At 41.0% G+C, this 71,226-nt stretch overlaps 3 protein-coding genes and 1 long non-coding RNA gene across 5 annotated transcripts; 3 read left to right on the top strand and 1 right to left on the bottom strand.

The window, feature by feature from the left end:
* The first annotated feature begins 15,575 nt into the window (after positions 1–15,575).
* Positions 15,576–28,516, top strand: STYK1 (serine/threonine/tyrosine kinase 1). Its single transcript, XM_062194826.1, has 9 exons — positions 15,576–15,639; positions 16,042–16,176; positions 18,637–18,906; positions 20,603–20,784; positions 22,135–22,218; positions 23,886–24,094; positions 24,982–25,022; positions 25,718–25,814; positions 28,312–28,516. The coding sequence occupies exons 1-9, from the start codon at positions 15,576–15,578 to the stop codon at positions 28,514–28,516; spliced, it is 1,287 nt and encodes a 428-aa protein (XP_062050810.1).
* Positions 19,200–36,333, bottom strand: LOC133761883 (uncharacterized). Of its 2 annotated transcripts, none has more exons than XR_009866231.1 (3): positions 35,044–36,333; positions 24,322–24,399; positions 19,200–19,273 (listed from the first exon to the last, which is right to left on the bottom strand). It is a non-coding gene; the product is annotated as an uncharacterized LOC133761883 (long non-coding RNA). The 2 variants fall into 2 exon arrangements; XR_009866230.1 differs by lacking the exon at positions 19,200–19,273 and adding an exon at positions 19,553–20,661.
* A 292-nt stretch (positions 36,334–36,625) lies between these two features.
* LOC133762491 (protein mago nashi homolog) lies at positions 36,626–43,722 on the top strand. Its single transcript, XM_062195489.1, has 5 exons — positions 36,626–36,781; positions 38,902–38,960; positions 39,602–39,712; positions 41,984–42,066; positions 43,364–43,722. The coding sequence occupies exons 1-5, from the start codon at positions 36,688–36,690 to the stop codon at positions 43,461–43,463; spliced, it is 447 nt and encodes a 148-aa protein (XP_062051473.1). The 5' UTR covers positions 36,626–36,687; the 3' UTR covers positions 43,464–43,722.
* A 3,477-nt stretch (positions 43,723–47,199) lies between these two features.
* On the top strand, positions 47,200–66,102 carry LOC133762490 (killer cell lectin-like receptor 2). Its single transcript, XM_062195488.1, has 9 exons — positions 47,200–47,298; positions 54,094–54,248; positions 55,547–55,663; positions 57,224–57,313; positions 58,788–59,030; positions 62,078–62,220; positions 64,109–64,215; positions 64,713–64,871; positions 64,950–66,102. Exons 2-8 carry the CDS (start codon positions 54,239–54,241, stop codon positions 64,861–64,863), a joined length of 861 nt encoding a protein of 286 aa, XP_062051472.1. The 5' UTR covers positions 47,200–47,298; positions 54,094–54,238; the 3' UTR covers positions 64,864–64,871; positions 64,950–66,102.
* The last annotated feature ends 5,124 nt before the right edge of the window (positions 66,103–71,226 follow it).

Raw genomic sequence — 71,226 nt, 5'->3', positions numbered from 1 at the left:
AAACTTGCCCAAAATCGTATTGTACAATGAGAGTTGGAAGGAAACAGGAAGGGAGGAAAGAAAGATACCAGAATGTTGGTTGCCAATATTGAATCTTACGTATTAAATTAGAGCCTAGTGAATTTCCTCTTGATTAAGAATGGATGGGAGAACACCAGAGTTTAAGGTAGGGCTGCCAAAATTGGCTGCACATTGGAATTACCTTGGGGACTTTAAATAAATCTCAAAACCTGATTCCCATTCTCAAAGAGTCCGATTCTGATTTAATTGGTTGAGATGTATCCAAGGCAATGAATTTTATAAAACTCCTGCAGTATAAGCACTTGTTAAATTTGCAAATAGATTCTAAGAAAAGAAGTCCAGAATCCACTAATTCACTTTAATAAGTACAAGGGCACATCATAAGTTCATAGAAAAATAAAATGAGAAGATAAATTTATTTTGGTGCAAAAAAATTAAAATCCATAGATAATTTTGTTCATAAGATAGATTTCCATGAACTTTTTTAAAAAAAGATTTATTGGCCGGCGCTGTAGCTTAACAGGCTAATCCTCCGCCTTGCGGTGCCGGCACACTGGGTTCTAGTCCCGGTTGGGGTGCCGGATTCTATCCTGGTTGCCCCTCTTCCAGGCCAGCTCTCTGCTATGGCCCAGGAAGGCAGTGGAGGATGGCCCAAGTGCTTGGGCCCTGCACCCGCATGGGAGACCAGGAAAAGCACCTGGCTCCTGGCTTCGGATCAGCACTATGCGCCGGCCGCAGTGGCCATTGGAGGGTGAACCAATGGCAAAGGAAGACCTTTCTCTCTGTCTCTCTCTCTCACTATCCACTCTGCCTGTCAAAAAAAAAAAAGAAGAAGAAGAAGCAAGTCCCGTTTCTGTTAAAAAAAAAAAAAAGATTTATTTACTTATGTTTATTTGAAAGGCAGAATGACAGAGAGAGAAAAGGAGACAGAGAAAAAGATCTCTATCCACTGGTTCACTCCCCAATTGGCCACAGTAGTCGGGCTGCACCAGGCCAAAGCTAGGAGCCAGGAACTCCATCAAGGTAGAAGCCCTGCACTTGAGCCATCATCTGTTGCTTTCCTAGGCACATTAGCAGGAGCTGGGTCAGAAGTGGATCAGCCAGGACTTGAACCAGCACTCCAATAAGGGGATATGGCATCACAAGGGGCAGCTTAACCCACTGTACAACAAAGCCAGCTCTCCATGAACTTTTTGAAAACACTGTGTGCATGGATCCCAAAATTTTTCATCAAAATAAACTAATTTTAATGCCACTTTCCACACACCTTTTGAAGTCACCTCATATATGATATTTTAGATTCAAAAAATGTGAAGCAATGTACCAAGAAAGAATAGGGCAGTTGAAAAGGTATATTTTTAAAAAGCAGACACTGCATACAGAGGGTGAGAAAACTGTACTAGACACCTAGGTCATATTTATTGTAAGGGCATATTAAACTTAGACATCAGGAAATGATTCTTTTATTCCTATGTAAGACAGGGAAATATGAGTGTTCTAACTGTAGTATTGTATTATTATATTGATATTACATAGGATGAAGGTCTTACCCAAAAGGAGAGGTCATTTGAAGATGTTACAATGTCAAGAATAATAACACTAATGGAAGAAGAAGAATAAAAATATTTCTATAATTGTTATTAAGAATAATTAGCCGGCACCACAGCTCAATAGGCTAATCCCCTGCCTTGCGGTGCCGGCACACCGGGTTCTAGTCCCGGTCAGGGTGCCGGATTCTATCCCGGTTGCCCCTCTTCCAGGCCAGCTCTCTGCTGTGGCCTGGGAGTGCAGTGGAGGATGGCCCAAGTCCTTGGGCCCTGCACCCGCATGGGAGGCCAGGAGAAGCACCTGGCTCCTGGCTTCGGATCAGTGCGGTGCGCCGGCAGCAGCGCGCCGGCTGCAGCGGCCATTGGAGGGTGAACCAACGGCAAAAGGAAGACCTTTCTCTCTGTCTCTCTCTCACTGTCCACTCTGCCTGTCAAAAAAAAAAAAAAAAAATTAAAAAAAAATAATTAGGAAAAGCCACTGTTTACTATGTGTTAGGTATCATTCTAAGTGCTTTATGTGTGTTAAATTATTTATTTTTTTCAATGATTCTTGAGTGAGGTAGTGCTGGAGGTTTAGGAAAGGTGTTCTAATATATTCAACAATACACAGCTTGGGCCAGGACTGTGGTATAGTAGGCTAAGCCTCTGCTTGCAGCGCTGGCATCCCATATGGGCACCAATTTGTGTCCCAGCTGCTCCTCTTCTGAACCGGCTCTCTGCAACGGCCTGGGAAAGCAGTGGAAGATGGCCCAGGTCTTTGGGCCCCTGCATCCACTGTGGAAGACCCAGAAGAAACTCCTAGCTCCTGGCTTCAGATCAGCCCAGCTCCAGCCGTTGCAGGCACTTGAGGAGTGACCAGTGAATGGAAGAGCTTTCTGTCTCTCCCTTTTTCTGTGTGTAACTCTGCCTCTCAAATATATAAATAAAATCTTTTAAATAATCTTAAAAAAAAGAGTACACAAATAGTAACAAAGACAGGTATATTGGATTTTAGAAATCGGCTGGGCTGATGCTTCTGGCTCAGAATAAAAATTGAAAGCTGAAGTCTAGAAATGTGCACTATAAATATGCCTTATCATGGCAGCTCTTAAATACTGTAAGGACAGAAGCTCCTTAACACAGCCTCTTTCTTATGCATACAAGCTCATGACAGGTGAAGTAAAAGACAAACACAGGTGATAGTGGTTGGGCCAACTCTTAGGCTGCAGTGTGGATTCTGCGGATAAGGAGATTTGTAAGCTTCTACTTAGGAAAATACACTTTACACACCTGCATCCACACTGGCACGCACTCCAGTTCTGTACTTTTTGCTCACTGAATTTATTCTCCAACTATTGTCTCTTAACATTTTGCAAATTTTTTGGTGCTTTTATTTTATTGTCCATGTGTTAAGAGGAAAGGGATTTTATCCACATGCATTGAAGGAAAGCTGTACTCCAGAGACCATTTTGATGGGGCAGTAGTTAATCAAAATTAGAGAACCTCAAGTAGAATGCAATATTCAGGAACACAAAGTTGCGACCTTTGCTCTGAAAAGTAATTATGTTATACAAATAAGTTCTTGCTTCAGGAGGTACTTGTAACTACTACCATTGAAGAACACTTTTACATTCTCATTAATTCTCATAGACTCCTCTGATGTCAACAGGCATGATTATCTCTGCTGTATTGATTAGGAAAGCAAGGCTTCAATAGTTTGAGAAAAATCCATCCTACTGGCTTGGATCCCTGAGACCTTTCTGTGAGACTACAGTTAGATGGAGATAATACATTAACTTTGTTCCTGGCAATTCCAACTTGGCTGTCTCCCAGGTTGGCAAGATAATGCCTGCAGCGAAAAACAAAGAACTTGTTAAACTCCAGGTCTTCACCTTGATTTTAGGCCAGAGAAGCACTCTTGGGAGCCATAAATCTTGATCTAAAGGTCCTCTGTGATCTTTAATTCTGATTACTAGTTCGTTAGGGAGGTTTAGTTCCCTGCTTGCCTCTTTTCTGTCACCCTCAGCTAATTTTCTCTGTTGATAACTCTGCTTTCAAACTTCTTTCCCTTCTCATCTTTCTTCCTTAGTATTTTGTTATTAGAAAATAAAGTGCCGTTCATTTGACCGGGAAAATAGAGTAGTCAGAGGAAAAAGTCACTCATGATGACCATCACCATTGCTGCAGTGGAGTTCTGATATTACTGTCTTTGAGAATTCTCTGCACCAGTGTTTTCCTCTAACCCATTTTGTTATACTCGTCTTACAATATGTACATCTTTAAAATTTTCTATTTCATTTAATGAACAAAAAATAACTTATTAGGTATTTTTGTGAACCTAAATTTGATAGATTTTAAATATTCTATTGTTCACCTATGTAAAAACAAGTTGAGATGTCCCTCCTCTTATTAAAATTTGTTATTTCTATTTTTAGCTTTCTATTTTAAGAAAATTTCAAACATGCACAAAAACAACAAAATAGTAGAATGACTCCCACATGTTCGTCACCTGAATTCAACATATGACCAATCTTGTTTTATAAATATCTTCACTCAAGTCTTTGGTTGTTTTGAAGCAAATCCCTCTTTGTGTTTTAACAAAAGTTAATGAGTATGATAAATATCTTTTATGTTTCGAAATACCTTCCATTTTAAACAGTATGTTGTCGTTTTGAGGGGCAGAGAAGTTCACACAGAGAGAAAGAGACAGACAGGGATAGCTCCTATCCCCTGGTTCATGCCCCAGATGCCTGCAGTAGTGGGGACTGAGCCAAGCTAAAGCTGGGAGCCAGGAACTCAGTCCAGGGCTCTCAGGTGGGTGGCAGAGACACAGTTACTTGAGCCATCACCATTACTTCTCAGGGTTGGCATTAGCAGTAAGCTAGGATTGGAGCTGAAGCTGGGACTTGAACCCACGCACTACACTTACAATATGGGTTGCAGCAATCTTAACCAGTGGCTTCACCACTAGGCCAAACATCCACCAGTAAAAAAATGTTTTCCTTATAATTGACTCCTCAGAGAAAAATTCTAGGGTCAAAAGTATAAGTGACTCTGAGGTGGGTCCTGCAGTGTAGCAGGTGAAGCCTCAGCTGGCAGTGCTGACATCTCATAAGGGCTGTGATTAAAGTCCTGACCACTCCACTTCTGATCTAGTTCTCTGTTAATACTACTGGGAAGGCAGTGGATGATGGCCCAGATGCTTGAGCCCATGCACCCATGTGGGAGACCTGGAAGAAGCTCCTGGTTCCAGGCTTTGGCCATTTGGGGAGTGAATCAGAAGATGGAGGCTCTCTTTCTCTCTATCTCTCCTTCTCTGTCTCTGGAACTCTGCCTTTCAAATAAATGAATTAAAAAAAAATCTTTTTTTAAAAAATGACTTTGAGACTCTTGGTTTATATATTGCCAAATTATTTTCCATAAGAGTATAAATTTAGATTCCTTCTCAATCATATAAAAATGGTCTTTAAAATAAGGTTCTTCAGAGCATTATAATTCACTTTTTCAAATCATATTTTCTTAAATGGATAGTTGGAAAATTGCATCTTGCTTTCTTTTAAAGTATGTTTTAAATTACTAGTTAGGATAAAAATCTTTTTTAAAAAACATTTATTTTATTCATTTGAAAGAATGGGAGAAAAGGAGGGAGAAGGAGAGAGAGAAGGAGAGAGAGAGAGAGAGATAGGATTCTCATCTGCTGTTTTACTCTCCAAATACCTGCAACAACTGAGAAGCAGCAGAGCTGAAGCCAGGAGCCAAGGACTCAATCCAGGTCTCCCACATGGGTGGCAGGGACCCAACTACCTAAGTCATCACCTCTCAGGGTGCACGTTAGTAGGAAACTAGAATAGAAGAAGGACCAGCACTCAAACACAGGCACTGTGATAAGGGATGCAGGCCTCCCAATGGAACCTTAACCATCATGCCAGTTGTCCTCCCTGGAAGGAATTTTCTTTAAGCTTAAGAAGTCATTGCCACTCCAATAAAATTTATACTATTTTTTTTTTTTTTTTTTTTAGTTCTTAAAACACATAGTTGCTTTTCCAGGTAACGCTTATTTCCTGTAGGCATGAAACAAAGGTCTAAATTATTTTTATCAAATAAGAAATCCATTGCCTAAACTCCAGTTAAGTAACACCATAAAAAATCTTATTAGTTCTCAATCCTAGCTGAACCTTAGTACCTCCTGGGAATCACTTCCTTTAGTGAATGCTGACAGGTGAAGTGAGAATCTATGGGGCTCATCTTCATCATACTCTCTAAGAGGGTGAGGAATGAACACCTGCTCCCTAGGAAATCACTTTTGTTTTTCTTTTTTTGACTTCACATATGAGTAGGGAGGGAAGGGGAGAAGTAAGCATGGGGAGAGATTGATTCATGGTTGCTAAGTTCCAGTTTTACGTAGGGGTGGGCACTTCTATTGCACAGTAGGATGATTGTAAGTAGTGCTAATGTCCTGATATTTCTCTGTTTTTTTTTTTTTTTTAAACTAGAGTTTGAACGTTTTCATCATATAGCAGTGTTAAATGTCCTGAGAAGCAGATGAAGAAGGAAGGGGGGAAGGGAGATAAAGAGAGACTAACACACGCTGTCTGCAGGGGACCTGGTTGTGTCCCAGCTGCTTTACATAAACTGTGCTCTGCAACTCTCAACACTCTCAAAGGTAGTTTTCCTCCTCATTGGTGCTTTACAGATGGGAACACAGAGGCTTGAAAGCTTAAATACCTTGCACAAAATCACAATGAATGGTAGAAGTGAGATTCAAAGAGAAGTCAAACAAACCCCGAAGCCTCTTTTCTTGCACTCCACCATAGGAAGCTGTAGGGTAGGAATAGGCCCCTCAGAGGTTCTGAGGCTGTCATGGACTGGGGGAAAAAGTACAGGTCAACAGAAGAATTTGAGACCCCTGCAGGGAAGAGGGAGGGGACTGACAGTTTGGCCTGCCCCCTTTGCTGGTGTAATTTACACCAAGCTGCTCTCTGTGTGTGTGTTGACTGCCTTTAGGAGAGATGCAGGTTCCCTGGCTTCTCAGGAAGAGAAGGAAAGGCAAGATCAGGTGATTTGTCTCTGGATGCTCAATGCATCACCACCCATGGGGCTAGAACTTCAAACCTCTGACGTTGTTCCCACCAAGCCAGTGCAGCCTCCCCCCCCACCCGCCCTGCCACCCCGTTCCTGGATAGCACAGTGGTGAACCACGCAGTCCCTGGGGAGGGGAATCGGCTACCGGCCCCAGGCTGTGCCGAAGGAGGCATTTCATTTCTCTGTTCACAGAGGTAGCCTTTTCATCCTGTGGGAGTGTTTGTGCTTGTTCACCTGGGATTGTAGGATATGCGTAGAGTCTCCGTGGTGACACACCCCGTGTGACACAGCACTGAGGTAAAGGGCAGCGAGTTAATTTCCTGGTTGTGGAATCTTCTGTCCATCTGTCTCTCTGCCTGCCTGGGTCTGGAATTTATTTATGCGAGAGTGAAAATGTGTGTGTATGTGTGTGTACACATGCAAGTGTCCTCCTCTGGTGTGCTAGGACAGGCTGGAGATGTGACCAGAAAACTAAGCAGACTTCCTTACTGTTGGAGGGAAACTCCAGGCTATTTTTTTAGGGAGCCAATCTTCCCCCTTAGAAAGAAATGACCCCCCACCTGCCCCAGCACCGTGGCACAGTAGGTAAATCCTCCACCTGTAGCTCTGGCATCCCATATGGGTGCTGGTTCTAGTCCCAGCTGCCCCTCTTCCAATCCAGCTCTCTGCTATGGCCTGGGAAAACAGTACAAGATGGCCCAAAGCCTTGGGCCCCTGCACCCTCATGGGAGATCAGGAAGAAGCACCTGGCTCCTGGCTTTGGATCGATGCAGCTCTGGCCTTTTTGGCCATTTGTGGAGTGAACCACCGGAAGGAAGACCTTTCTCTCTGTCTCTTCCTCTCACTGTCTGTAACTCTACCTCTCAAATAAATAAATAAAATCTTAAAAAAAAAAAAAACCACACAAAAAAACTGCCCACAGGGGCCGACACTGTAGCGCAGTGGGTTAACACCCTGGCCTGAAGCACTGGCATCCCATGTGGGCGTCAGTTCTAGTCCTGGCTGCTACTCTTCCAAAAAAAAGAAAAGAAAAGAAACACCCCTAAGAAGAGTGGCAAAAAGGAGGACCAATCCCCGGAATTGCAATGTGCCTGACAGCGGTAGGGGCAAGCCCCAGGATGCACATGCAGTCTCTGGTACAGCAGCCAGGTGGGCCAGGGGTGACACAGAAGGATCAAAAGCTGTTGTGTTTAGCGTGGGTGGTGGCTGTGTGTTCTTGTTCCTTTCCTTATTACTCATAGCCATTATCCTGGGCTGGGGATTCAGCGACCCTGGGAAATTGTTTTGGATTAGTAATCCCAGGGAGAGGAAATAATCAGCAGAAAAATATCTGATTTACTTCTGAGCTTTTAGTTGCTCAAATGTAGACAAAGGATTATGGAATCTGGAAAATGAAAAATGGAATGATAATTAGAGTAAAAGTGAAATGAGATGCCTTAAATATGTATAACACACCAGAAGAAATGAACTATCTATATGATATTTATTTATTTGAAAGGCAGAGATATATGTAGAGAGAGAGCTCCCAACTGCTGGTTTACTCCCCAAATACCTGCAACAGCTAGAGCTGGGCCACGCTTGAGCCAGGAGTCAGGTCTCCCACATGGGTGGCAGGGACTCCGTTATGTGAGCCATCATCTGCTGCCTTCTAGGGTGTGTGTCAGCAGGAAGCTGGAATCAGAAGTGGAGCTGGGACTCCAGTGCAAGCACTCTGATGTGGATGCAGACATCTCAAGCCATATCTTCACTGTGGGTCAAAGGCCCACCCCTATTTTATCATATTTAAAATGCTGTTTGGGGCTGGCACTGTGGCACAGCGGGTTAAAGCCCCAATCTGCAGTGCTGGCATCCCACATGGGTGCTGATTCAAGACCTGGCTGCTCCACTTCTTTTTTTTTTTTTTTTTTAAGATTTATTTATTTTACTTGAAAGTCACAGTTACACACAGAGAAGGAGAGGCAGATAGGAGAGAGAGAGAGAGAGAGAGAGAGAGGTCTTCCATCTGCTGTTTCACTCCCCAGTTGGCCTCAACAGCCGGAGCTACATCGATCTGAAGCCAGGAGCCAGGAGCTTCTTCTGGGTCTCCCACACAAGTGCAGGGGCCCAAGGACTTGGGCCATCCCAGGCCATAGAATATAGCTGGATCAGAAGTGGAGCATCCAGGACTCACACTGGCACCCATATGGGATACCGGCACTATAGGCGGCAGCTTTACCCGCTACGCCAGTATGCCAGCCCCTGCTCCACTTCCAATCCAGCTCTCTGCTATGGTCTGGGAAAGCAGCAGAAGATGGCCCAAGTCCTTGGGCTCCTGCACCCATGCGGAGACCTGGAAGAAGCTCCTGGCTCCTGGCTTCGGATCAACGTAGCTCCGGCCGTTACAGCCATCTGGGGCGTGAACCAGCAGATGGAAGACCTCTCTCTCTCTCTCTCTCTCTCTCTCTCTCTCTCTCTCTCTCTCTCTTTCTCTCTGCCTCTGCCTCTCTGTAACTCTGCCTTTCAAATAAATAAATAAATCTTTAAAAAATAAAATGCTGTTTGTCGTGTCTGTGAGCACTGAATTTCTTGCTTAAATATTAGAAGGCCTATCTCTAGTGCTCCTCTGCAAGGTAAACACTTATGAGGTACCAGGATACAAATTAGTCTTCTTCATCTACACTGTAGATCACACCTGTTCCAGGAATCCCAGGATACAGGTGAAAGTCAGAAGCAAGACAAGCTGATGCCCCTGAATGTTATTGTAGAAAGATCTGTTTAAACAGGTTCTGGACTCCCTGTTCAGAGTTTGAAGTTCACTCTAAATCCAGGGTCTCCAGGAAGGTAGGGGTGGGTGCAGATCACAACAGTCACATCCCTTAGTTCCTGAGCAGAGCAGGGGAGGGCAAGGTTGCCTCCTCTCCTGTCCACCTCACTCACACTCGGAGCACTCAAGGGCGGAAGGCAAGTTATCTGCACAAGACTGCTTCTCTGGATTTAAAAGGGATCTTCAATTTGCTCTTTGTCCTCTGACAGATTTGCTTCCATAGAAAGGTGGAGCCTGGGGCACTGAGAGCTCCAGCCTGGGGATCCTATTTCCTAAACTGGTGCTGTATTCCCTGGGGTTACTGGCTCCTTCCTGGCCCCCAGGCTCATGGTGAAAGATCCATAGTCTTGGGAAGTGAGTCATTGCACTCAGAAAGCCAAAGGTAGAAACAGGAGAGAGGTCAGACCCAGGAAAATGAACCAAGGAAACAATCCTAGATTCCATATTATGGTGAGTACTAGAAAAAATGTATGATGTTGCCCTTATTCTGAACACAGATATGAAGACATCACTGCACCCCTACAAAGACTTTAAAGAAAATATGTTATGATGTACCTGCTGGTAAAATCTGGTTTTAGTGTGGTGGTTTCTTCTTGACACTGTTGGCCATGTTCATCTGAATGACACGCACATATGTATAGAAAAATAGTTTAGAGGGCCCTGGGTTTGGGGCTGGCGTTATGGCACAGGGGGTTACACTGCCACCTGCAATGCTAGCATTCCAAACTCCAATCCAACTCCCTGTTAATGTACCTGGGAAGGCAGCAGAACATGGCCCAACTACTTGGGCCTGTCCACCCACAAGGGAGGCTCAGTTGGAGATCCAGGCACCTGGTTTCAGCCTGGCCCAGGCTGGATTGTTGCAGCCAACTGGGGAGTGATAGAATGGAATGAAGATCTCTCTCTCTCTTTTTATGTCACTCTGCCTTTCAAATAAATCTTTATAATAAATAGAGATATAAACTAAAAAGAACATCAGGTTTGTAAGTGAAAGAGCTAAGTATGAAACTGAGCTTTGCTCTTTACTTATCTTTATTTTTTGTTTTGTGTTCAGCCTGGCTAATTCCTGAGTCCCTCAGTTTCTGCCTTTGCTCCTTTATGTGAATGTGCCTGGTGCCCTGCAGTTGCTCAACATACATTGTTAGATCTGGAAACAGGAAGGGCAGCTTACTTTTCAGGATGTTAGAGATAAGTGATTCTGGACTTCTCTAGATCTGAGCAGTTCTCTGACCCGCTTCGAATTTACCATGTTTACTCTGTTAAAGGAGATTTTATTGGTTAGATAGCTCAAGGGTAAGAATGAAAGCTGGGGGAAAGCAGGCTGAGAGCTTAGGCAAGAAGGCACTCTCCCAGGCAGGGCCCTGCCATGCCCCCTGTATTGTACCCTTCTGACCTCAAACCTCTGAGTCCTCTGCCCTGTAGCCCGTAACCTCCCTTCATGCAGGTGGTACCCACCGGGAAGGGTGGGTTGCCTGTCTACTGAAAAGGAACATGGCTGTAGATCCACATGTGCCGAGAAGCACATGGTCAGGTCGAAGGTGAGGCTGGCACACCAGATTTGATCAAAACTTACTGGAACAGGGCCAGATGTAATACTGAGGTCCAGCAAGGAAATGTCTCACAACGCACAAGCCAGCAGAGTACAAGAGAATGAATCTGATTTTAAAAGTCTTTTTCATAGATGCACTTTGGTAGAAAGAGCTGCTTTTGGAAACTCATGGGTAGATTTCTAATTTCTGGAGAAAATGCTGTGCTAATTGAACAGCAATGTCCCTGATAAGAGTTGTGTTACGGCTACATGTAAAACTGTCTTTGAATTTAAAACAAGTGTAGAAATATAGTGTGGCATTATGCTTGCACATGCGTGTGAGTATGTGTAGAGGTTTGGAGAGTTAATATTTAATTCAATTATAGTCATAATCATTCATTGCTATGGTCTCCATAAAGAGCTGGGTGGACTTCACTCCTGTTTTCACTCTCCCTTTCTTCCTATTTGCATGGCTTCCTAATTGTGCTATTCCTGTTTCTGGAATTCTCACTTCAAGAGGGGAGCTAAACCTTATACTGTGCCAGGAAATAGCCTGAAGCAATTTTTGTCCTGAAGAGAAAAATTAAGGAGTGATAACCACAAGTGAAGCACTGACATTGTTTTAATTAGAATCCTGCTGAAGAGATTTGGCACAGTAGAGACAGGTATGTGTACACAAAAGGCAGGCAATTGTCAAATAAATTATTAGAATAAACATTTCTTTAAATCCTTGTTACCAATGCTCTGAGTTTGTTATATCTGGCACAAAAGATAGAACTGTGGGATAATGCTTTATATACTTAAGGATTTTACAGTCAGCCTACATAAGAACGAGAAGTAGCCAGCGTTTACTTTTTTTTCAAAAAAATTTATTTTGTTTATTTATTTGCAAGGCAGAGCTACAGAGACAGGAAAGAAAGGGAGAGAGAGAGGGAGAGAGAGAGCGAGAGAGGGAGAGAGAGAGAGAGAGAGAGAGAGAGAGAATCTTTCATCTGCTGGTTTACTCTCCAAAAATGGCCACAATGGCTGAGACTGGACCAGGCCAAAGCCAGGAACCTGGAACTCCATCCAGATTTGCCATGTAGGTGCAGGGGTGCAGAGACTTGGGCCATCTTCCCCTCTGCTTTCCCAGGTGCATTAGCAGGGAGCTGGATTAGAAGCTGAGGAGCCGAGACTCAAACTGGTGCTCATAGGAGGTGTCGGCGTCACAGCTGGCAGTTTAACTCACTGTGCACAACACCAGCTCTGACATAGAGATTTTTAACACAGTGGGAAAACTGCCTAGATGGGGACAGAGTGTTGGTCAAATTGTACAGAAATATTGACTAGGAGCATTTTTCTAACAATCAAGTGGCCTAGAATCTAACTCATGAGAAGAGTTGCCCTAGGAGGTCTATGGCATTGAGCATTCTTTTTCTCAGCTTGACCCAGAGTGGACAGGGCAAGTCACAGAGCCATTGAATATGAATTGCAGGGAGAAGAGGCCTGTAAAGGGAAATATTGTTGCTACAAGCACATATGAGCATTTTCTGATATCTTAGCTTAATGGGTTCTTCGTAATGAGGTTGCCCATGCAGGCTTCTGTGGATATGTGAGTACACCTGGTGTGTACATTAACAATCCTGGACTCATTTGGCACATTCCCTAGTCTCTAGCCAAACTGCAATCATCAGAAAGAAAACAATTTCACTGAGTGAAGCTCAGTGCCCTACGTGTTTATCTCTTTGCTTTAGCTTCCAATTTCACTAGGCTGCTAGGTGTGAATGCGCCTAACCTCTTTAAACTATTCAGGCACAAATGAAAGTGATGTTGACAAAATATAATAGAACATCATATTGTATCCAAAGGTGATCAAGGTGCAAGGGGCTACAAACATGGGTTTGAGACCCTGGGGAGAGGTGTGTTTGGCCATGCACCTGCAGGTGAGTGTGCCCACTATTTTCAGTTCTGTGTGTGGACACAAGTGCACACGACTTCAAATGACCTCCTTCGGTGCGTTTTAGTGGGTGTGTAGTTTAGTTTCTGGGCAGAACCCACAGGTCTGAGCTGGCTGCTGACTGGCCCTTTTTTTCCACTTGTACTAAGGTAGAGAGATTGTGCTTGCTGGCGGAACCTACTCCCCAGAGAGCCAAACTCGTTAAACTGGCTGCTCCCTGAATGAAAATAATTACATCTGATAATGCTCTGGAAAGGAAACAAAAGGAAAGGAAAATAATAACGAGAATGGCAGGGCCTTGTATCCAGATAGCTTCTCAATTCACCTAGCCAAGCTCATGGTTTATTTTGAAGACCTTGTCCTTTGCTGTACTCTCTCAAGGCTCTCTTCTTGCACTATTGCTAATGGCATTCTTTGCATTGGGAATTGTGAAAACTTTTTCAACTACCTTTCTCCTTGCCTTTTTGGCTTATGAGCTAGATGAGTTGGACTTTGCTGTCCAAGTTCTCTTGGCTTCGTAGATACCTGGCCATGGACAAACCCACAGATAAAAATTTGCCTCTGCTCTCTGCAGCTTTCACCTTCTGGCTCTTCCTCTGGTTACAGTCTTCTGTCAATCAATTACACATCTATCTCTCCTTTAAGTTCTAAGGGACATCTAACTATTAACCCCATGTACAAGCCCATGGAAGAATGTAAAAGTGGTGAGATGGGCATTGGGAGGCTTCTTGGCACAGGTCTATCAGACATTAAGAGTCTCATTAACTAGCAATGTGCTTGCTGGTGTCAATCATAAAACCCAACATGTAATATAATAATAGAAGGTAATGTAATATGGCTAATGAAACATATGCACAATACAGTAATGTGTCAAATAAGCTATACTTCTGATATTGTGTTTATTTTTAAATTTTTATTTTTTGAAAGGCAGAGAAAATGACACAGATATTCCATCTGGTGGTTCATTCACCGTATACCTACAACAGCCAGGTCTGGGGGAAGACAGACAGGATCTAGGAACTCAATCCAAGTCTCCCACATGGGTGGCAGGGACGCCAATACTTGTGCCATCCCCTGCTTCCTCCAAGAGTATACATTAGCAGAAAGTTGGAATCGGAAGTGGCACTCTGACTTAAATCCAAGCACTTGGCTATGGGATATCGGCATCCCAAGTGGCAAATTAAGCACTGCTCCAAACCTCTATTGGTATTTTAATATTTTTTCATCAGTCACTACAAAATGGGATGACATATTATGATGACTTAGCAGAATACTCTATTTTGTTTCAGATTCATGAGAATCAAAGAAGTAGGCCTTGCCAACCATGGAGCCATGGTGGAGGTTTCTCAAGCAAGGGCAGCATAGACAATGGGTAGATAGGTGGAAGTAGTAGCCACCAGCTCACTTTAGAGTCAAGTGTTGAGAGGTGTCATTTGAAATATGTTGATTTATACAGACATCTTTTTTCAGATAAACAACTGTCAGAACTGTCATTCACTTAAAGAGAACTGGAAGCTAGGTAAATGGAGGAGAATGGGGAGGGGAAAAGATTTTTATGCCACCCATTTTTCACTTTTATTTTTCATTCGTATGAGTATATTTCCTTTCAAATAAAGAGTTGGGGGTGGTGTTTGGTGCAGTGGTCAAATTACCACTTGACTGCCCACATCTTCTATCAGAGTGCATTGCTCCAGTCCCACCTCCTTGACTTCTGATCTAGCTTCCTGCTAATGAGCACCCAGAACCCAGCAGATGATGGCTCAGGTCCTTGCGTCCATGCTACCTAGGGACCTGAGCTCTGGGCTCCCGGTTTCTGCCAGGTCCAGCCCCAGATATTGTGGGCATTTGGGGAGTGAACCAACAGGTGGACTATTTCTCCTTGTGTCTCTGCCTTTCTCTCTGTATTTCCAATAAAGTGAAAACAAATAAATAGAAATCAATAAATTTATATAAACACATAAGTAGATAAATAAATACTTAAGAGAAACAGAGGGTGGCTTCCTTTAATTTCTGTCTTGCTAAGGGGAGCATCTGTGTCTATACCTGATAGGAGCAGCAGAAACTCCTTGAATCTCAGAGAACTGAGAAATGAAACAATTCTTACTATTTCATGTTATCTGTTCCTTGGTTGTGAGGGTGCAGATATTTCAGATGGAGACAGCAGCTACATAAATTAGCTGTCTTGACATGAACCAACTATTTACTCATGTCTAACTTTGTATAAAAATTGTGTTCTGTTTAAATGTGACCCATAGCTAAAGAAAATTAGATGTGTATAAGGATGGTAGGGGAGGTAGATCTTGCCCATAGAACTCATGAACCACAATTGTTCAGACAGGTTCTAACAATCTGTACTTGAGCATGAGAATAGATGTCTTGGGTGGGAGGGGAGCCTTTAAAATAATTTCAGTAACCATGGGGTGAAAGGACAAGACAAGATTGGGGCAGAAAAGTGGCAGGCAGGAGGAGGCAGGAATGTCAAGCAGATGGACAGAGGTAAGTGGGTGGCTCAGAGAGGCAGCCATGTACTTAGGAACTAGTGCTCTGTAGAGCCATTTACAAATTTTGTGTGTGCTCAATTTTAATTTTTTGCAGAACCATTCAGTCCTTGGAAATTGCTGACAGTTGTATCCTGTGCATTCTCTGTGGACCTAGTAAGGAAGTGTCTCCCTTGTGGCGATGCGAGACAGGAGGGTCATGACACGAAAGCTGCTAGAATGCAGTTTCAGTGACAAGCTGTGTGGTAAGTAAGATGCCCATCACCTGGTCTTGGGGTCATAGAGACTGGTGTGTGAATAGTTTCTAGGAAGACGATTTAATTTCTAGTAGAAAGGAAGACAGTGGTAATAAAAGAATGGAGACTGGAAGCCATTGTCCTTGGTGGGAGGAGTGTCAATCAGAGTTCCAGATGTCATATTGCTGTCTCTGTAGGAAAAATGACAAGGGAGGCACAGTGCAGGGCTCTGATTAGAGAGTTTTTCTAGTAGTGCTGTTGAGCAGTAGAGAAGATAAAGGAGATGCCCTTTCATGCAAGATGTGCTGAGACTGGTGTGTGTGTGTGTGTGTGGTGGGGGTAGGGAGTGCAGATTGTACAGCCATCAGGTCATATTTGTTTTCTTCTCTTCCTGCTTGATTGCTTACCCAGTTGTCCAAGAGGGGCAGTATGAAGTGATCATCATCCCAGCTCTCTTTGTTGGTGCCTTCCTCATCCTCCTTGGAGTCATCCTGTGGCTTTTTATCAGAGGACAAAGAGCCCAACAGCAGCGCCCTGGACTCCAAGGTGAAGCTCAAAATTTGGGAATGGAAGGGGCACATAGAAGATGGAGAAGGAAAAGCACAGTCCTAGTTTCAATGTGCTCAAGCCTAGGAGTCTGGGTGCCTTCAGTGAGAGAGGCATGGATTTCCTCCTGTGGAGTTGGTGGGGGATGGGGGGATCTTGAGTTGGAAACTCATTAAAAACTTGTTGACTGAACAAAGAGTAGCAAAGGAGGCCTCAAGTGACAAGTTCTGTCCTCTCTGTCCTATTGGACTATCAAGCCTTTGACTACATGAGTGTCTAAGGATGGACAAATAAGACTTAGGGGTAAAACCCAAGGTTTTATTAGCATCCATGGAGGATGACATTCCTCCTTGGTACATTCCATCCCTATTCTCTGCCTCCAAATACTTGATGAAAGGGAGTGACAGTCAATTAGTCTTTAAAGAATTAGGTATGGGATGACAACAGACTGACTGGCAGCACCATTGAGCATATAATGAAAGAATCAGCTCATACAAGAAATAAAAATAAATCCTTATAGTGATATGAAGATAATGACTGATCCTAAGGCCCTGTTTACATTTGTTCCAATTCCTTTATACTTCATTTTTATAGCAAATTTTTCAAAGTTATCTAAACTCCCTCCTCTACTCATCACATTCTCTTTGAGCCCACTAAAATAAGGCTTTTATCCTTGTCATTCCACCAAAACAGCTGTTTCCAAACTCATCAAGACAGCCTACTTGACAAATTCAATGATTAGTTCTCAATCTTCACCTCATTTGATCTGTTAAAAGCATTTAAACACTTTTGCACGTTCTCTTTCTTGAAATACATATTTTAAAAAATCTAAAATCACTTTCTAAATGGTATAATTTTAAGTTTTATAGATTAAATACTTTTCTTATTCTGATTATGATCCCTTGAACTCTAGATTCTTATATCAAACCATCTACTTGGAATTTTGGATATAAAATGTATATCACCTACTATATATTTAGATATAATATGCATATCATATGTGCTATGTCCAAAACAGAGGCCCTGAAATTCTCTCATGAATGTCCTCCCCAAATAGTCTTTTGTATCTTAGTAAATGGCAAGTCCAGTCTTCTGGGTTTTCAGTTGAAAACTTTGAAGATATCCTTCACTACCCCTCGCTGTCTCACGTTCCATATCCAATCCATAAGCAAATCCCGTCAGGCCATCTTCAAAATAAACCCATCACTCTCACCTCTCACAGATCATTGTAATGTATTCCTAAACACTTCCTCTGCTTTTGCCTCTACTCTTTATGATTTATGCTTAAAATGTTTCTTTTAAGTCACACGTCAATACTGCCAGCCCTCTGCTTCAAGTTCACCAGTAATTTCCTGACTTGCTCACAAAGGAAACAGGCAAAATTCTTTTGGTGGCTTTACAAGATCTGAGCCTGACTGATATTATCTCATATGACTAATTCTCCAGCGATCACGCTTGCCTGTATCTGCGTTGTCTTCTGTACTCTCCCTGAAATGCGTGAAGGATGCTCTTTCCTCAGTGGTTTTGAACTTCTCATTCCCTTTGCCTACAGTGCTCTTCCTGACACAAGCATGGTTTACTTCCTCGTTGCTTCCCAATCTTTCTCAGCTGTCATCTTATCAGAAAGGCCGTTCTTGACATCCTTATATAAAATAGCCTCACCAATGCTTCCTCTCCTTTTGTTATTTTCCTCAATATCACTCATTGCTTGGTATTTTATGATCTGTTTTCCCTGTTATCTATTCCCAATACCTGGAACAGCACCTGGCAGGCAGGAGGTAATATTAGTTAAATAAGTGGATGAATTAATGAATGAATGGAGATCTAATAAGAAGAATGAACCTCTCTTTTCTAATTAGAGGAAAATTCATGCTGGCTAAGAGAGAGAAAGAACCAGAAGAATTTCTTGACCAAGACTCAGAGAAATGTAGAAAAATTTGACTTCTGGGATGGCTTGAAGGAGGAATAATAATCACAGCTTATAGTTGACTAGTTGTCCATACCTTTCCTCCAGCTTTGGAAGCTGTTTGACTTCAATGATCATCCCCACCAATAGTTACCACCACCTTTAGATAATCTGTGGTGTAAGGATCTATTCAGGAACTTCAGACCATGCTAGCAAGTTATGCCAAGTTGTATTGCTAAGGAAAACAGAAAGGAAATGTTTTGATCACTTACAAGGGATCTGTCTTGGGATGCTTTAGAAGTAATGAGGGTGACTACAAAGCTTCTACAAGCTTGTTGTTGGTGCCGGTTTGTAGAGAAGGGTTGGAAGACATAAGAAAAAACAAAAACAAAAGCAAAAATAAAAAACAAAAAGATAAAGGAAGATGTATCCACTTAGGCTAGAGAAAATTTTGCTGGAGGAATTTTCTTCCCTTTTTGTTCCAGGCTCTGCTTTCTTGGAGTTCCCAGACATGAAAACCTGCTTGATACCTTTTATTTTTTCTCTGGTTTTAGGCATTGCCCCTGTGCAATCATCCAGGGCCCTAAGCTGGGAAGAAACTGGGCAAGGAGGAAATGTGTGTGTGCCTCTTAAAGAGACTTCAGTGGAGAGCTTTCTACGAGCTAGAGCACCTGTCCTGGCTAAGTTGCAGGTGCCCCGGGAGCAACTCTCTGAAGTTCTGGAGCAGATCTACAATGGTAGTTGTGGGCCCATCTATCGAGCCAAGAGGAACAGTGGGGACTCTTCTGCTAAACCCAAGAGTGTTGTCCTCAAAGCCTTGAAAGGTGAAAGGAGAAGTATTATACTTACCTTCCCCCTATTTACTTTTCTACTGAGAGCCATTCTCAGTAAATGTTAACAGGCTTTGTAAACACAAGACGTGAATCCAGTAGATACTTAGGATTATGTCTGTGTACAGAAAAAGAAGGGAACAGAGGATGGAAGCTTGAGACAGAATGTTCTTTTTGTGTTCTTTCTTTTCCTGGCTTATTCTTGCCTACGGAGGCTGTTAGAATTGGTTTTCCCATATTGGATGTTACTTGGACCAGGATTGAGGCTACTGTCTCCACTATTCCATACCCTTTCCTAGTACTGTATTCCTCTTCCTCTCCTCCTACTCCTCTCATAATACAGACCAGCAACGCAGGGTACCTAAAATAGGAACAGGATAAGAAAAGCAAGAATTCAATCAAAAGGCTTAGACAGTCATACTATTTTAATATGAAAAGGACATTTGTCTATAATTTTAGGAAGATGAAAGGTTACCCAGTTCTTTTTTTTTTAAACTTTTATTTAATGAATATAAATTTCCAAAGTACAGCTTATGGATTACAATGGCTTCTCCCCCCCACTCCATAACTTCCCTCCCACCTGCAACCCTCCCCTTTCCCGCTCCCTCTCCCCTTCCATTCACATCAAGATTCATTTTCTTTCTTTTTTTTTTTTTTAAGGAATAAAATAGTAAGTTGTTCCTCAACAGTCTAGACAAGGGCTGATCCTGTCATTGTCTCTCATAGTGTCCATTTCACTTAGCAACAACAACAACAACAAAAAAAATACTAAAAGAAATAAAATAGTAAGTTGTTCCTCAACAGTCAAGACAAGGGCTGATCATGTCATTGTCTCTCATAGTGTCCATTTCACTTCAATGGGTATCATTTTAGATGCTCGTTTAGTTGCCATCGATCAGGGAGAACATATGATATTTGTCCCTTTTGGACTGGCTTATTTCACTCAGCATGATGTTTTCCAGCTTCCTCCATTTTATTGTAAATGCCCGGATTTCATTGTTTTTTACTGCTGTATAGTGTTCCATAGAGTACATATCCCATAGTTTCTTTATCCATTCATCCGTTGATGGACATTTAGGTTGATTCCATGTCTTAGCTATTGTGAATTGAGCTGCAACAAATATCGAGGTGCAAATGGCTCTTTCTCCCCTTTAATTCCACTTGGGTAAATTTCAAGGAGTGGGATGGCTGGGTCCTGTGGTAGTGCTATATTCAGGTTTCTGAGGACTCTCCACACTGTCTTCCATAGTGGCTTTACCAGTTTGCATTCCCACCAACAGTGGATTAGTGTCCCTTTCTCCCCACATCCTCGCCAGCATCTGTTGTTGGTTGATTTCTGTATGTAAGCCAATCTAACCAGGGTGAGGTGAAACCTCATTGTGGTTTTGATCTGCATTTCCCTGATGGCTAGGGATCCTGAGCATTTTTTCATGTGTCTGTTGGCCATTTGGATTTCCTCTTTTGAAAAATGTCTGTTAAGGTTGAAAGGTTACCCAGTTCTAAGGCTTATGATTCTGTGTGAACTTTGATGAAATATCAGTGACTTTGAGCATTGTCTTATTCTAATTGGTCCCCATTATACTTATTTTTTTCGGCACTACTTCCCCTCTGGGACCTTGACAATCATCTGAAGGTACTTCTTGCTCCATGCTCTGACTGCTCCCTGCCCCGGCTCTTCTCTCCCTTGCAGAGTCAGCTGGGCTCCACGAGGTGCAGAATTTCTTAGGACAAATTCAATTCTATCAGTACCTGGGGAAACACAAGAACCTGGTGCAACTTGAAGGCTGCTGCACAGAGAGGCTGCCACTGTATATGGTGTTGGAGGATGTAGCCCAGGGGGACCTGCTCAGCTTTCTTTGGACCTGTCGCCGGGTGAGCAGTGGGCTGGAGATATTAGAAGTGAAAGGATTTACCTGATGTGTTAACTGTTCACATGCCAATTAGCATGAAAAATGATAAAATACAGAGACACTATCATAGCATAACATGGATTTCTTTTTTTTTTCTTTTTTAATTTTTGACAGGCAGAGTGGACAGTGAGAGAGAGAGAGACAGAGAGAAAGGTCTTCCTTTTCCGTTGGTTCACCCCCCAAATGGCTGTTGCGGCCGGTGCACCGCGCTGATCCAAAGGCAGGAGCCAGGTGCTTCTCCTGGTCTCCCATGGGGTGCAGGGCCCAAGCACTTGGGCCATGCTCCACTGCACTCCCGGGCCATAGCAGAGAGCTGGCCCGGAAGAGGGGCAATGGGGATAGAATCCGGCGCCTCAACCGGGACTAGGAGGATTAGCCTGTTGAGCCACAGTGCCGGCCGCATAACATGGATTTCAAAAACTATTTGCATTAGGACTGGCATTGTAGTGTAGCAGGTTAAGCCACTGCCTGCAGCACTGGCAACCCATAAAGGCACTGGTTTGGATCCTGGCTGCTTCACTTCTGATCCAATGTACCTGGGAAAGCAGCAGAAGATGATCCAAGTACTTGGGCCCCTGCACCCATGTGGTGCACTTGGATGAAGCTCTTGGTTCCTGACTTCAGCCTGGCCCAGTCCTGGCTGTTGTGAACATTTGGGGAGTAAACCAGCAGATGGAAGATCTCTCTCTCTCTCGCACTCTCTGTTTTTCTCTCTCCCACTCTCCCCCCCCTCATCTGTGTAACTCCATCTTTCAAATAAATTTTTAAAAATCTTTAAAAATAGTTTTTGCATCAAAATAACAATGCATCTATTAATTCCATTTTGCACAAACTTTTTGAAATACCCTTGTATGTAACCATTTATTTATTCATGAGTATTCGGTTCTGGCTCACAATAAGCCCCAGAGGCAGCAGCTAATGTTTACTTTGCTCACTTGTATAGTTCCAAGTTCTAACATGATCTCTAGTACATGGCAGGCATGCAACAAAGAAATGTTCAGTTAGAGTGGATAATTAATTCTCTCTCTCATCTCCAGAAAAGTGGCTACTTTGTTCAGTGCATAGTCATATATGAAGATATTTGTCCTTTGTCCTTGCTAGTCATCAACATTCATTTTTTTTTCATTCCAGTGAAAACCTCTGCATAACTGAAAACCTCTCATAGAAGCCTCTCCTTGAGTCTCTATTCCTGTATTTCTATATATTTTCCTTAGCTTTGATATCTGCATTTGAGAGTGTCTTTGCCCTATATTATTTCTAATCTGTGAATGCCACTTTGATATTGTGGATTTTCTTCCCTCCCTCTCTTTAGGATGTGATGACCATGGATGGCCTTCTCTATGATATCACAGAAAAACAAGTGTACCACATTGGAAAGCAGGTCCTTTTGGCTCTGGTAAGACTGCCCAAAGTGACAATAGCTGCTGGGGTTATCTCTTGTTAGCCTGATATTTGATGCCATATTTCCCACATTCATATTACAAAATGGGTTATATATTTTAAAGAAAAGTATATAGAAGTTAGGTGCAAAAACTCAAGTATTGATACATCACTTCTATTCCCTTCATTATGAAATTATTTAGATAATATAGTACAGGATTGGTAACTCTAGACAGAAAATCTATTTAGGTTATAGGAGAAACAAGAAGGATTTTAGCAGGTAGCTTAGTCCTAAAGGTCAAAAGCTGGGCCAAAGTTGTGTGGTCATTTATCTGATACTCTTACTTCTCTGTATATATAAATAAACCAGCTGTAAAAGGGGCAAATAGGAAAACAAGTTGGGAGATGACAGTGGAAGAGAAAATGAGAGGTGACAGGCTACTGAATCAGGAGGAGGGAAGCAATTTTATACCTCAAGAACAAGAAAAACTAGTTCAGAACACATTTCATTGCGACTTGCATTGCAACTGATATGATAAGGACTACATATACTTAAAGAAAGGAGAAAGAACAAGTGGAAGAAGAGGAATGACAAAGGGTGACAGTGAGATAATTCCTTCATTTTAAGCCAACTTAAGGAGGTAAGACAAAAAAAAAAAAGCAAAAAACCTCAGAATTTTAAAGGAAAAAAAAATCACCTTTACCAGAATTATCCTGAAAATTTAGATGATTATTTCTGTGAAATTATTTCAATAATTGTGTTTAAAAGTAACATTTTCTATAAAGTATCAGGGCTCTATGAAGCTATTTTAAGTATTTGATTCATTTTACAACCAAGAAGAGTGAAATATACTAGGTATCACAATGGAATCAAGAAGTCTGAGGGGAAAAAAAGAGGCAGTGAGGTGAGAAAAGAGAACTAGTTACAGGGAAAGTTTCCATGGGAGAAAGGAGATATCTGATCATATTAATGAATCCTCTGTATCTGATCCAGTTTTCTACCCATACGCTTGGGAGGCAGCAGATAATGACCCAAGCACTTGGGTTCCTGCATCCCACTTGACAGACTCAGATGGAGTTCCTGGTTCTTGGCTTTGGCTATCTCAGTTGTGGATATTTGGGGAGTGAATCAGTGGGTGGAAGATCTCAATCTCCCTATCTCTCTCTGTCACTCTAATAAATAAATAAAACAAAAATAACCATGGAAAAAATAAAAGATACTTTCGAAACTCACTCCATCCACTTATTTTAGGGGAAAATGAAACCATTTAACTCTTTATATAAATTCATTGTTATGTCATTCAACTTCATTATGCATTTATTTTTTCATTTTTGGGACTACTGAAAAAAACTTAGAACCTGTTCTCTTTTCCAGTTTCTAGCAGGAATCTACCAGACAGGAAAGTGAGAGAAAGCAGGGGTCAGGGTTTGACTCAGAGCAGGTGAATATGCTTTTCAAAGTCCAGTATTAGTGTCCCTGGATTATGGATTATGTGCTCAGTTTGGTGAACCTGAACAGCCTGCAAAAATGTCTGATTCACCAGCATGGTTTGGAAGTGACTTGTCATTCTAAATGAGACAGATGCACAGTAGACAATGCCCTCGCCTCACTGAGGCTCCCTAGCACTGTCTTTCCTTGTCTCTGACCCAAGCCCTGATCACATTCGTGTGTCCGGTCCATAGGAATTCCTGGAGGATAAGCACCTGTTCCATGGGGATGTGGCAGCCAGGAATATCCTGATCCAAAGTGATCTAACTGCTAAGCTCTGTGGGCTGGGCTTGGCTTACGAAGTCCACACCCAAGGGGTCATCTCCTCCGCTCGGACCATACCTCTCAAGTGGCTCTCCCCAGAACGACTTCTCCTGAGACCTGCCGGCGTCAGAGCAGACATGTATGGTTTGTTTCTGCCCATGAGTTTCTTTCCTTCATGGGCTGGTATCTTCCCTGAACATGACTGGGTTTGTTGCCCATTGTATCTACAAATGAAAGCTCTACTGAGAAGTCAGAAAAGCAGTGTGATGGAGCTCTTGTCTGGCACCTGTTAGTGCCTTTTCAGGTATTCCTTCTGTTTGAGATCAGCAGCCTTCGTTAGGAAAGAAAAACGAAATGATTATTCACACCAGTGTCTGAGGACTTAGCCCAGCAGAATCTCTTATCCAAAGGAGGTGAGGCCAGTTGATCCAAAGGCCAGGCAAACTAGGAATTAGCAAAATAATATACATATCTCAGATAATTTATTTTAACTTAGAATATATAAATGTATATTTGCCAATCTTTTAGAATTTTTTAATTTATATAAAGGGAACACATTTCATATATTTCATATATACAGTTTTAAGAGCATAATGATACTTCCCACCCTTACCCTCCCTCCCTGCCTCCTTTCTTATTTTTCTTTTAATTTTTACAATGACATACTTTTATTTGTCAATCTTTCAAGTGAATTGCATGGCGTCTTTTTATGAGAATGGTCTTCCAAAATGAAGACATGTTGTGTTTCCTCTATACATAGGATCTTTGATGACTTATTTGAAGGTTCCAATTTTGTTTTATTCTTTCTAAGTAGAATGTGAAACTTGAAAACAAGTGTGAAGCAATTATTCTTCTTCTAAATTTTCTACTTGTCTCAAATCACAACACCTGTTTTTAGCAGCATATTTGTTTGGAATAGTTTAAAACAGTAAACTTAGTTTTCAGGGCGATAACGCTCTTGTGCATTCATATTTAATTATTTGTATACTGTGTGACATTAAGTGGGCGGATTTGTTTCTCTTGCAGTTGGTCTTTTGGGATCCTGCTATATGAGATGGTGACTCTAGGTAAGAGTGATCCCCAAAGTAGTGTGCAGATAAGCAAGAATGTTTATTTGGGGGCTGGAGGATGTGTACTTTGAGAAAGGGTTTCGGTATAAGCTTTGAAGTATGAATTGGATTAACATGAAATTCAAGACTGATACCTGAGAAGTGTTGCAAAGTGATTGTGTCCCCCCCCCACCCTCCCTCTTTGTCCTTCTCTTAACTTTATTTTACTCTCTTCCTCTTCTCTCTCTTTTCCTTCCCTCCCCCCCTCCTTCCTTCCTTGCTTCCTTCCTTCCTTCCTTCACCAATTTCAAGGGATGTTTTCAAATCCGAAGAATAATTTCCAAAGTGATCATATATAAACATAAAAAATATTTTATTTAGGCTTACTAATCCATTTTATTGAGAAACTGTAGCACCTTTTCATGTTATGGGGAGTGGGTGGTAGACCTTATTTCTTTGCATTATTTTATCACTTTCTTAAAGACTCAAAATTTCTCTTTTATCAGTTTTTCCCCAAAACATCTTTCTCAAAATTTTCTAAGCTACATCCTTACCTGATCACTGGGAGCAACTATATTAGATCCAATATTTTTCCTGTGACTGTATCTTCTGTGGGTGATTAAGGGAATGGACAGTAATGTTAGTTATCATTAATACTTCAGTGTGTTAAACTCTAAACTCTTTTGCTTTTTGGGTTCTTCCTGTGCTGCCAGGAGCACCGCCATATCCTGAAGTCCCTCCCACCAGCATCCTGCAATATCTGCAGAGAAGGAAAATCATGAAGAGACCCAGCAGCTGCAAACACACCATGTACGTGGGGTTTAAAGGCCTTCTCTTTGGTCAATTCAAATCTTTCTTGCTCCCTACCCAGTGTGCCCTTTTCAAAGTGACTTAGATGACCCTCAGCTGTCCTTAGGTGCTAATTTGTAGACTTCGACCAAACCCACACAGTGAAAACACGTCTGCTCCTATGTCACGGATGCCTATACATCCTATACACATATCAAGATACTTGAAAAATTTATGGAAAATGGAATTAAAGGATAAGTTATTTTAATATAAGACATTTTTGAACTCCATGCATAGGTTTTCATAATATGCATTTTCCATGAATATTTTTAAAAATGATTTATTTATTTATTTGAGAGATAGAGTTACAGACAGAGACAGAGAGAGAGGTCTTCTCTCTGCTGGTTCACTCCCCAAATGGCTGCAACAGCCAGAGCTGGGATGATCTGAAGCCAGGAGCCAGGAGCTTCTTCCAGGTGTCTCATGTGGATGGAGGAGCCCAAGCACTTGAGCCATCTTCTACTGCTTTCCCAGGCCATAGCAGAGAGCTGAATCAGAAGAGCAGCAACTGGGACACGAACTGGAGCCCATATGGGATGCTGGAACCACAGGTGAAGGCTTAACCTACTGTGCTACAGCAACAGCCCCCGTATATACATGGGTTTCATTTTTTTTTTGCACCAAAATGAACTTGTCTGTTAACTTAATTTTCCACCAATTTTTAAAAGTACCCAATTATATATACATATATGTATGTATGTTTGTGTGTGTGCATTTCTATTCCCCTCTGATGTTGAAGCAACCACTGAGAAGCAAATGAGAAATCTGAGTTTGGTCAAATTTAGTTCCACAGGGACATTTGAAAATTGATAGGGTGCACACCAAACTCAGTGCAAGAGCAATGGTGTTTTATTTGTCTAAATATCAGTCTGCTGCCAGCTTCAGTTCAAAGATAGCAGATGATAAAATTCATTGCATTGCAATTACTCATTCTGGCTATAATGGCCCTTATTTAATATTTAACTTTTTGAAACTAATGTCTTGTGTTTTCCCAGCTCTCAGCAGATAGAAGCCTATCAGAAGAGGGAAAGTAAGAAGAAATTAGAAAACAGCAGGAGGCTCCAATAGTGTCAGCAGGAAGGGACAGCTGGTAAACCAACCTGGAAGCAGACAGTGAAACGAAATTACCACCAGTAGTTTAAAAGGGACTATTAGAGAACATAAGGAAAGTTTCAATTGTGTCTAAGAAGGCAACCAATATGCTAATGAATATTTGTATGACAGCTGTTGCTATTTTGTAATTTGTCAGCATGGAAGGGTTACGTTTCCAACACCTGGTTTTCCCTACAATAGTTACTGTATTGAGCTGATTATAATGTTTAAATATCTTAACTACAAACACACACACACACACACAGTGTAATAATTCTGGCTGACAGGTATTTCGTTTATGTTTTCTTGTATGGCTGTCCTTGCGGTGGGAGCTTAGCCTTACAGCTAGGATGCTGGTTAGGATGCAAGCACGCCATTATTAGTATGCCTATATTTTATCCGCGGCTCCTGGTCTTAGTTTCCTGCTAATGCAAACCTTGGGAGGCAGTGATGATGGCTTAAATAATTGGATTCGTGCTGCCCACAGGGGAGACCTGGATTGAGTTCCTGGCTCCCAGCTTCAGCCTAGCTCAATCCCAGGTTTTGTGTGCATCCAGGAGGCTGAATCAATGATGGGAGCTCTTTCTATCTCTGTCTCTCTGCCTCTGAAATATATATATATATATATATATATATATATACAGGCAGAGTGGACAGTGAGAGCGAGAGAGAGAGAGAGAGAGAGAAAGGTCTTGCTTTTCCGTTGGTTCACCCCCTAATGGCCGCTGTGGCCAGCGCGGTGCGGCCAGCGCACCGCGCTGATCCGAGGCCAGGAGCCAGGTGCTTCTCCTGGTCTCCCATGCAGGTGCAGGGCCCAATGACTTGGGCAACCCTCCACTGCACTCCCAGGCCATAGCAGAGAGCTGGACTGGAAGAGGAGCAACCAGGACAGAATCCAGCACCCCAACCAGGACTAGAACCTGGGGTGCCGGCGCCACAGGTGGAGGATTAGCCTATTGAGCCATGGTGCCGGCCAATATATAATTTTCTAAAGGCTCTTCTTTATACTAGGGGACGCACCTAACTGACAAAGTGCATGACCTTAAAGAACTTAATGTTTTAATGAGGAGATCTCTGAAATCACATGAAAAACCAACATAAAGTGTGGGGCGATACAGTAAATGGTTAAAAGCTCCATCTTGTGTTACAGAATAAAAAAGGTATACATCCAGTCCTAGCACTGCTGGTTTAGCATACACTGTGCATTTTTTAAACTACAAAGAGTATGGCAGAACACTTTTTTCCACTCTGCATTGTCCAGTAAACGAGAGGAAACCAGAGTGATGTTGTTGTGAATGTTTGTGGGAAGGGGTAATCTCTCTCCTCATACACTTGCCTTGTCAAATTTCTCTCGTTCGCCTCTCAGGTATAATATTATGAAGTCCTGCTGGCGCTGGAGTGAGGACAGCCGCCCTCTGCCTAGAGAGCTGCGCGTGCGCCTCGAAGCTGCTGCTAGAACTGCAGATGACAAGGCTGTGTTGCAAGTGCCGGAGTTGGTGGTGCCTGAACTGTATGCAGCCGTGGCCGGCATCAGTGTAGACAGCCTCTCCTACAGCTACAGCATCCTTTGAAGGCCCCATCCCCCACTCCAGCAGGAAACACTCATGGACGACTGTATGCTCTTTGAAACAGTTTTCCTCCAAGAACAAAGAACAGACTTTCTTGGGGAGAGATAAAGGGAGAAGACAAGCATTCTGGATCTCCCCCTAACCACTTCCCTAGAATTCTAAAAGGATATTGGATGAGGCTCTCCACACATATCTCTTTGAGCTCAGGAATTCGTTATCAGTCCCATTTTGATAGATCCTTGGGGAGCAGTGGTGGAAAACGTTACAGCCCAGCAGGTATCAGAAATCTGCAGTGTTTGTTGGGACATGACAAACATGAGCTGGTATCTCCCACCCAAGGCTAGTTTACTCCTGAAGAATATTTTTATTTAGACTCCTACAAAGTCCAGAGAACTGAGGGAACAGAAATCCAATGAGAGAGTGGATGAGAAAGAATGTACAAGATTTAATTTGCTTCAGGAGTGTAGGTGTGGACCCAAATCTATGTGTGTGTGTGTGCACATGGGTGTAATGAATAAGGATTGTGATGGCTAAGTATGAAGGTTTGGTGGTTTAGAAGTCTTTAAGAGGGGTTAGAAAAGCATGTATGTAATCTGATATGGAAGGATGGTAGCTTCATGGTGAAATATCATTAAATTAATACTCATTAAAGTACGATTTTCTGGTACACAGCTGCCAAAATATTTCTACAATAGAGAAGATAAAAGTAAATGCCTAGAAGTTAATTCAATAAAAAAATTTAAGGGATACTCTACACTGTCAGAAAAGGGATTCTTTATGTGTGAAATGGGGATAATACCCAACTAACAGAAGGATTGAATGAGAGTATATATTTGTGCAGTGTCTGGCATAAAACAGTGCTCAATAAATGTTAGTTTCCTGTCTTGTGCCCTTCCTAACCCAGATTCTTCCAAATAGATTTCATATAAAATCTGTGATGAAGAAGAAAGCCGACAGGCCTGTAGATAACGGCATGATACAACAGGCAACACATGAATAAAATGGTAAAGTCAATGTTTTTCAAAAAATTATGTATGTATTTGAAAGAGAGAGAGAGGAGAGAGGGAAATGGAGAATATCAAGACATCCTATCCACTGGTTTACTCTCATGCCTGTAAGAGCTGGTGCTGGGCCAGGCCAAAATCAGGAGCTGAGAACTCAATCTGGGTCTCCCACATGGGTGGCAGAGACCAAAGTGCTTCAGCCATCACCCACAGCCTCCCAGGATGTGCATTGGCAGGAAGCTGGAGTCTAAAGCATAGCCAGGACTCAAACCCTGCACTCCCATATGGGATACAGGCATCCCAAGTGCTATCGTAACTTCTGCCCCTCGAGTCGCCATTTTTGTGTGAACTTCTGGATGACAATAATAATCCTATTTCAAAATATTAGAGATAGGGGCCGGCACTGTGGCATAGTAGGCTGGGCATCCGCCTGTAGCATTGGCATCCCATATAGGTGCCGGTTTGTGTCCTGGCTCTTCTTCCAATCCAGCTCTTGGGTCCTGGCTTTGGATTAGCTCAGTTCTGGCTGTTGTGGCCATTGGGGAGTGAATCAGTGGATGGAAGACCTTTCTCTGTCTCTCAAATAAATAAATACAAAAAATTTAAAAATATTAAAAGTATCATGATGAGAGAAAATCTGTTGAATATGATAATCTGTGATTTTAAAGAACACTGGGCTGGAGGCCAACATTGTGGCATAGCAAGTAAAGCTGTTGCCTGTGACCCCAGCATCCCATATGGGCACCGGTTTGTGTCCTGGCTGCTTGGCTCCATTTCTGATCCAGCTCTCTGCTATTGTGCACAAAAAAGCAGCAGAGGATGGCTCAACTGTTTGGGAGAACTGGATGAAGCTCCTGGCTTTGGCCTGGCCCAGTCCTGGTTCTTGTGGCCATGTAAGGCGTGAACCAAAAGATGGAAGATCTCTGTCTCTCACTCTCTCTCCATCTCTCTTTCAAAATAAGTAAATTAAAAAAAAAATAGAATGCTGGGATCTAAAGCTGCTGAAGGAAAAATGACAGCTAAAAATGATGTAGGAGTTGGAAACTTGATGGAGTCATGATGAGTTAGCCAAATAATGATTCTGTTACTGCTGGAAACTTCACAATGATTTGCTGGGATTTAAGTGGGCAGTGGATGGCAATAGAAGGGGGGTAGAGTGGCTTGGAACAAACAATAAGGTTCTGGGGAAATCCCATTGTTTCTCAGATGTTCCTTTAAGTCAAATTTACAAAGTATTTATTTGTTCATGTACTTAAAATGAAACTTTTAAATATTTATTTATTCATTTGAAAGGGAGAGACAATGACAAGGAGACAGAAATATTGAGAAGTCTTCCATCTGTGAGTTCACTCCCCAAATGCCCACAACAGCAGAGGCCGGGGCAGACTTATGTCAGGAGACAGGAATCCTATCTGGGTCTCCCAAAGGGGTGGCAGGACCCCAAGCACTTGAGCCATCATCTGCTTCCTCCCAGGGTGCACATTTACAGGAATCTGGACAGGAAGTGGCGATGAGACTTCAGTGCAGGCACTCCAATATGGGATGCAGCATCCCAAACAGCAACTTCTCCCACTGCGCTGCCATACTCATGCAGATACTGAATACTGACTCACTGTGCCAGATGCTGGATGCCAGGTGTTGGATAAAAAAATAAATAAATAAAAACAAGGAGATTCTGATTAGTTCAGAAGCTAAGAGACTGTATATTTATTTGTGTGGGTATCTTTTAGTTACAAATTACATTAAGCACTATCAAAAGAAATCATAGGATAGAAAGAAGTATGCTGTATCTTTGAAGATACAGCATTTAACTTGAGACCTTAGGGATGGGTAGGGAAGACAGTGGGAAGAGCCTTCCAGGAATGCACTATATTGGTGAAAACTCCAGGGCAAGAAGCATAGTTTGAGGAACTGCAAGGAAGCATAGGGGCTGCACATAATGAGTGAGAGGGATAGTGGTACAGTGAAATGCAAAATGAACCTTTCACAGGATCCATGCATATTTGTTTTGGTAGGAGGGAAAGAAGCAGACAATTAGCATTTTAAACTTTACCTGAATTTATTTGTTTTCCTGAATATAGGCCTGGAAAAACAGAAACAGGAACTTTGATCCTTAGAAACCAGTAACTTCTCCTCACTTGGCTTTTTTAAAAAGAGGATTTTGTGTCTGAGGGTTTTTTTTTAAGATTTATTTTATTTATTTGAACAACAGAGTTACAGAGAGAGGTGGAGGCAGAGAGAGGTCTTCCATCCGCTGGTTCACTCCCCAGATGTCTGCAATGGCCAGAGCTGCGCCGATCCGAAGCCAGGAGCCAGGAGCTTCTTCCAGGTCTTCCATGTGGGTGCAGGGGCCCAATGACTTGGGCCATCTTATACTGCTATTCCAGGCCATAGCAGAGAGCTGGATAGGAAGAGGAGCAGCCAGGACTAGAACCGGTGCCCATATGGGATGCTGGCTTCAGGCCAGGGCTTTAACCTGCTATGCCACAGAGCCAGCCCCATATCTGAGGTATTATTTCTGGCATCTAGATATTTTCTAGACAAAACTAGGTACTTCAAAGGTAATGAATGCAAAACAGAATTAAAACAGTCACCATTTAATCAAGTGGAATTCAGATTTTTATTGTTTTGAACAGCCTGTCCTACAGTTTTGTTTTTATGCTCTATATTAAAAAAATAACAACAGTTTGGAACTGGGCAAACATATGCCTAGGTAAAGTGGCTAAAGGAAACAACAATCTAGTTTTGCATAGAATAATATGAACTAGCAGTTACTGTTATGGAAACTGAATAATAGTGGCACTTTTCACCATTTTTAAAAGAAAAAAGTTAATAGAAGTTTCTTTAACTTAAGCTTGTTGACCTAATTCAAAAAAAATTTTTTTTGCTTTACCACACTAATTTACTTAAATAATCAAGTAGCTATTACAATGGAAGACCAGAGGAACTCCTATTATTCTTAATTTAACAATCTATTTGAAGCACAATAGTTAAAGGTTATGCTATGTTTCTGAAGCTGTATTCTGCAACAAAAGTTCTTAGATTGGATAATGGAATTAAATATAGCATCATATCATTGTAACCTAGAAATAGCTCCATGTGCTCACCATACATGAACATATCTGATAAAAAATGATATGGTAAGTTTGATGTTTCTGCATGATGGTGAGTCTCTTACTTAGAAAGAAATATCACTGAGTAGTTTAAAACAAACAAAAGATAGGCTAAAATCCGTAAGGGAAGTCCATTACAAAAAAGAGAGAGGTAGGTGGATGGAATAAGGACTGAAAGAGACTAACTCATTCTTCCTTTTTCTTATTTTAAACCACTTTATTAGCATGCTCTGTTAGAACATATATATTTGACTTACTACTATGATCCATTTAACGGAATGAGATAGGCCTGACTGCTTTCACAAAGTCAAAGCTAATAAAAAAATAATGATACAGTAAACCAAACAAAAACATTAGACTATTATCTACAGTGTTTATTACAATAAAGGTAGAACATACTTCTGAAAATCAGAAGTCGGAATAATTTGGCTATTTTAAATAAAGAGGCAAAAAGAATTTGGAGGACACATGGGACATAAAAGTGTGATTAAATGCAGAGAGAACTTTCTATGTAGAAAAGATCAGTAGAACATTTTAAATGTTAACAATTATAAGAAATAACTTTCTTTGGTGATAGCCCCCTAAACTGATTCATCACCTTGAAGCTCAAGGAAAAGAACATAGAAACTCTACAGGAGTATCATTATTGTGTCAATGAATATTGTATACCTGAACAAATATTAGGCTCCATTTCAGTTAGAATTGGTAATAAAACATTCCTTATCTACTTCACAGGTGCTTTGAAGTTGACCACTCTGTTAGCAAGGGCAAAAATAGTGCTTTGGCTTCATTTTAGTAGCTCAAACTTTTTTTTTTTCCATAAGTAAACTGTGGCGTTATCATTAAGTCTGTACTAATTTGAAGCAACTGAGATTGAAAAACAGTTACAGGGGCCAGTGTTATAGCACAGTGGGTTTAGCCACCATGGCTTGCTACACTGGCCTCCAATATCAGAATGCCAGTTCAAATCCCAAATCTCTGGTCCCTTTCCAGCTCCCCATTAATTCACCTGGGAAGGCAGCTGAGGATGGCTTGTGCTACTCATGTGGGAGACTCAGGTGGAGTTCGTGGCTCCTTGCTGCTGCTTGGCCCAGTCCTGGATGTTACAGCCATTTGAGTAAACCAATGGATGAAAGATACCTCTCCCCCCACGCCTCTCTCTCTCCTTCCCTCTCTTTCAAATACATACATACATAAATTTTGTTTACAAAAACACCTACAAAATATTTTCATGAAAAGTTTCCTATATCTGTGCTGACCAACACAATAGCTACCAGTCACATGGAGTTCTTTAACTGGTAATCGAAATTAATCAAATTAGAAATTCTGTTCCAGAGGCAGGCACTTGGCACAGAGATTTAAGATGCCACTTGAGATGCCCACATTCTATTATCAGAGTGCCTGGTTGGAGAGAGTCCCAAGCCCCTCTGCTTCCAATTCAGTATTCTAGTAATGCATACCCTGGGAGGCAGCAGGTGATGGCTCAAGTACTTGGTTCCAGGCCACCATATGGGAGACCCAGATTGATTTCTGGCTGGATATTGCGAGCATTTGAGAGTAAGCCAGCAGGTGGAAGATCTTTGTCTCTCTGCCTTTCAAATGGAATGCGCATTTAAAAATAATAAATAAAAATATAAAAGAATTCAGTTGTTCAGTGACATGAGGCACATGTGATCAAAGTGTGATCACTTTGTAGTTTTTGTCCTGACACAATGGGTACACTGTTGCCTTAAGATATGAATAGTTGGAGGCCAGTGCTGTGCCATAGCAGAAAAAGCGGTCACCTTCAGTAGTGGCATCCCATACAAGCACGGGTTCTAGTCCCAGCTGCTGCACTTCCAGTCCAGCTCCCTGCTAATGTGCCTAGGAAAGCAGCAGAATATAGTCCAAGTGCTTGAGCCCCTGCACCCATGTGGGAGACCTGGAAGAAGCTCCTGGCTTTGGTTGTTGCAGCCATTTGCAGAGTGAAGCAGAGGATGGAAGATCTATCTCTCCCCCTTTCTCTCTGGGTAACTCTGCCTTTCAAATAAACAAGTAAATCTTTAAAAAAAAGATATATGAATAGTCAGGTAAATATAGTTCTGTATTTCATCTTTAAAAAGGGATTAGTCTTGAACTCTTAAGTCTTCTCAGGGGATCAACACAGTAACTGGTCTATCTACAAAGATCAGTGCATTCCATAAATTCTATTTACATAGTCACAAATTCTGGTATCCACAGCTGTATTTAGGCATACTTAAAAATAAACATGGGCCATGTGCCAAAATCTGAAGAAAATACATTAGAGAATCTGAAGATATTGAATGAAGCTTCTCATGTAATTCAACTAGATGGACCACAACCAGTATTTTCAGAAATACTAGGAAATATTATGTTCAAGTTTATGTGAATTAATCCTGGGTAACCAACTCACCCCATCTTTCCTGGGACTCTCCAGGTTTTAAAGCAGGAAGTTTCATATCACAGGAACCTGCACAATCCAGGGCAAATTGGACTGGCAACCTAGTGCTATGGCTTGGTGCTTTATTTTTCTTTTGTGCTTTCAAATGGTGGTCTATAGTAAGAACTGAATCATTTTTCCTGATAAGTAGTTATACAACTGTTAACATAGTCTCAAAATAATCTGGCTGAATCATCCTTTCTAGTCACTCCACTTCCATGAACTTTACCTTCTAGCTACCCTGAGTTTCTTGGCATGCGTTTTCACACCACCTTGTTTTAGCTCATCCTCTGGTTGGAATGCTTTTCCATTGGCATACAGAATTTACACATCAAGGCCCAGTTCAAGTAACATCTCTTTTCACAAGCCTTCTCTGATACTCCCCTTTCTTCAAATTTCCCTACTCCACAGCAGAATGACTGGCTTCCTCTGCTGTGTTACCAGCTGTTTTACACTTAGCGCTTTATTATAGCAGTCGCTCCCTTGTGCTTGGGTTTGTCTTACATGTTTGCTTTCTTTTCTAGGCTACACGACAAATGATTTTTTCTTTTTATTACCATTGTCCAACTGTTTCCGGCACATAGGAAATGTCTGCTAAGACTCATGTCTTAGAAATTGCAGTTTTTGTTTGTTTGTTTGTTTTTTAACATGATAATCTCATCCAATCTTCTCAACAGTCTGTGGGCTTGGCAAAGTCCATTACCACACACTTCTCTGACAAACAGGCTTAGAGGAAGTGACTTGACCAAGATTCGGTAGTGCTACTGCTGGGACTGAATCCCACGTCTTCTACGACTTTTACTCAATCCCACCGAAGTCTAATTGTCCTCCAATAGACGTTTCCTCTGTGCATTGGTAAGAAGGGGTAATCAGGAACGGGGAAAGCGGACTTTGTATAAAAATCCATCCTGCCCTCTAAAACTACCCCACACTGGAGTGTTCTCTCACATTCCCAATGCACGGATTCCGAATCGTACTTGCTCTAAGTCAAGCCGCAAACACTCCACAGGCTTCTAAGCCCTTACCGAATGAACCAAGTGCCTCCATGTTCTACTATTGACAGGACTCTGACAGACTGCCGGGTCCTTTCAGCTTCACGTGCTTTTCAAAACCTCCAGCCTCTCGTCCGATGGATAACCAGCATCGTTATCCAAACAGGGAAGGCCCCACGTAGGACCCAACCAGGAAGGAGAAACAAGCCGCACCCTCGGCTCAGCTACTCCATCTCCGGCCTTTATCTTTCCTCCTCCCACCGGCTAGAGGGGAATGAAGCCACACCCACGTCACAGCCTATCGCGAGAACTGGGAGCCCCTGTCTCGTCACCCCCCGGAAAAGCTATTTAGTTTTAAAATGCCATTATATTTTCACACTTCCATTCTTTGCTAATGTAAAGTAAGCTACTTCATTTTGAAAACAGTACGTGTTCGATCCTACTAAAGGAATCCCATCAAGGAGAACCTCCGGCCACGCCGGGGCTTTCACGCTCAGCTCCGGGCCGTCCCGGAGACGCAAGGGACGCGCCCGCGGTGACGCACTTAGCCTGCGCGGCTGACGTCACTGCCGGGCGCCGGGAGGCACGTTGGCCGGGCTTTGGGCGGGCTTCTCTGGGAGCAAAGATGTCTATGGCTAGTGATTTCTACCTGCGCTACTATGTAGGGCACAAGGGCAAGTTTGGACACGAGTTTCTGGAGTTCGAGTTTCGGCCGGACGGTAAGCAATGTCGGGGCCGCTGGAAAGAAAGGCAGGCGGAGAGGCAGCGGAGGAGGCTCGCAGGATGGGGTGAGCGCGGCTCGGTGGGCTCGTAGCTTGCCCCTGCTTCCCCTGAAATAAAGAAGAGTCTAAGCACATAGGAGGCCCTCGCGGTGTCTGCGAATAAAAGGGAACTGCTGTACACTGAGCGAGGAAAGCTAACCTTGCCGCGGACTGAAATGTAGTCAGGAGTCAGAATCCTGGAATCCGCACCCTAGAAAGGATTTTGAGGGGCGTGGAGTAGGTCGTCGACCTCAAGCTTGAACGTATTTAAGAGCGCCTCCACCAAGTAACTTTGTAACTGGGACGCCAGCAACCTTCTGCCCACCCATTCATTCATTTTCTTCATCAGGCCTGTGTGCGGAAGCAGCCCGCCGGGTAAACAAATGAAGAGAATGAGTTTTATCTATGTGCTTAATTGCAGTTCGCCGTGGAGTGCATTGAGATTAAAAAAAAAAAAAAACAAAGGAGATGCTGGTTCTATGCGGGGGGTGGGGGTGTGTGTGGTGGTGGTGGTGGTGTTGGTTCCCATAGGATGAGCGCCTGACCCGACCCTTGTAATGAGTGAGACTAAGTGTTTTATGTTGATCTTTGAGGGGGAAATAGACTGAGACCATGAGCTGACGGCTAGGTGAGACTGCTACCTGTTGGCCAGCAGCAGTTCTGTCTTTTGACTCCTCTTTACAGCGTGTTATTGTCCGTTGAACTCAGTCGACCTCCAACAAGGGCCATTCAACTGGATAGGTTTTCATTGTTTGCACACCAAATGCTGAGCAAGACATAAATACCAAAATTGAGCATACATTAATGAAGAAGGCTTTAATTTCCCTCAAGGAGTTATGTCTTGGTGGGAGATAACGACGTGTAACTAAGGGTAAAGCGGTGTGGATAGTAAGTACGCTGTGCCTGTTTTGGACAAGGTTCTATGAGAGTCTGAAACAAGAATTAGGGGAGAAATCGCATATAAGACAAGGGAAGCGTGTCAGGCTTTTTAGGCAGAACTCAAGGTAACTACAGCCCTGTAATATTTGGAAACCTTAATCACTTTATTCGTCTTCACTCTCCCCCATCTCTGAAGCTTGGTTCAGCAGCCAAACATATGGATTCATCTTTTTTTTTTTTATTCCCTTTTATAGTACTGCTTTTAATCCCCTTGCCTGTGAACACCATACAGCTGGATCTATCACCGTTAGCCAGTTACATAAATTAAGTGCCCCAGTATTCCGAGGGAAATTTCATACTAGAATAGTGATCTTATCCATGTACCTGCCATCATGCTATTCCACAGTCCACAAAGACTGATTCCCAAGGGTACACCACGTTGGTGTAAGCTATGATTTTTAGAGCACTTGGGATTGTACCTGGGTAACTGAGGAGCCACTGGGGGAAGCCTGCAGCAGGGAGTGTGGAAATCAGGGTGGATTACAATCAGGTATACTTCAGCTAACAAACTGGCCAGTTTGTATCAAGTTTGTATCCAGAAGCAATACACTGTGTGCTTCCGACTTAGAGTGCTTTGCCATGATTGATAGACAGTAATTTGAAGGGAGATAATTAAAAGAGAATGTTTTGGTTTAGTGGAGACAGTATGAGTATTAGAGGAAAATGGAGCTATGTCTGAATCTGGTGTGAACTTGGGCTAGTTACTTAACTGTTTTGTCACCTATGAATAGGTGAGAATAAAATCTGCCTTTTAGGGTTGTTTTACAGGTTGGATTAAGTGCTCTAGGTAAAGTGTTTAGAACCAGTACAGACGTACAACAAAGTTTAAAAGAAATGCTAGTTGCTTTGTTCTTCCCTTTCTAGTTCATGATGTAGCTTAAGAAAATAGGCCTTTAAAAATAACCCATTATGTGTTGAGGTCCTGACATATTTAAAAATTTGGCTAGTTTAACTTCAGCCAATTTACCAACAAATGTTTATTGAGAGTCTACATGTCTAACATTGATCTAAGAGGGAGGAAATATTAATAAAAATGGGAGTTTAAAATGGTCTTTACCTTCAAAGCTGGTTATGGTATCATTTGTTTATCTTAGCTGTGTTTACTTGTTACAGATTGAAGTTTTTTCCTCTTCCCACAGGAAAGCTTAGATATGCCAATAATAGTAATTACAAAAATGATGTCATGATCAGAAAAGAGGTAAGTTCTTTTTGAATGTTTAGTTTTTCACGTTTAGTCCATTTTCCTCTTTAATGAATTTGCAAAAGTACATCTAAGGCTATATTATAAGGAGAAAGCTAATTTGTAGATTGAAATGAGATTCCTTTTAAATTAGTTATCATAGTAGCATATGTGACAATAAATGAGTCTTGTGTTTAAATATATCATTTAATTCACTTTGTAATTAACCTTGTCCTTTTACTTTATTCACTGTTTAAAGCTAATTGCTAATCATGATATAAACATAGTACGGTTTTTAAATGAGGGGCTTAAAAATTAAGGATGAGGAAATAGCTGATGCGTACTTGTCTTTGTCTCTGTGTCAGAAGACCTTGTGTTATCACCATTAACCTCTTGGAGGTACTTGAATTCCCATGTTACACAGAAAGAATACAGGGTTTTCAAAGGGGGCTGGTGATGAAAAGAGGGGAAAGTAAATATGTTAGAAAAGAAAATAATGTTCACATGAAGGATGAATAGTTCTCATCCTGTACTTTTAGAATGAATTTTTTCTCTGTTGTGTTTGAATATTCAGGGTTTATAACTGTTCTGTCATTTTCTGCTGAATACTGGGAAGACATGGATGGACATTATGAAATTTTCATGGAATTCATTTTCAGGCTTACGTGCACAAGAGTGTAATGGAAGAACTGAAGAGGATTATTGATGACAGTGAAATTACAAAAGAAGATGATGCCTTGTGGCCTCCCCCTGACAGGGTTGGCCGACAGGTTTGTATTTAGTGGGCTCTTTAAATGCATGCACATGTAAAACTGGTAATATAACTGTGTTTCCCTTTATTAATGAAGAGTGTTTCCTCATTCTTTGGCTCTGCATTTACTGGGCACCTGGTAAATACACTGTACTTTTATTTCACTTCACTTTCTTTCCTGTGCTGCCGGCTAGCAGTAAGGGAGCAGCTCATAGCTCTGAATTTAGATGTCTTTCCCAACAGTCTCCTCTGTAGCCACCGCAGCACAAATTAGGAGGTTTACACACTGTTAAGCATGATTCCCCTTACGTCTTAATCAGTTTCTAGGCGTAAGTAACAGTGTTGTTAGTTTCATTTAAGACTTAGGATTCTCCTTGACTGTGTAAAATCACTTCCTTCAGAATTCTTATTTTTGCCACCTCATGCTCCAGAGAGAGATTTGATTGACTTCTTTGTTCCCACTGGCTGTTGCATTTGCCTCTCATGTTCCCTTCAGAATCGTTGATGTTTCTCCAAGGGCTTCTGAAGAACTCTGAAGGCCCACTTTCTCTCTGTAGAAAGTTTGGTTTCTGAATTGGGTCTTTTCACCTCTTGGAGAAAGGAGATTGGAGCCCTGGAAGGAAGAAACATTGAATTTCACTTTTACATATTCCCAAGGATTATACTTTGCACCACCTTCGTTGTCTGGAAGAAAATGTGGAGAAATCTATCAGATGCTGACACTCTGTAGCAGTACTTAACTCTTCTACTTAAGGAAACATTTAATTATTTAGGAAAACGAAGGTATAGGGAACAGTATTTGTTTTATGTATTATATCACTTTTAGAAAGTAAATTTGGCTCTCAGATTTCCTTATGCATATATTTATATATGTGTGTGAGTACTAAAAATCAGACACAACTTCAGCTAACCTTTTGGATATTTTCCACTTAGGGAGAGCCTAGGGCTTCTTCTACCCACTTGATGATGTGTTTATGGGTTTCGGTTTGTTGAGAAGTAGAAATTGCCTCTTGGGTCAAAATTTTATGATTGATAGAGAATCTCAGTTCTCCATTTGGTCTCTGCCACAGATTGTGCATTATTAGATCTTCAAATTAAATTAATAGCTAGGAATGCCTTTAATGGCATCTGCTTGTTTAACTTTAAAACTCATTGTAGACATAGTTTCTTAGTTATTGGCTTTAGATGTGCAGATAAATAATAAGAGAAAAATTTATACAATAACAAGGTACACTGGGAACATCTGTTGTATTTCTTTTACTAGGTTTTTTTTTTTTTTTAAGATTTATTTATTTGAGAGGTAGAGTTACAGAGAGAGGTAGAGACATATAGAGAGAGGTTGTCTATCTGCTGATTCACTCCCCAAAAGTCCAAGACTGGGGCTGGGCCAGGCCAAAGGCAGGAGCCAGGAGCTTCTTGCCGGTTTCCCATTTAGGTTCAGGGCCCCAAGCACTTGGGCCATCCTCTACTGCTTTCCTAGCAGCATTAGCAGGGAGCTGGATCAGAAGTGTAGCAGCCAGGATTCAAACCCTGCACTCATATGGGATGCCAGCACTGCAGGCTGGGGCTTTAACCCACTGTACCACAGCACCAGCCCTTTTTCATTAATTCTTAATTTTAATTGTTTTGTGAAGTCAAGAGGATTAGTCTTTACATCTTGAGAGTCCTAGGAGCAAATATTGCTATCACTTCTTAGAGATTGTAGATGTCAATAAGTGTTTTCCTGATTCTTAAGAGTTTTGGATTACACATTTGTAAGATAAGGCTATTTAAATCCTACCTTATAAATTTTATTTTAAGGATTAGAGAGCATGTTTGTAAAGTCCCTAATAACAGGATCAGACACAGGGTAGGTGGTAGTTATTAATGTTATATGTTTTATTTGTAGAACCTTACAGAAAGCGAAAATGCGCTTGCATTTATTATATTAAGATAGGTTCATGCCTATATAGTTATTCCTATAACTTGTGTTCCAAAGTGATGTCTGTAGCTTTGCTGACATTACAAAGAACATTTCTGTGTCATCTCATTTTATACTATCCATGATGTCTCTGGAAAGCAAATTCTTGATCTTAAAATCAAGGATATTGCGTATGAGCAATTTTTAATTTAAGTACAAAGTCTATGTCTAATAGATCAAGGTTTGCTTTTTATCTTCCCCTGGAATGCTGGGAAACTTGCATCTGAAATTGATATTTCTTTGTAGCAAGAATATAGATATCTGTAGGATATATTTTGAATTAATTACATTTCTCTGTATTAAAAATGTTTGAAATTTTATTTTTTTCAGGAGCTTGAAATTGTTATTGGCGATGAGCACATTTCTTTTACAACATCAAAAATAGGTTCTCTTATTGATGTCAATCAGTCAAAGTAAGTATGTTAAAGCATTTTAACTGAATTTGTCATAATTTATGCCAGGCTTATTTTAGAGCTGCAGTCAATTTAAGCTTATTTCAGTGGCATCCTATCAGTTTCTTATGCAGATGTAATTCTGCTTTTTATATCATTAAAGACTTGCTATTGTATCTCAGAGAAGCTAACAGGGCATTTCACAGATTGTCAAAACAGAGTTAATCCAATAGCTTTGTATAATAATGCCCCAACTTTATTAGCTATTTTGTCTAAAAACTTAGGTTCAGTGTCACAAAATTTAAAGAAAGAATGCCAGTGTCATTAATCCTATAGTCATATCACTCTCCTCCTAATACTTGAAGAAATGCAGTATAGCTTAATTCCTTTAGCTTCCTGTGGCTTCCTACATCCCCTGTCTTCTGTGGAGGCATTGTATGGGCCTCTGCAGACCATTGCCCTTGTCTAAGCCAAGAAATTTCTTTCTGCTTCTCAAAGAGAAGTCCCGGTCCTGAATTGTAATCACTTAGTTTGCTTCACCGGTTTGAATGTAAGCTCTGTGAAAACCTTGTTTTATCTCCCAAGTTAGCATAGTGCCTGGCACATACTAAGTGTCTTATACTTTTAAACTTTTAAACTGTCAGATTTATTTTCCTGTAGCTGGGAGGATGTCACGGTCATATCTGACTGGAGTTGTAGATTGGTCCACTGCTTTTGAAAAGTAGTTTGATAATAAGCACCATAAACTGTTAGCGGTTTTCATTCATCTTTGACCTAGTAATTTCATTTCTGAGCCTGTCTTCTATAGAAATATTCTCCAATATTAGAAAAGTTGTATTATGCACAAGATGCTCATTGCAATATTATTTATATTAAGATGAGAATTAGTAAATGAATGAAAAATTATTAGTGAATTATTTTTTGATTGCTGTGGAAAATAGTAATATGAAATAGGGTACAGAATGATTTTAGTCATTGTAAGAAAAAGTGGGCTCCAAGACATGTAGTTACTACAGGAGATTGGTGGTATTACAGTATTGAATATATTTATGTATATGTATATATATCACTTTATGTTTTACATAGCTGTTACTTTCCTAAGGAGAATATTGATGAAGAAACTATTTTTTTTCTTGCAGAAGAGATGTTAATTTTTCAGTTGTTCAATCTCTTTTTAGTTGTCAACAGAATCATTCCTTTCTCCTAAATCCAATTGAAAAAATTGTTTTATGATTTTGGTCTTGTTTTATTTTAGGAATTTATAGAATTGTCTTTCATTCTAGTTACAAAAAGTAACTTTCACCTTTTCAAATTTTAGGGATCCTGAAGGCCTTCGTGTATTTTATTATTTGGTACAGGATCTGAAATGTTTAGTTTTCAGTCTCATTGGATTACACTTCAAGATTAAACCAATTTAATTTTGTATTTTTGAAGCTGTTTATATATTTAATTGAGAGTGGATAAGGGAGGGTTTGTCATTACAATATTGTGATTTTTATCATATGAAATACCTTTTTTTTGTATGTGAATTGAAAATAAGAAAATACATAAACAGGCTCAGTAGTTATCTTCACTTGGGTCCAAGTGGGCTGGACAATTCCCTCACACATTAAATTCTGTAAATAAAAGCCATGTTTTGCTGAAATTTTTCTCCAATAAAACATATAAAAGCCTGAATGGAGAGTGGTTTTTGTATTTTTCTTTTCTATATCTGATTCACTTTAAAGATAATTAGGAATTGTTCTAGTAAGCACATCCTGTGGCAGAGTTCTTTCCTATAAATATATATAGCAAAATTCTCATCCATGGAAGCCATCCATAGATCGTCCCTCATTTCATACCTGATAGAATTTAATTTTCTGGTGCTTACAGAAGTTGCTTATAAAAGATTCTGAATTTTTTACATTTGCAAAGCCCTCAGAGATTATTCACATTTAATTATTTTTGGTATAAACAAAAAGTGTTACAAGAGTCAAGTCAGTACCCCAGGTCAGGCACATCTTTGATTATGCCTTTATTACTCATTTTACAATATTTGTATTTTGTTTATGTGAGAAACACCAGTTCCCATCTTTATATGTTGTATAGAATCTAGACTTAAATACATGTAGGTGTGTGCATATGTTTTTTGATAACTCCTGTGGGGCACAGTTCCCAATTGTGTTTCCCAGTCTTTAGTCTCTTTCTCATAGAGTTCATCTTTTAATTAGTTGTATAAGTGACCATTCCTGTAGCATGGTCTGTCAGAACCTGCAGGGTTCTGTCACTGCTCCAGCCAATGTCTCAGGAAGTTGTGCTGTCCTGGTAGTAGGGTCTGCTAGCCCCAGCAACCATTCAGTACTGCCTTTAGGTGGAAGCATTAGTTTCTGAAGGCTTGTAGGACCCTGAGCAGATAGGTTCTAGAATACCCTGTCTAATGAACTTTTTAATCTAATGGAGATGTATATTTGTGCAGTCTAATGGGATAGCCATTAGCCACATGCTGCTGCTTGAGATGTGCCTAGTGTCATTGAAATCATGGTGCTATTTAACAATCATGAAAATTGTCAAATGTGCAAAAGCATTGAAATAACTATAAGGTAAACACTCCTATGGCGAATCTAGATTGTATACTTAACTGTTTTTTTATGTAAGGAGACTATTATGATAAATCATCAGTTGGTTTTCATCTTACCTGTTACATGCCAATAGACTACAAAATTAAGGAACACCAGTTCTGATTGCAATCAGAGCCATGTGTTTAGTGGCTACCCCCTGGACAGAGTAGTTGTAGAGCATGGCTCCATAGCCTGTTTGCCTCGGAGTCCCATCTGACCTTCTCTACTGCTCGGAAGCCCATGACATTCCTGTCAGGTCTGCTGGGGGAGTCAGCCCATGTGCAAGACTACGCAGTCCTCACCCGTGGGTCTCCTGTATGAAGCTGAATATGTTCCAGCTGTAGACATTGATGAGCGTGTAGCATAGAATCATAGTTCTCTTACATGTCAGCCTTAAAGAGGAACAATGACTCTTTGAGCTGCTGGTATGCTCCCTTTTTTGTTGTTCCTTCAAGTACTCTTCGTTCTGTGACTCCTGTAGAATTAGATAATCCATTCAAAATTGAGCAAAATTGTGGAGAAATGTTGTAGTACATCAAAAAAAGTCTTTTAATGTATTGATTCTTTGACTCTATTCTCTAACTTCACTATAGTGTTAATTTAGAAATTTTTATCTACTGCAATTTCTTACATTCATTCCAAGAATGGAAAGTTCATTAGAATATTATATATATATATATATATATATATATATATATATATATATACACCTATATTCAGATTTATTTATTTCTCTGAAAGGCAGAGTTACAGAGAGAAGGAGACAGAGGGAGATCTTCCATCTGCTGGTTCACTTCCCCAGATGCCTGCCATGGCCAGGGCTGGGCCAAGATGGAGCCAGGAACTTCATCCAGATCTCTCACATGAGTGCAGGAGCCCAGGCTCTTTACCATCTTATGCTGCTTTCCCAGGTGCATTAGCAGGGAGCTGGTTAGGAATGGAGCAGCCAGGACTCCAATTAGCACCATAGGGGATGCTGGTGTCACAGGCAGTGGTGTAACCCTCTGTGCCGGGACACCTGCTCCATTTTACCGTTTTGTCTCTGGTTTTCTTTTACCTTGTTTGAACTGAGTCATACTTGATTGTAAACTGCTGATAGTTAATGATCATTATAAATTAATTAATTTGTGGGGTAGATGTGTTGTAGTAGATTAAGCTGTGGTTTAGGATTTCCACATCTCATATTGCAGTGTGTGATATTGAGTCCAGCCTCTATTTCTGATAAAGTTCCTGCTAATGCTCCTGGGTGATAGCAGGATGATGGCTGCAGTGCTTGGGTGCCTGCCACCCATGCAGGAGACCTGGATAGAGTTCCTGGCTTTGTCTGGCCTTGCCTTAACTCTTGTGGACATTGGGGAGTAAACCATTGGGATGCGAGATCTCTGTCTCTCCCTCTCTTTCATTCTTCCTTGTAAAATAAATAATTTTTTTTCAAGGTATATTTTGCATATATATTTCATATTTTATAAGAAACTTGTTTTCTGTGCTCAGTCCAACAGATACATGTTGCTATGAAAACCTTTCAGTTACTATAAATCTTTCCATATTTACATACCCATATTTACTTACTTGTAATACTACAGAGCTGTACACCTCAACACACAGATGAGGACGTATCTTTTGGATGTGGTAAAACTGATCGTAGTTTCTCACATGTAGTCTGAATAGAGGACTTGAGCTTAGCTCAGCCAGAGCACCGTAAAGAGGACTCATGGGAACTGGGAAGATCTTCAGGCTTTGTCCTCCCATTCTGTTTTTACGTATGTATCATTTGAGTTTCCAAGTTACTCTGCCTCTTGTAGTTAATACAAGCAGGTAACTTCATTGAGTGTATCCATGTGAACATTTTAAATAAGAGTTTGTTTTTTTTTTTAAACTTCTACTTTTATTTTATTTTTTTAAAACTTTTATTTAATGAATATAAATTTCCAAAGTACAGCTTATGGATTGCAATGCCCCCCTCCCCATAACTTCCCTCCCACCCACAGCCCTCCCCTTTCTTGCTCCCTCTCCCCTTCCATTCACATCAAGATTCATTTTCAATTCTCTTTATATATAGAAGATCAGTTTAGTATATATTAAGTAAAGATTTCAACAGTTTGTACCCACATAGAAACAGAAAGTGAAAAATACTGTTTGAATACTAGTTATAGCATTAAATCACAATGTACAGCACATTAAGGACAGAGATCCTACATGAGGAGTAAGTGCACAGTGACTCCTGTTGTTGACTTAACAAATTGACTCTCTTGTTTATGGCATCAGTAATCCCCCCAGGCTCTTATCACGAGTTGCCAAGGCTATGGAAACCTTTTGAGTTCACCAACTCTGATCATATTTAGACAAAGTCATAGTCAAAGTGGAAGTTCTCTCCTCCCTTCAGAGAAAGGTACCTCCTTCTTTGATGACCTGTTCTTTCCACTGGGATATCCCTTGTGGAGATCTTTCATTTAGGTCTTTTTTTTTTTTTTTTTTTTTCCCCAGAGTGTCTTGGCTTTCCATGCCTGAAATACTCTCATGGGCTTTTCAGCCGGATCCGCATGCCTTAAGGGCTGATTCTGAGGCCAGAGTGCTGTTTAGGAATCTGCCATTCTATGAGTCTGCTGTGTATCCCGCTTCCCATGTTGGATCGTTCTCTCCCTTTTTTATTCTATCGGTTAGTATTTTCAGACACTAGTCTTGTTTATGTGATCCCTTTGATTCTTAGTCCTATCATTATGATCAATTGTGAACAGAAATTGATCAAATGGACTAGTGAGATGGCATTGGTACATGCAACCTTGATGGGATTGAATTGGAATCCCCTGGTATGTTTCTAACTCTACTGTTTGAGGCAAGTCAGCTTGAGCATGTCCCAAATTGTACATCTTAAATAAGAGTTTAAATATGAGTATTAATGAGAGCTGAGATTATATATCTCTGCAGGCTACTTTGTCTTGGTTTGAAATGTGTGAGAATCATGAACATAGTCTATGCTTTAAGTTCAGTCGCTGATCCATATGATTGTTTTTTGGATTCTTAGCTAGAATAGAAAAATTTTAAAGGTTAATGAAAATAAAGGTAAATGAATGATTTGAGGATGACTGTGGGGTCTGCCTCAGAAGACACTACAAAGTGTAAACAGGTTGAAAAAATCCGGTTAAGATCTCTGGTATCTACCTTGTCCCCTTTCTCTGAACCATATGATAAAGTGGAAAGTGATTTAAGAATAAAAAAAAATTATTTGCTGATGGGTGTTTAATTATTTTTCCCTTTCAAGCTTTCCTAGACTTTATCCCTTAGTGGCACAGAGTCCAGATAGCCATGTGAAATCATTCTCGCTGTTATTCTTAGTTTCTAAAATGTTTCTTTCATTTGGTTACTTCGAAATCACAGGAAGGGTGGTTACTGTTTGATGACTGGAGGCCCAGTTGGGACGATGCAGAGTACTTTAGGCCATTAGGGAGTGAACATTGGGCCTGGCAGTTAAGACTCCTGTATTGCACATCAGTTTTTGGTTCCATCTCTGGATTCTCATGCTGGCTCAAGAAATTGGGCTCCAGGCATCCACAAGGAAGACGTGAATTGAGTTCCTGGGCCCTAGCTTCAGCTTTTGTCCAGTCTAGTTGCAGGCGTCTGAGGATTTAGAAACCAGAAGCGCAAAATTTCATTCAGGTCACCACGTGAGTGGCAGCGGCCCAAGTGCTTGAACCATCAGCCTCTGCCTTCCTGGACCATTAGCAGGGAGCTGGATCTGACCAGAGCATCTGGGACTTGAGCTGGCACTCTGGTGTGGAATGCCAGCCTTGCAGGTGGTGGTTTAATATACTGTGCTACAAAGCAGGCTCCCATCTATGCCTCTTGAATAACTACAATCATAAAATAAATCTAGACCATTAGAATATCTTTGATGGGGAAGATAAGGATAAATGGATTGGCTAGAGGAACAGGAAATATCAAAGCAGCAGAGGTATGTATTTACCACAATAAAAGCCAGGAAACTTAAAATCATTCAGTGGCAAAAAGGCATTAAGACAAATGAATAAGGAGGTGGGAACCTGGGCAGTTACTCCTCCAAATGCAGTGACTCAGACACCAGCCTTCCCTGCGTGCTGGTGTCTATTCCAGATGTCCATCACTCAGCCCTGGACAGGAAGAGCCACAGCTCCTGTGACCCGATAAAGCCAGTGAGGTTTCAAGATGTAGCCAGAGCTGTGTGCTAGCCAGTTGTGCAAGCGGAAGGGAATGGTAAATATGTGGTTTCCCAAATTAAAGAAAAAAAAGTCTTTTGCAATCAGGAAATAAGTGACTGCTTGACACCTCCACACTTGTGAGCACGCATATGTGTACAACGTTGTGTGTTTTGCACAGGAGAATTCTGAAGACAATGTACAAGAATATTAAAAATATTTCAATATTTTCATCTTTATTAACTGTGGTCATGATAAAGTATTACTTCCATGTTTATACTTTGATCCAAGGGCTGTATCAGGTATTTCAATTAATCCAATCTTTTTATAAATATTTATTTCTTTAGGGTGGGTGGGAGGGAGAGAGAGAGAGAGAGAGAGAAAGAGTTCTTTCATCAGTTGGTTCACTCCACAGATGACTGCAATGGCCAGATCTGGGCCAGGCCAAAGCCAGGAGCCAGGAGCCAGGATCTTCACCCAGGTCTTCCACCTGATGACGGAAGCCCAAGCAGTTGGCCCATCTTCCTCTGCTTTTCCCTGGCCATTATCAGGGAGCTGGATCAGAAGTGGAGCAGCCAGGGCACAAACTGGTGCCAATATGGGATGCTGGCATCACAGGCAGCAGCTTTACCTAAGCCACAGCACCAGCCCCATCATTAGTCCAGTGTTAAATTCCTGTTATCCTCTTGTGATGATTGCCATCTCACCTAAAGAGGACATTTGCTTTTCTCAGAAATGTAGAACTTTGTAAGAAACAGAAAATAGAATTCAGAAGGAGTAATTACAGTTTGGCTTTCTAATCCCTAGTCTCATACTCATTCTATAACAAACTACCAAAAATGTAGATTTTAGAGTCAGTTCCTCTTAACACCATCCACTTTGTTCAGCAAGTGCACTTGTAGGCATCACACCTTGTATGTGCTGCCATGACAACAATGGACAGCACAGATGTGGGACTCTTAATGGACATATGAGGACATATGAAATGTAAAAACATGTGCTCTGCACTCACCACCTTCCATCCTGAGAACTGTCTAACCTCTCAGCAGCTATACAGATGGGAATCAAGACACAAAAGTAGCCTCAACATCCCCTCCACTACCTATATGGAGCAGAAAGATATAAATACACAGATCTGAGGCTACAGGAGGTTTCTCTAGAGCAGTACTGTAAGCTACGCTATGTGACCATGTTTCCCAGCTCCCATATTTTGTGCGTGTGTGTAAGACATGATAGGAAAGCTTGACTTGCTTTACAACCTGTTCTGCACTAACTAATCTGGTCCTGTGAGAGGGAGAACTCACCCACGCGAGACAGTGATTCATCCATTCACGGGGGCTCCACCCCTTGATGCAAACATCTCCCACTAACAGCCATTTCCTGGCGCTGCCTCAGCAGGAGTTTTGGTGGGGACAAGACACAGCAGTGTGTCAGGATCTGTGGTTGCAGTCCTCACTCTTCCATCATCTGCAGAAATTTAGGAGTCGAAATCAAGCCCTCCTCAAATAAACCGATGCTCCCCAAAACAGCAAAAGCTTTTCTGGAGTGCTAACTTCATCAGGTTCTTGCATGCCTATGCAGTGGGTGATATTTTCACTGGACATGGGAGGAAACTGAGGCTGAGGATCCAGAAGGCCTTGTCAAGTTTTTGTGACTAGGAAGGATTTGAATCATGGACTATATACAAAAGTTGATGTTCGGTGAGAGTCTACTATATACATGCCACATTATGATTGATCATTGTTATTTATGTACCTTATTTAATCCCCATAGCTTCTTTGGAAGGGAAATGGTATTGTATTTTACTGTTTTGAATTGGAGACTTAGAGAAGTGAAGACTTGCCTGCAATAACACACGGGGGCTAGGGCTGGCAGGTCAAGCCTCATCTGTCTGCTACTTTGTTCTAAGAGCTTTCTTGAAAACCAGGCCCTCCTGAATCCTCAGTTTGTGGGTGCTGTATGTGTTCAGTCAGGCATTATTTTAAACAAGGGCCAAAAATGAGCAATAATGCATGGTTAGGCATCTCAACCTCTTAACATTAATTCCTTCGTTTGTAAAATGAGGACAATAATAAGCTGGACCTAGTGCTCAAGGCTTTAGTGTGGCTCTGTACACTGTAGGTGCTCCAGGGAATGTCTTTCTCTGCCACCTTTTCAACCATCATTATCACTTCCACCTCCCCATCCTGTCTTCTCAGCACAACTTCTTTCCTTGATTATTTGGCATTGACAAAGCTGATCCAAGTTTAGCAGCAAATATTCCTGAAATAGCCAGATCCACCCATGAAATTTTGCTTATGTGATTAAGCTATGCTGGTCTAGGTTGGTGTGTGTGTGTCGGGGCTTTTCAGCTGATTGCCTGCACATGATGACAAGTGGCAGATGCAAAGGTGGTTCAGAGATTAAGAATGAGGCCAAGGGACAGAAGTAGAGTCCACAGGCTATACAACCTACACTGGGTGCTTGAGGCCAGAACACGCAGTGGACTATGTGCAGTCGTTTGGTTGGGAGGTGGGGGAGGCCATAGGATAGGGAGGCCTTGTGAAGAGGATGGCTTAGTAGTGGCTGGAGGCTGGTGAGGGAAGCAGAGAATAAGCAAGGAACTTGCCAAAGCCTAGTGAAGCAGGGGTGGGGCTGTTTCTCCATAATCCATCTCCACTGCTGTTCTCCACCTCACTCTCATGCCCACACAGTCTATCAACGACTACCACCTCACTTGAAGAACCATTTAATTAGCTAAGTAATAGGCAGGCAGAGAGTCACATACACAGAGAGAGAGAGCTTCCATCCACCAGTTCTCTCCAAAAGACCTGCAATGGGCAGGGCTGGGCCAAGGCTGAAGCCAGGAGCCCAGACCTCAGTCTGGGGGTCAGATGCTGGGGTGCACATCAGCAGGCAGCGGGAGTCAGTAAGAGAGCTTAGACCTGAACTCAGACGCTCAGATCTGGGCATCCCAAGGGGTATCTTACCACTGCACCCTTATGGGTTTCATGAAACTGTAGTCAGAAGATTGAAAAGGCATCAATCAAATGAAAGCAAATTTCAGGCCAGCACTGTGGCTCACTAGGCTATCCCTCTACCTGCGGCGCCGGCACACCGGGTTCTAGTCCCGGATGGGGCGCCGGATTCTGTCCTGGTTGCTCCTCTTCCAGTCTAGCTCTCTGCTATGGCCCGAGAGGGCAGTGGAGGATGGTCCAGGTCCTTGGGCCCTGCACCCGCATGGGAGACCAGGAGGAAGCACCTGGCTCCTGGCTTCGGATCCATGCGGCGCGCCGGCTGCAATGCACTAGCCATAGCGGCCACTTGGGGGGTGAACCAACGGAAAAAGGAAGACCTTTCTCTCTATCTCTCTTTCTCACTGTCTAACTCTGCCTGTCAAAAAAAAAAAAAAAAAAAAAAGCAAACTTCAATGTGAGATTTGAATATGTTCTGCAGAGTCTGGCTCGTGGTATCAGAGTTACACAAATGAATTTCTTTTTAAACTCTAATGTATATGAAAACATGATGCCTGGAAGGATGCTGAGACAGATATTAGAAGTAAGATTTGTGGTCCAAACTCAAAGGAGAGGAATAACATACAAGCATTTCTTCTCAAAAGTCAAACATGAAGGGCTGGAATTGTGGTACAATGGGACATGGCAGCATCCCAGCTGCTCCACTTCCAATCCAGCTTCCTGCTAATGTGCTTGGGAAGGCAGCAGTACCCAAGTACTGAGTCTGTGCCACCCACATGGGAGACCTGGATGTAGTTCCTGGTTGCTGGCCCAGCCCTGGCTGTTGCAGCCATTTAGGGAGTGAACCAGTGCATGGAAGATCTCTCTCTCTCTCACCCTCTCTCTCTCTCTTTCTCACTCTCTCTCTCCTTCTCTCTTTTACACTCATTCCCTATAGTTCTGCCTTTCAAATAATAAATATTAAAAAAAAATTAAGTGTGAATATTTTCACACACAACAGGCGGAATAAAAATGGGAATGACTTTTCCAGGGGGTGTTTAGTAATATGTATATTCCAGTTCTTTAAATGTACATGCTCTTTGATCCCATAATTTTGTGTTTAACTTAGTTTCTAGCAAAACAAGCAACAGTACAGGGCAATTAGATTTTAAACTAGCAAAAAACTGGAAAAAAAGTTAAGTGTTCAATTGCCAGGGGTTTCTTAAATAAATTATGGGTGTACCCATGTGGGTAATTATATGATGGTTTTTAAATCATGTCTTAGGGGTGGTTGTTGTGGTGCAGAGGGTTAAACCACCACGGGGCTTCTGCCTAACCCAGCCCAGGCCTGCTGTGGGCATTTGGAGAGTCAACAGCAGGTGAAGAGCTGTCTTTGTTGCTTTGACTTCAAATACATAAAAATGAATGATTTGTGTTTTACATGAATATGTTTAAAGTGAAGAAATGCTTATTAATTATTAGAAAAGAATAAAGTGGGACGGCACTGTGGCCCAGCTGTTTAGAGCCCCAGCCTTCAGCACTGGTAACCCATATGGGAGCAGGTTTGAGTCTTGGCTGCTCCACTCCTATCCAGCTCTCTGCTGATGGCCTGGGAGAGCAATCAAAGATGGCCCAAGTACTTAGGCCACTGTACCAGCATGGAAGTCCTGGAAGAAGCTCCTGGCTCCTGGCTTCATCCTGGCCCAGCTCTAGCTCTTGTGGCCAATTGGAGATTGAACTTGTAGATGGAAGACCTCTTTCTCTGTCTCTACCTGTGTCTATAACTCTACCCTTAAAATAATAAAATAAATCTGAAAAAAAAAAAATAAAGTGGAAGCACTGTGTATTGATACAAGCTTTGCTAGTAAACATAATTTATCAAAAATACTTGAAGAAAATAAACCAAAAAATTTTATAGTGGAATGGCAGGTATTTTAAAAAATTTTACCTGAAATAAACATGAACTAAAATGGAATAATCTTTCTTTAAAAAATAGCAACAATTCCCTCTCTGTTAGAACCTTTCTAACAGAGAGGGAATTATTTAAACCAAGAGCTAGAGAAATGAGTTCTGTCCCTTGTTGTATAAACACACAATATTTTGCCCATGCCTTTGTCTGGTGGTTTGTTTTATATCTGTTACTTTCCTGTTAATGACATTCCTCTTGTTTTCCACAACCATGTGTTGCTCTGTCTTTTCAGTCCGTGAATATTGGTTTTGAGGGCTGTTTTGCAAAGAATGCTAAATGTTTGATTAGTTGAAATGGAGGAAGACACAGCACATGACCATCTTTCCTTTCCTGTAAGCAACAGCTTTCATCATACAGTTTCCTCTTATCACTTCCCCTAGGAGGGGCAGAACATTTTGAGTCAGAGTATCCTCACTCAGAGGTAATTCGCTTCTCGTCGTAGAGCCCCTAAGGGATTTTGGATTGGAGTGGACAGCTTCTCCCTCATATTGGGGTCCGTTTCTTCCACCTGCATCACTGCACGGCATGGATCCAGGTAACACTTGCATTTATTTGCTTTATTTTATATACCCAGGATCTTACCACCTGGGTATTCTATTAATTCTACTTATTCTAGGAATATGGCACTGAACTACAAATGATGTGGCCTGAGAAGGAGCGTGGTAGGAAAGCATTCCCTCACATTGCATTAGAATTGCACAGACTCTGCAGCATATCGGAATTGTAGTTCAGTGTCCAGGATGAGTTATCTTCTCCTTCTCAATATGCTATGAGTTTTGCTTTGTGTTATGAAGATGAAGAAGAGTGATTTGAGGAGTTACTTTTCCTTGGAGCTAATGGTTTACATATCATCCATCCATATTGAAAGATTCTGTAGCAGAAATGTTCCTATTTCTTAGTAGGAAGTTAGAGAAAATGCAAATAAGCATAGAAAATTTTGTAATTAAAAATGTTTAAAAGGCTACAGATATGTGTGCAGTTTTTTTACATATTTCCTGCTTCTTTGATATAATCTCTCTGACATGATTGTAAGAAGCAAGGTAAATTTCCAATTTTATTACTTGATAATTTGTTTCTGCATTGATATTTACTGCTAGATTAATCCTTAAAAGACATTAACTAAAGATTACCTATAAGAAATTTTATTTTCACAAAAGCTTTGATCGCAACATCACATCCGGGAACCTAAGAGATTTTTATTCAGCTTATCTTGTACAAGACACTGGACTCTGAAATGTTAACCAACTTATGATATTCCCCCTCAAATAATCATTTACAGTCAGTGTTTGAGGTATACTTTGGAAAATACTCTGTTAGAGTGTTTGAAAAGAATGCAAGAGCTTTAAAAGCACTTATATGCATATCAAAATTGAATTTTTTTAAGCCAAGGCATTTATACTCTTTCAGAACGCAGAATTATTGTTGTTAGAATCAACCATTTAAACATATTTCAGAGCTTTGAGATGGTACTCATTTGTCATAATATTTTCATATGTATGTTGAACATTTTGAGTGAAATTGAGTAAATAGGACAATAATCTGCTGGCAATCTTTTCCTTCCGTTTATATTTTCTGATAACCATGGCAATGACCACTAGGATTACAAATGAGTTTAATGGAAATGTTAACAGGATTTCCACTTCTTATATAAATCAGACTGTCTGTGTGCTTGCAGGAGTAGATAAACCTGTGTACAGGGAGACTCACAGACGCACACACAATTAGCTCTCACCATCAACCTCGGGACTGTTCCTTCAAGCTGCCATTTTGATTTTTCTTTAGAAGCCATCGTGTAGCAAAGTGTTGATGCCAGATGTGTTTCTCTTCTTTTAGAGATGAGCGATCAGGAGGTGACTTATTCAGCTTTGAAGTTTCCTCAGTCTTCTTCAGAGTCGCAGAATAGACTAAGACCTGATGGCACTCAAAGGAGTGGAAAAACTGATGAGAAAGGTATATATAGAAATAGTTTAAAAACAATTTATTCATTTATTTATTTGAAAGGTAGAGTGGCAGAGAGGGAGAGACAAAGAGAGAACCACTGGTTCATTACAAATGGGCACATCAGCCGTGGCTGGGATAGGAGAAGCCAGGAGCTTAGGGCTCCCTCTGGGTCTCCCACATGGGTGGCAGACACCAAAATACTTGAGTGATCTTCTGCTGCTTTCTCAGGCGCGTGAACAGGGAGCTGGGTAAGAGGTGGAGCAGCTGAGACATGCATGGGTATTGTGATATGGGAGGCCTGCATTGCAACTGGCTGCTTAACCCACTGCATCACAATGCCAACCCCAATGTATATATTTTAGGCCTCTAAATTCACCTGTCTTTTATGGATTGCCAAACTTGAGCTTAGAAAAAGTTCATATAGATACTTCTGATTGTCAAGTGGTTATAAGAAACTATTACGAGGCAGAATAGTAGAACAGAAAACTGGAAAGAACAGTTGGCAGAATGGAGAAATTAATGAATCCTCTGAGGAGCTAATAGACTGGTTTTGTTCAAGTCTGGTCAATAATGATTTGTGAAGCCTTTAAAAGTAAAACACAGAAAAGTGTATGAAGAAACATAGCATATCTTAGAGAATGTTTACAAAATGAAAAACATGTGTTAAAAACAAATTTATTCAGACAACACAGTTTAGGTGCCTTAAGAATATATATCTGACCTTAAAGGCCATGAAGAAGGAAAAAAATCTTCATATCAATGGAACATTCTAATTTTTCTATTCTCTCTGTACCTCAAATATTGTCACAATTTAAATTCTAAGCTGAAAATAACTTTTATGATTTTAGTTTGGTGATCATCAATGATACAATTTTTCCAATATGGGGACATCAAAAGTAAAAGGATAAATATGGTATTGTCTACAGGAAAACAGGATTGATGGTGAAGGAGAAAAGTGGATTTCTAGAAACTCCTGTTATGATGGCTTGTGATCCCTTTTGCAACCCAGAACTCAAGACCATTGCCTGCTTTTTTCTTTCCATGATTAGCTGTGATCACAGAAAGGACACATGTCATTGTGGACTCCCCTGTGCGTCTTATGTCAGGTGTCCTTGGTGCTTTATTAGGGGCCTGCTTTTGAAACCCTGAAGAATTATGCCTATGCATGGGGATTTCTATGATGAGTACATCAGCCGGAAATTTTTCTTTTTGAGATTTACTTATTTTATTTGAAAGTCAGCTTTACACAGAGAGGAGAGGGGGTAAGGAAAGGAGAGAGAGAGAGAGAGAGAGAGAGAGAGAGAGACAGAATCTTGCAAATACTGATTTCTCCTCAGATAGCTGCAATAGCTCGAGCTGGGTCAGGCCAAAGCTGGGAGCCGGAAGCTTCTTCCATGTCTCCCATATCAGCCAGAAATCTTAAACTTTAAAACTGTGTTGATAGGTTAAAATTTTAAATCACTTGGTAGATATAGCCTTGTAAAATTTTTAAAGATCTTCCCTTTGCTTCAAACAGTGTCCTTGTTGGAGGTAAGTGGTAACCAGGCTCTCTCTCTTTTTTCTTTTAAGAGTTCTCAGTGCCCAGGCATCTCATTGCAGTGATTCTTGGAACCCTCTGTTTACTTCTCTCAGTGGCAGTCGTAGTGTTGGTGACAAAGAGTGAGTACTGGAAGTCCATCTTTCTAGTCTGAGGAACTGCAGTAACCATGCTTTGTGCAGATACTAATAGTGTTGTTCCCTGTTGAAACTCTGGGGACCTCCCAGATGGTTCTGGACTTTGTTGGTGAGTTTTTCAGCAACGTATCACCCTGCGGTGTTCATTTTGCTTACCTAGTTCACTGGCTCTGAAGCTGTGATGAGCTGTCTCATTCTGCATAATGCATGGGAACATTCCTTTTGGAAGGTTATTGTGTAGGATTCTGCCATTGAGTTGAGATCATTGTCAGTCTGAGATAAATACTTTGGCCGTCTATTTATTTATTTATTTTTAAGTATATAATAAGGAAACAGTAAGAAGAATTAATACGTACATAGAAGATGACCTGGAATGTCAGCTTTTTTCTTGTCTTTTTCTTTTTTTTCTTAGGGAAAACCATGGATATACTACATTTGTATGAAATCACTTATTTTCAGATATTTCATCTATTCCACTAATAATTGTGTTTTATCTTCATGTTTTTAAGTTCAGGCTAAAACTAATTTTTTTTTTTAATTGGGGGTGGTGAGAGAGAGAGAGAGAGAGAGAGAAAGTCCCATCTGGCAGTTCACTCCCCCAATACCTGCAGCTGGAGCCAGGAGCTCAGCCTAGGTTTTCCACATGGTGGCAAGAACTCAACTTCTTGAGTCATTGCAGCCTCTCCCAGGAGCTGGAGCCAGGAGCCAGCTCTTGGGCACTCTGCTGTACCCGGGTACTCAGTTGTGGAACTTGGGCATCTGTCCACAAACATCTGCCTGCTCGGTTAGGTTTTATATTCAGAAGATGTATCATTAAGAGTTAACTTGGTCGGTGCCGCAGCTCACTTTGCTAATCCTCCGCCTGTGGAGATGGTACCCCAGGTTCTAGTCCCGGTTGGGGCGCCGGATTCTGTCCCGGTCGCTCCTCTTCCAGTCCAGCTCTCTGCTGTGGCCCAAGAGGGCAGTGGAGGATGGCTCAAGTGCTTGGGCCCTGCACTCGTGTGGAAGACCAGGAGGAAGCGCCTGGCTCCTGGCTTTGGAACGGCTCAGCCCACCGGCCATAGCTGCCATTTGGGGCGTGGACCAACGAAAGGAAGACCTTTCTCTCTGTCTAACTCTGCCTGTCAAAATAAATAAATAAATAAATAAATAAATGTTAACTAACTGAATTTTGATTTGCTGCTTATTTGTAAATGATGTGATATTAAAAATGAACTAAACTGTAAGGTATGCTGTTAGCCATCAAGTATTTTATTTATGCTACCCTTAGGTCGCTATTAGTGAGAAATTTGATGTTTCCATTTCTGTGGTCAGTTCACTGAGGTGTTACTTTCTAAGTGCCAAATTACTGAAATAATCATATGAGTTGGTTGCTAAAGTGACACTTTTTCTGTTGTCTCTAACTTCACAGTTGGACCTCATGATTATATTTTTATGATATCTGTGCTGCACATTTTAGTTTTACAGCTTATTCAAGAAAAGCATCAACAGCAGGAAATTCTAGGAAACCTCACACAAATGTACCACGTCGTGCAAAATGATGACTGCTTAAAGAAGCAACTCTTGGCAAATAAGTCTTTAGAATATGACGCTCTCAAAAATAAAACCCTTCTAATGGAAAATGCACTGAAGTCACCCTTTTTAAAACAGAATCGATGCAATGCAAAAAAAGATACCTTCCAGAAATCTCTGCACAATCCAGGTATGGAAGAAATCTGGAAGGATTCACTGTATCCTCTTGTGTCATTTCTTCCCCTCTAGAAGTTTTGATGTCTAATAAGCAGACTTATGCCTAGTGATCTATGGCTCTACTGAACAGCTTAGAATTTGTGCCTTTCAGATATGTGGGGTTGGAATCCCTGGAACCACATTTGCATGCATAGAGTCCTGTGGTTGCCCAGACTCCATGGCAGTCTTTGCCTCCTCTCTATTCCCAGATGGTGAAACAGTATGCCAGACCCCTCGGAACTCAGCTGATCTGGCCTGTGAGACTTAGGGTGTGGCTCACATAAAATGCGGAGGCTTTCAGTAAAAATATTACCTACGACAGGCACAATAGTTTTATTTGAATGCTGTTATAGAGATACGTTGTGCGTATGTGGGGTGTGTGTGTGTGTGTGTGTGTGTGGTGTGTCTGCCTTGACTTCAGATATTTGTTCTATTTGTCACCCCCAATACCAGTGTAATTTTAAAAATCATGGAAAATGCACGTTATTAAACAACTCTGCAGGGATTTCAAAAAATTTTGCACCAAAATAAGCTTATATTTTCATGAACATTTTTTCTTTTTTTCATGAGCTTTTGAAAGCAGCCTAATAATATACTCCCTGCAAGATATCTGCAAGATTTGTCATAGTGTTGACATTTTTACAAAAGACCCAAGAGATAAAAATATTAAATCTCATGCAGTAATTACTAAAATCTTGCCTAATGATGGAATGAATTGTCCAGACTTATAAACAACTAGTAAATATTCATATATTTACAATATCTTATGTATATTTTTTTGTGGTACTTAGCAAAAATTTAGTTTCTATTTAGACTTTTTTACACGATGAATATAAAAATGTAAAGGGAAAAGACAAGGTTCCTATATATATATATATATATATATATATATATATATATATGTATATATATATATATATTTAAAGATTTTCTTTAAAATATTATTTATTTGAAAGGCAGAATGGCAGAGAGGCAGAGGCAGAGAGAGAGAGGAAAGGACTTTCCTCTGCTTGTTCACTCCCCAAATGGCCACAACGGCCAGAGCTGGGGCCAATCTGAAACCAGGAGCCAGGAGCTTCTTCTGGGTCTCCAAGTGGGTGCAGGGGCCCAAGGACTTGGGCCATCTTCTGCTGATTTTCCCAGGCCATAGCAGAGAGCTGGATCAAACATGGAGCAGCTGGGACTTGAACCTGTGCCCATATGGATGCCGGTACTGCAGGTGTTGGCTTTACCTACTACACCACTGTGCCTGCGCCTTTAAAGATTTTTTAATTTATGTATTTGAGAGATAGAACCAGAGAGAGAGAGAGAGAAAGAGAGAGAGTCTGAGAGACAAAGAGAAAGGTTTTCCATCCATTGGTTCACTCACAAAGAGACCCATGGTCGGAGCCAAGCTGAGCCGAAGCAAGGAGCCAGGAGCTTCTTCTGGGTCTCCCATGAGGGTGCAGAGGCCTAAAACACATGGGACATCTTCACTGCTTTCTCAGGCCATAAGAAGAGAGCCAGATTGGAAGAGGAGCAGCCAGGACATGAACAGGAGCCCATATGGTGTACCAGGGCCTCAGGTGGAGGCTTAGTCTATTACACCACAATGCCGGTCACCAAAATATATTTTAAATTTAGAAAGCATCCTAGAATATTTTTTTTTTTATCTTTTGACAGGCAGAGTGGACAGTGAGAGAGAGAGACAGAGAGAAAGGTCTTCCTTTTTGCCATTGGCTCACCCTCCAATGGCCGCCGCGGTTGGCGCGCTGTGGCTGGCGCACCGCGCTGATCCGATGGCAGGAGCCAGGAGCTTCTTCTGGTCTCCCATGGGGTGCAGGGCCCAAGGACTTGGGCCATCCTCCACTGCACTCCCTGGCCACAGCAGTGAGCTGGGCTGGAAGAGGGGCAACCGGGACAGAATCCGGAGCCCCGACCGGGACTAGAACCCGGGGTGCCGGCGCCGCAGGTGGAGGATTAGCCTAGTGAGCCGCGGCACCGGCCCCAGAATATTTTTTAAAAACTTAAATTATTTTTATTATTTTGAAGCATCCTAGAGTATTTTTAAAAACTTAGATTATTTTTATTATTTTTAAACAGCTTTATTGTGGTATTATTAGCCTTCAAAACTGCATAGATTAAATATACATGATTTGATGAGATGGACACAGGCATCCAACCATGAATCAATCCCCACAGTAAGGATAATAGACTTCTATATCACCTTCCAAGATGTCCTTATGTTGTTCATTTGTGTAAGAACACTGACTGTGAGATCTTTAAATTTTAAGTGTACGATACAGCGTCGCTCACTGTGGGCACTATGTTGTACAGCAGATTTCTGGAACTTATTCCTCACATTTAACTGAAAGATTACACTCAGAGAACAAAATTTTCCATTTCCCTGCCCTCCAGCTCTGGGCAACCACCATTCTATTCTGTCTTCCCACAGGTTTGGCCACTGTACATACCTCAGAGAAGTGGAATCATGAGGAGTTAGCTCCCATGTATTGGTGTCTCCCTACACTGTTAGACTCTTGTCTTTTCAGACTATATCCTCACAACCTAATGCAGTAGTAATACTTTAAGCATTTTAAAAGAATTATTGTATTTTAAATGTTTTGATCAGAACATACTACTTGGACGTATTATGGGTCTCATGTAATATTTTAACACATAAACAGGGTGCAAACCAATCACATCTAGCCTTTTTGTTTTCCTGTCCTTTCTTTGTGTTTGGAGCCTACAAGCTCCCCTCTTCCAGTTCTTTATACAGTGATGATTTACCTGGTGGAGTCTGGTCACCCTGCTGACCGATGGAACACTAAAACTTGTTACTGCACCTGTGTGTGTTTTGGGACTTGGCTAACCTCTCTCTACACATTGCCAACCTGCACTCTCAACCTTAACCAGCCACTAGTAATTATTATAGATAGATTTGAGCCTTTGTGTCAGTTATGGGTGGCTGATAAACATATTGTTCTCATTCACAGATGACCAGATAATAAGAAGTTTAATGACTGACCTTACATGTTGTAGGTAAAGTCCATGAAGACTACTGGTCCTGTTATGGAGTACACTGCTATTATTTTGTTCTGCAAAATAAAAGCTGGACAGAATGTGAACAAACTTGCCAAAGTTATGGTTCCTCCCTTTTGAAGATTGACGATGAACATGAACTGGTATCACCGACTCCTCCATGTACTCTCACTCTCATGAACTGTGTCTCTCACCCTTGACCCAAGATGCTGAGAAGGGGAGGGTGGTCCAGAAAGAGGGATCTTCAGCTATTCTTTCTATTGTGTGGGGAAGATTGTAGAGTTCAGAATCTCCCTGGAAACCCTGTCTGCTAATAAGCATATGATCCTGGAACTCATTAAGTGTTCAAATCATGTGATCTATTATGGCAATTCTTATGAAGGGTGAAGTTTGTAATCCTCTCTCTCTCCAAGGAGTCTGCAGTAGTGCCACTTACAAGAAAATATGCCTTTCCTTGGAGGAAGTACTTATCTGAACCTTTAGTAATCTGTGCCCTAGAACCACAGTTATTTTTTCCCTATGTGGGTTGGCAAGCTGTGGGGGTACAGTGTAATCTGGGAGTTACTACCAGGAATTCAGCATTCAGACTGCCTGGAATCCAACCCAACTCTGCCACTTGATGCTGGGTGACCTTCAGTAAATTTCTTAACCTCTCTGAGCCTGTGGAAATGATAATGAGCACCATGAAAGTGACAGCAGTTTTACACATTAACCTCACAGTGATTGGAGAGCATCTGTAGGTCACATGTACTTGGTCAATAACCTTATAATAGCAAGATGCATATGTTAAAAAAAGAATTATAGAAAGAGCAAATACAGTGACAACAATATTGAGGTTGTCTTTTTAATTTATTACTAAGAAAATGTATCCAAATGCTCAAAGTGTGTTTTTACAGAGAAATGTTTGCCAACAAAAGCCCAAAACCTCTATTTCTTACTTAGGAAAACAATGTAAAAATTATATGCATGTATAATAAATGTTTAAAATCCCAATATAACAAAATTGGTGATATAAACTCATGAAATAACCTTCTGTGTTTGATCCAGGAAAATGTAAATTCAAATCTATATTTTAAATGGCAGACATTTAATAAGACTTTATGTAATTTGTCACTTTGATGTAGTTCTTTTTTTTTTTTTTAAAGATTTGTTTATTTATTTGAGAGGCAGAGTTACAGACAGAGACAGGGAGAGACAGAGAGAGAGGTCTTCTATCAACTGGTTCACTTCTCATATGAATGTAACGGCAGGAGCAGCACGGATCTGAAGCCAGGAGCCAGGATCTTCTTCAGGGTCTCCCATGTGGGTGCAGGGGCCCAAGGACTTGGGCCATCTTCTTCTGCTTTCTTAGGCCATAGCAGAGAGCTGGGTCGGAAGTGGAGCAGCCGGGACTAGAACAGGGGCCCATTTGGGATGCCGGCGCTTCATGGCAGCGCTTTAATCTTGTATGCCACAGCACCGGCCCGGTTATAGTACATTTTAGATATTTTTAATATTCCCAAACACTTACTCCCTTCCTTTTATCTCTTCCAACTACTTACCTAAAAGCAGGACTTTCTTCTGTGAGTCTGAAAACTGTAATGTACACCCCCTACACAATCAGTTTTTATTTTAAGAAATTTGATTTGAAGACTTCTTTCATTTAAGATCATGCAGTGCTACCTTCTCTACACCATGATATATTCTTTTGGAGCATGAGTTTGAATAGTTTTCTGAAGTGTCATACATTATTTAACCAATTTCTTATTTGTAGATATTTTAATTTAAAAATTTTCCATGCTTTAAATAATTCATGAGACTGGCAGATGATTTTAACGTATATAAGTAATCTACTATGGAAATGTACTTTGGAAAATGAAAATATAGGTTTTGAAGAATGAGAGATTTTTCTAGGAAGCAGGGATGAAGGGTGGTCTGGAGAAAGGCAGAGTACTGGCCGTGGATACAGCCTTTTTCCCTCTACCTGTCTGTCTTCTCACTCTTCCAACAGATGGGAACTTATTCCCATGATGTGTTTTGTTTCCTTTATAGGCATTTGTTCATTTTCAGATTCATAAAAATATTTATTGGATTGGATTGTCATTTAATGAAGTGGAAAACAAATTGAGATGGATTGTTGATGGCACATCACCTGGAATGTAAGTTTTTGGAATGTATTCAAACTCTATCATTGGTGTGGGAGTTGGAAGGATTGTGTCTAACAAGTCATCACTCATATCACACAGTTTTTTTTGCAGTAGTGTCCATTAGTAAGAAAAGAAGAATTAGGAAGAAAGTATTTTAGCAAGTGGGGTTAACAGAGAAATGTTATATAGCATTGTTAATGATAAAAGTATACATGCAGTATGAGTTATAGAAATTCAGTTCTACTTCTAATTTAATTTAAAAATTAAAAAATAAAATATTGTGAAGTAATTTTTTCTGCTGACCAAACGTTGCCAGTGTGGAATAAACTGGGAGATTATAGGTAAATGTGTTTAATGGGCTAAGAATAAAGAAAAGCTTTTGATGTTGAAGTTATGAAGATCATTTATATTTATCAGGAATTTAAGAAATAGAATTTAAAACATTCATGAAGATGTCATTGGAAACTTCGGATTTAAACAGTTGACCTTTATATTTTTTTGTTCTACAGGAACTTTAGAATGATGAATTATCCTTCTAGGAGACGAAAATGTATGTTTTTGACCTCAACAAGAATAGAATATGACGATTGCTCTAAAACCTACAGTTGTATCTGTAAAAAGAGAATTAATTGTAATTTCTCTACTACAAAATGCACTTAGAAGAATAGGTAACATTGGAAATGCTGCCCTGCTTTTGTGTCCTGTGATAATTTGGGGTTACTGCTAACACCTGTTTCTGACTGCAGGGCTCAGTGCAGTGTGGACACAGGAGCTGGAAGAGGAAGCAAATCTTCTCCTGAGCTCTGATTAGGAGGCCAGACGCCATCTTCTTCCTGGGGGAGTGGAAGCTTTGTCTTGGGGAGCAGTTGCTTCTCCATTGTGGTTCTGAGGGATTCTTCCCTCTTCCCTGAACCACCCGGGACCTGTTAGAGCATCTTAATGTGGCCAGGATCTTTCCTTACCAATAGGATAAAGCATGTCAATGTTATCAGACTGTGGAAACACAATTAAGAACTAGGATATAGTTATATTTTCACTACCTAGAAGCATATCTCATCTTTAAAAGTTATTTTGTTGCAGATTAAATTCAAATGTACTGAGTAGTTGAAAGAATGTTACAAGACACGCCCATGTAACTTTTACCCACAGTTATCAATTGTTTGTATTTTGCTGTGTTTTCCTCTGTTTCTCCTTCACTCTTGCTCTCATTGTCGATCCACTTGAAAATAAATTGAAGATGTGTCCTGGTTTCTGAATATTTTCTAAGAAAAGGACTTTGTCTTATATAACCATGCTACAATTATCAAAATCAGGAAATTTAGCAATGACACAGCATTATGATCTAATCTATAAACCACATTCAAGTTGTCCATTGGCCTATAATAATGTAATACAATGCATTTAATCATCATATTGATGGCATGTCCTTTAATCTGGAATAGCTGTTTGAATTTTCTTTGTCTTTCCTGACCTTGACATTAAAAAAAGTCAACCTTATTGAGTTAGACTATCCACACAAGGGAATGTACCCATTTTTAAGTCATGAGGGATATAGGTTTTAATATGTTTACCTCTCACACGCTATCAAATCAAGATCTAGGCATTTCCATCAGCTTCAGACATTCCATTCTGCCTCACACCATCCACCTGGCTCCTGTCCACCAGCGATGCTCATTATTAATTAGTTTAGCTCATTCTAGAACTACATGCATCCTGTGCATTTTTTCCTGGCTGCTTTTGGATCAGCATGTGTTTAAAATTAATCAGTGGTTTTTCATGTATCAGCAGTTCCCTCTCTTTGTTATTTCATATTCTATTATTCAGCTAGAGCACATCTGTTCACTCAGTTATGGACATTTGATCTGTTTCTCATTTTTGGCTACTGTGAATAAAGCTGTATTGGACATTTATGTGCAGATTGCAGTGTGGGGATATATTTTTGTTTCTTTTTAATAACTAAAAATCGGATTTCTGGATCTTAGGTAAGTACATGTTTAATTTGATAAGAAACTCCTAGAATGATTTTCAATGTAGTTACATCATTTTGCTTTCCCAGTAGCAACAAATGTGAGCTCCAGTTGCTCCCCATCATTGTCAACCCCTGATATCCTGAACCATTTTAATTTTAGCTTGTGATCAGTGTGCAGTGGCATCTGGTGTTTTTAAATTTGCATTTCTCTAAATTTTCTCTTAGGATTGTTCTGAGATGTTTTATATAGTTTTAGTAACATGGATGGTTTGCATACATTTCCAGTATTTGGTATCTGAGAACAATGTTGAGGATTATGATATGCAATTGTTTTTGTACTGTTACAAAGACTTTTCCTTCCTCTATTGGATTACTTTGGAGCCTCTGTAGCTTGCTTGCTCTCTCTCTCTGTCCCTCTGTGTCTCTCTCTGTAACTCTGACCTTCAAATAGGTAAATCTGAAAAATAAATAAATAAATAAATAAATAAATAAATAAAAGAAGCCCAAATCATGGTGACAGGGCCACATTCCCTCTGGGCCCCTGTGTGGAATCTTTCCTTGCACCTTCCTGACATCTGATGGTGGTCACCTATCCTTGATCCTTGGTGATGCTGCTGCTTCTACTTCTTTTTTTTTCATATAAATATATTTATATGAAATATAAATATATAATGAATAATATATATAAATATATAATGAAAAAATAATATTTAATGAAATATAAATATATAAATATATTTATGTGAAAGGCAGAGTTACAGAGAGAGGTCTTCCATCCAATGATTTACTCCCCACATGGCCGCAACGGCTGGAGCTGTGCGAATCCGAAGCCAGGAGCCAGGAGCTTCTTCCGGGTCTCCCACGTGGGTGCAGGGGCCCAAGGACTTGGGCCATGTTCTACTGCTATCCCAGGCCATAGAAGAGAGTTGGATCAGAAGAGGGGCAGCCGAGACTAGAACCGGCATCCATATGGGATGCCAGCACTTCCGGCCAGGGCTTTAACCCACTGTGCCACTGTGCCCGCCCCAGGACTTAAATATTTTTTTGAAGGACACAGTGCAACCTGTAACAGTCATATTCCTGTACTGCCTGTCTACTTCTGGAGAACCTGCAGTCACTTCCTTCCTAAGATACTGCAGTGTAAGTGTTTTCCTTGTTTGACCAGTCCAGCTAGAAGTTTATATCAATTTTACTGTTGTTTTTTTTTATGTATTGGTGTTTCTTTTCATTTATTCATTATATTGTTTGGCCATTTTATATTTTCTTTATTTCATTTCTTCCTTTCCTCTTACCTTGAATTTAATTCCCTCCATCTCTCTGGATTTATAAGTGAAAACTTGTATTTTATCCTTCTTTTCACATACAACTTTCTAAAGACATAAATTTACCTAAAATTCTTTACTATAAGCAACAATGAACTGATCAGCTCCTGTTCTGACTTTAGATGTACAATGTAATACTTTATCCTTTTTAGTATTTGTTGTTGTTGTTGTTGTTCTAGTACTATTGGTTGAACTCAGTAATTAACACACAATTATTCTTAGGTGTTTAAATTTTAACTGAAAAGTGATCCCTGTTAAATCTAAAAGTGGAAAAAGAGAGGGAGGAGATGAACAATTTGGAACATGCTCAATCAGACTGGCTGCAAATGGTGGAGTTAGAAATGTGCCAGGGGATTCCAACACAATCCCATCAAGATGGCATGTACCAATGCCATCTCACTAGTCCAAGTGATCAATTTCAGCTCACAATTGATAGCTCTGATAGGTCTAAGAGTCAAAGAGATCACACAAACAAGACAAGTATCTGCTAATACTAACTGATAGAATCAAAAAGGGAGAGAAAGATCCAACATGGGAAGTGGGATACACAGCAGACTCATAGAATGGCAGATGTCCTAAACAACACTCTGGCCTCAGAATCAGCCCTCAAGGCATTCAGATCTGGCGGAAGAGCCCATGAGAGTATAGCAGGCATGGAAAGGCAAGACACCCTGGAAAAAAAAAAAAAAGACCTAAATGAATGATCTCTGTGAGTGAGATCCCAGTGGAAAGAACGGGGCCATCAAAGAAGGAGGTGCCCTTCTCCGAAGGGAGGAGAGAACTTCCACTTTGACTATGACCCTATCGGAATAAGATCAAAGTCAGCGAACTCTAAAGGCTTCCATAGCCCTGGCAACCCATGACTGAAGCCTAGGGAGATTACTGACGCCATGAACAGGAGTGTCAAATTGTTAAGTCAGCAACAGGAGTCACTGTGTACTTACACCCCATGTGGGATCTGTCCCTAATGTGTCGTCTAATAGCGAAGTGATGCCATAACTAGTACTGAAACAGTATTTTTATACTTTGCGTTTCTGTGTGGGCACAAACTGATGAGGTCTTTACTAATTATATACTGAAGTGATCTTCTGTATATAAAGAGAATTGGAAATGAAAAAAAAAACACCAACCTGGTGTTAAAATGGAAATGGCATAGAAAATTAATTAATTTGAAAAAAAATTATGTAGGATCTCTGTCTTTAATGTGCTGTACATTGCTATTTAATCCTATAATTAGTAATTCAATGGTAGTTTTTTCACTTTGTGTTGCTATATGGGCAAAATGTTGAAATCTTTACCTAATATATACTAGACTGATCTTCTGTATACAAAGAGAATTGAAAATGAATCTTTACATGAATGGAAGGGGAGAGGGAGCGGGAGAGGGGAGGGTTGCGGGTGGGAGGGAAGTTATGGGAGGGGGGAAGCCATTGTAACCCATAAGCTATACTTTGGAAATTTATATTCATTAAATAAAAGTTTAATAATAATAAAAAAAGATTTATTTATTTATTTGAAAGAGTTACACACATCGAGAGAAGTAGCAGAGACAGAGAGGTCTTCCTTCTGATGGTTCACTCCCCAGTCGGCTGCAACATAAGTAACAGTATTGTTAATTTAATTTAAGCTTTGGGATTCTCCTTGACTATGTAAAATCAGTTCCTTCAGAATTCTTATTTTTGCCACCTCATGCTCCAGAGAGAGATTTGATTGACTTCTTTGTTTCCACTGGCTGCTGCGTTTGCCTCTCATGTTCCCTTCAGAATTGTTGATGTTTCTCCAAGGGCTTCTGAAGAACTCTGAAGGCCCACTTTCTCTCTGTAGAAAGTTTGGTTTCTGAATAGGGTCTTTACACTTCTTGGAGAAAGGAGATCCGACCCCTGGAAGGAAGAAACATTGAATTTCACTTTTACATATTCCCAAGGATTATACTTTGTACCACCTTCGTTGTCTGGAAGAAAATATGGAGAAATCTATCAGATGCTGACACTCTGTAGCAGTACTTAACTCTTCTACTTAAGGAAACATTATTTAATTATTTAGGAAAACGAAGGTATAGGGAACAGTATTTGTTTTATGTATTATATCGTTTTAAGAAGTAAATTTGGCTCTCAGATTTCCTTATGCAAATATCTATATATGTGTGTGTGTGTACTAAAAACCAGACACAACTTCAGCTAACCTTTTGGATATTTTCCACTTAGGGAGAGCCTAGGGCTTCTTCAACCCACTTGATGATTTTTTTTTTCCACAGGCAGAGTGGACAGTGAGAGAGAGAGACAGAGAGAAAGGTCTTCCTTGTCTGTTGATTCACTCCCCAATGGCCGCTGCGGCCGGCGTGCTGCTCTGCGGCCAGCACACCGCGCTGATCCGAAGCCAGGAGCCAGGTGCTTCTCCTGGTCTCCCATGGGGTGCAGGGCCCAATGCCTTGGGCCATCCTCCACTGCCCTCCCGGGCCACAGCAGAGAGCTGGCCTGGAAGAGGAGCAACCGGGATAGAATCCGGCGCCCCGACCGGGACTAGAACCCTGTGTGCAGGCGCCACAGGTGAGTGTTAGCCTAGTGAGCCGCGGCGCCGGCCTTTGATGATATATTTAAGGGTTTTGGTTTGTGCAGAAGTAGGCATGCTGTAGAAATTGCCTCTTGGGTCAAAATTTTATGATTATTGTTAGAGAATCTTGGTTCTCCATTTGGTCTCTGCCACAGATTGTGCATAACTAGATCTTCAGATTAAATTAACAGCTAGGAATGCCTTTAATGGCATCTGCTTGTTAGTTTAACTTGAAAACTCATTGTAGACATAGTTTCTTAGTTATTGGCTTTAGATGTGCAGATAAATAATAAGAGAAAAATTATTCAATAACAAGGTACACTGGGAACATCTGTTGTATTTCTTTTACTAGGTTTTTTTTTTTTTGAAAGATTTATTTATTTGAGAGGTAGAGTTACAGAGAGAGGTAGAGACATATATAGAGAGGTTGTCTATCTGCTGATTCACTCCCCAAAAAGTCCAAGACAGGGGCTGGGCCAGGCCAAAGGCAGGAGCCAGGAGCTTTTTCCTGGTTTCCCATTTAGGTTCAGGGCCCCAAGCACTTGGGCCATCCTCCACTGCTTTCCTAGCTGCATTAGCAGGGAGCTGGATCAGAAATGTAGCAGCCAGGATTCAAACCCTGCACTCATATGGGATGCCAGCACTGCAGGCTGGGGCTTTAACCCACTGTACCACAGCACCAGTCCTGTTTTACTAGTTCTTAATTTTAATTGTTTTGTGAAGTCAAGAGGATTAGTCTTATTTTTAATCTTTGATTTAATAAATATAAATTTACAAATACAACTTTTGGATTAGAGTGGCTTTTTCCCCCCCATAACCTCCCTCCCACCTGCAACCATCCCATCTCCCACTCCCTCTCCCATCCCATTCTTCATCAAGATTCATTTTCAATTATCTTTATATACAGAAGATCAATTTAGTATATACTAAGTAAAGATTTAAACAGACTGCAACCACACCGATACACAAAGTATAAAGTACTGTTTGAATAGTAGTTTTACTGTTAATTCACATAGTACAACACATCAACGACAGAGATCCTACATGGGGAGTAAGTGCACAGTGACTCATGCTGTTGGTTTAACAATTGACACTCTTATTTATGACGTCAATAATAACCTGAGGCTTTTGTCATGAGCTGCCAAGGCTATGGAAGCCTCATGAGTTCGCCAACTCCTATCT

The sequence above is a fragment of the Lepus europaeus genome, chromosome 6, assembly GCF_033115175.1.
Source record: "Lepus europaeus isolate LE1 chromosome 6, mLepTim1.pri, whole genome shotgun sequence".
NCBI classification, from domain to species: domain Eukaryota; kingdom Metazoa; phylum Chordata; class Mammalia; order Lagomorpha; family Leporidae; genus Lepus; species Lepus europaeus.
Note: the sequence above shows the minus strand (reverse complement) of the source record. Positions and strands in the feature narration are given on the sequence as shown.

Bases quoted from the DNA above. Each gene is read 5' to 3' on its own strand.
- STYK1 (XM_062194826.1), top strand. From the start codon at position 15,576: ATGCGAGACAGGAGGGTCATGACACGAAAGCTGCTAGAATGCAGTTTC. The intron at 18,907-20,602 runs GTGAAAGGAGAA...TCTCCCTTGCAG, and splicing joins TGTCCTCAAAGCCTTGAAAG to AGTCAGCTGGGCTCCACGAG. The intron at 24,095-24,981 runs GTATGGTTTGTT...TTTCTCTTGCAG, and splicing joins GCCGGCGTCAGAGCAGACAT to TTGGTCTTTTGGGATCCTGC.
- LOC133762491 (XM_062195489.1), top strand. From the start codon at position 36,688: ATGTCTATGGCTAGTGATTTCTACCTGCGCTACTATGTAGGGCACAAG. The intron at 38,961-39,601 runs GTAAGTTCTTTT...ATTCATTTTCAG, and splicing joins ATGTCATGATCAGAAAAGAG to GCTTACGTGCACAAGAGTGT. The intron at 42,067-43,363 runs GTAAGTATGTTA...TTCAAATTTTAG, and splicing joins ATTGATGTCAATCAGTCAAA to GGATCCTGAAGGCCTTCGTG.
- LOC133762490 (XM_062195488.1), top strand. The intron at 59,031-62,077 runs GTATGGAAGAAA...TACATGTTGTAG, and splicing joins GAAATCTCTGCACAATCCAG to GTAAAGTCCATGAAGACTAC. The intron at 64,216-64,712 runs GTAAGTTTTTGG...TTTGTTCTACAG, and splicing joins GATGGCACATCACCTGGAAT to GAACTTTAGAATGATGAATT.